At 33.3% G+C, this 72,089-nt stretch overlaps 1 protein-coding gene across 1 annotated transcript; it reads left to right on the top strand.

Annotated features, from left to right (window-relative positions):
- The first annotated feature begins 12,659 nt into the window (after positions 1 to 12,659).
- Positions 12,660 to 71,310, top strand: LOC143233138 (thyrotropin-releasing hormone receptor-like). Its single transcript, XM_076469076.1, has 2 exons — positions 12,660 to 14,083; positions 70,674 to 71,310. The coding sequence occupies exons 1-2, from the start codon at positions 13,226 to 13,228 to the stop codon at positions 71,034 to 71,036; spliced, it is 1,221 nt and encodes a 406-aa protein (XP_076325191.1). The 5' UTR covers positions 12,660 to 13,225; the 3' UTR covers positions 71,037 to 71,310.
- The last annotated feature ends 779 nt before the right edge of the window (positions 71,311 to 72,089 follow it).

Genomic DNA, 72,089 nt, shown 5'->3' with positions numbered 1-72,089 from the left:
AATACAGAATCTTGAAAATAATTTTATACGTATGTGTATATATATACATAACATATTTACGTCGTATACGTCTACAGAAATACGTCTATGTTATAGTTACATTTAATTTTTTTTTGTTTTAAATTCAAATTACTTTAATACAATGCTTCATCAAATTAGCTGTATATTGTCTTGAAATAATTTCAAACTCGTTAAATATAAGTTTATTACAACACTAATAAGTTATTGAATAGTAGTTTAGTAACAATAAATTAAACACCAATAGTGAATATTTACTCTCAACATTATTTAATAATATCTTTCATCTCTCTATTTTCTGTTATTTAATGCTGGAGCCCTGAACAATGCATAATGTAAGATAAATGTACCACTGGTAAAACTACGGTGTAGTATTTTATCACCACAGTACGACGTTGAACAAACTTGATTTCAACAAAAGAGAGGAATTTTTATTATAGATGTTAATCATTACCTCTGTAAGTTTAGAAGTAAAAATGAAATGAACTTGTTCTGTTTGATGGTTTGAGCTCCTGACGGCGGATGTTACTTTAGTGACATATATGGCTGATTGTAATCCATTCTCTGTCCTTCATCTTGCTACTATGTTATATTGTTATCTATAATGTTTGGCGAATGTTACTTTAGTAGCAAATGTGGCTGATTGTAGTTCATTTTCTATCCTTCGTCTTACTACTGTATCATATTGTTGTCTGAAATGGAGTACCACAACTTTTGTTGAAAGCCCATGTCAACATGTGACAATCGCTTCCTATTAGCAGGTATTCTATACCACATTTTCAGGACAATAACCAGATATGGAACATGCTAAATCATAGGATTCACATTAGGTCGTCCTGATGTCGAACTACATCAACATTGATTTTATTTGATAAAGTTCATCATAATATTTACTAAATTATTCTGTTGCTGTCAACATCACATTTATATGAAAAGACTTATCATTATATTACTATTTTCAGCTAATGTATTTTCACATAACACTGAATACAAAATTATACTTATTAGAGATATCAATGTACATTTTTGAAACAAACGTATATATGGGTGATTTCATAATTAATATTTAAACCATGATGTCTTTAAGATGGTTATTAGATTTTGAATTCATTGTTTGACTTTAACTTTTTTTTTTACCACAGACAATAATCAGTTGTTGTTTGTTATTGTTTTGTGCAATTTTGTGAAAGGTATTCAAGGGATATGTGTGACAGTCATCCCTATTTAAAGTGACAAACGAGCAGCTAATCAACACTACTCACCGTCAACTGTTAGGCTATTTTTCGTCAGTCCGAACAGTGTGACTGGGTTGCCACTATTAGAACGCACTCACAGTCTAAATTTGCTGGGCGTGATTTTATTTTTAAAACAGTAACATATGACAAACAACAAGTTTGAATTTCGTGCAAAGCTACACGAGGGCTGTCTGCGCTAGCCTTCACTAATTTAGCTCGAAAAGACTGTATGGAAGACAGCTAGTCATCACTACCACCAACCAATTCTTGGGATACTCTTTTACCACCGAACAGTGGTATTGGCCGTCACATCATAACGTCCCCACGACTGAAAGAATGAGAATGTTTGGTGTGCGGGAGGTTCGAACCCGCATGTTCAGATTGCAAGTCAAGCGCCCTAACTTCCTGACCATGCCAGTAACAAACTTTCAGCTCTACTATCCAGAATGCTAACTACCGGGTTATTGATGCATTTCAGATTTAGCTTTCTCACTTTTATCACTAAACTACTATTAACCATTATTGTACTATTTATTGTATAAGAATATTAACACCAACAAAAAGTAATTTTGAAGTTCAAAACTTGTAGCAGTTAAACTTTAAAATTTATCCTTATAATAAGATATTAAATACACGAATGATCAAATTACAAATACTTAAATGTATGTGTCGTTTTCTCATAGCAAAGCCACATCGAGTTATCTGGTGAGTCAATCGAGGGGAATCGAACTCCTGATTATGGAGTTGTAAATCCATAAGCTTACCGCTGTGCCAACAGAGGACATGCGAGTTATAATTATTTTATTTTATAATATTTATTGTGGACGTATGTGTATTTTAGAATCAGTTTTTGATAACAAATATTATTTCAAAGCTCAAACAAAGCGTATATAGCACGAATACAAGTTGCATTAATGCTCTATACTAACTATTATTTACTGTATAGTTTACTAACAATAAGAATATCGTTCTGTAATAAATTTAGCGACATCTCAGGAGCTTCGTAAAAATTCTGTAGTTGTTAACACATCACTTTTTTTTTTCCCAGCGGTAATTCTGGTTGATAAATTTTCATTTTGTAGTTCGCTTGAAAACAAATTAGATGAAAAAAAAAAGAACAATAAGAAAGTGACTTACTAAAGGTAATGACGCCTCTTTCATTATTAAAAACTATAATGAATTTAACGAATCCTGATTTTCTCTCGTGCAGTTAAGTGCTGTATGAACTGTGTTGTGAATAAGCTCGTGACGTTGAAACGGAAGTCATAATAACCTAACGTGTTGACAGCATGAAATATGTTTACCAGACGAGGTTATCAATGATCTTCAGAAAGTCTTCGGTGTATTTAATGAAACTGACTGTTTTTCTACAATTTATTTTTCGATTCCATATTCGGAAAGTACTTGCTGATCTTGAAAATGAGCGGTTGTTGAAGGAATTATTGTGCAATTTTGGATTACAAAATTAATCTTTTTATAAATTGGGAAATTAGTGATATGTGCAGAACAGTTTCCGAAAATCGACAATATCTAAGTGAATTGTATACTATAAATGTAATTGGTTTCTATTTTCGTGTAAGGTGAATTGAACATGAAAGTCTTAAGCTCTATCTTGTACAAATTTTATACGATAAACAATGAAAACTTCATTAACAATGCTACGCAGAGACCAAAAATATTAGACCCCATTTTGTCTAGAGGGTATCATGAAAAACAGTCACTTCAGTTACTTTTCCTCGTGGCTCAACACTCCGGTTGAGAGCTTATAACATGAAAATAGAATGAGAGTCAGAAATAGAAATTAATAATTAATAAAATCAGCTTTGAAGTAATTAAAATAAATACACGATTTTAATTTCTAATATTTTGTTATTATTATAATATATAGCTTCTGTAGCATTTAACAGATACGCCATTTAACTGAAAAAATGTAAATAAATGAACAAAAACCAATAAAATTTTGTTTGCTTATTTGTTTTAGGGCAAAAGCACACAATGAGCTTTTTGTACTCCGTATACCGTAGGAAACTGAACCCTAAACTTTAGCATCGTGAGTCAGCAATTTTACCGCTAATCCAGCCAAGGTTCTTATTATTATTATATATCTTGACACTATCGCGTTATTATTTCTACAATGTAATTCTTTTTTTATTGTCAAATATACCAATGATTTTCGAAGATTAAAGTTTGTTTTTAAATAAGTCCTAGTGACAGTTGCTCAGACTCGGCATGGTCAGAGAGGTAAAGGCGTTCGAGTCGTAATCCGAAGGTCGCGAGTTCGAACCCCTATCACACCAAATATGCTCGCCCTTTTAGCCGTGGGAGCGCTATAATGTGACGATCAATCCCATTATTTGTCGGTAAAAGAGTAGCCCAAGAGTTGGCAGTGGGTGGTGATGACTAGCTGCTTTCCCTATAGTCTTACACTGCTAAATTAGGAACGGCTAGCGCAGATAGCCCCCGTATAGCTTTGCGCGAAATTCAAAAAATTCAAATTCAATACACTCGCTCTAGTGGATTGTTTTTCTCAAGGCTGTATTAACTAAACATTATTTAGCTCTGAAAAATAATATGGTACTAAACAGATAAATATTTGCGTTTTTGTTTTGGATCAATAAATTTACGATAAAGGAGAAATGTAAGTGTTTTTCATGATTTTGTTAGCTTAAAGATATAAAGTACAAAAATTGGCAGTGGTTGGTGATGACTAGATGCCTTCCCACTAGTCTTACACTGCTAAATTAGGGACGGCTAGCGCAGATAGCCCTCGTGTAGCTTTGCGCGAAATTAAAAAAAAACACACAAACAAACACAGAATAAAGATGGATTTATTGTTGCTGTAACTATTTTTAATATATCGCTACTATTTAAATCAACGTGACGGTGTTATTATGATTTATTTTTGATCTTTCAGTGCACTGAACTCGATATGATATTATTTCGAAGTATTTCGAAACTCTGTATACTGTAAAAATTATCTTTAGAAAAAGTTATAACAAATATAAAAATGTGTTAATTGGTTTCTCCTTTACTTTAACTGTATTTGCCACTCTTTGGATTTGGAGACACTATAATTAATAATAATCTGAAATGATATCCAATATAATTTTAGCGATATACTTACTATACTTAGCAGCAATGATAGGTTGAACTATTGATTGGTTTCGTGTGTAGTATTATCGTTGTTCAAGACATGAATTATTAATTTACCAATATGATTAACAAGCACAATGTAAAATAAATTGTGGGCCTAAAATACGTGAGAAGTTAGACTTGAGTATGTAGTTCTTAAAAGATACCACGAAGTGTGATAAACAGTCAACAAATCAAACAGTATTAATTTACTTAGAATAATACATGTCACTCCATAAGAAATTGTCATGTTTCTTTTTAATGCTGCCTTATTTGAGACTCGAGAACATCAAAATTGAATGCCAAATCTTATTATTCATTGGCATTTCTAAAACGTTATACAGACATCCGTCTTTATAAATATGCCCCTCTTTAGTGGAACAGCGATATGTCTGCGGATTCACACCGTTGGGATCCTAGTTTCGACACCCGTGGTGAGCAGAGCACAAAGAGCCCATTGTGTGACTTTGTGATTAATAAGAAATTTTATGAATTCATTGCGATAAAATATGTAAGAAATTTGCTTCTCCTTACTGCCGAGAAACTCCAAAGAACATTCCAAGTTCAATGCAAAAGTTTATCTGGTTGTCACTGTACTGTCAGGTCCTGAAGTCATGTTTCAGGAGTGATAGGTCTTCCATTAAATCGTTCAGAAAGTACAATATTGGCTTTCAGGAATACCTGGCGCATTAAAATTAAATCAAACAAACGTTAGTTTTGTATGAGTTGACACTTCACACTGAAGAAAAGTGTGTGATTTGAATTTCGTGACAAGCTACATGAGGACTATCTGCGCTAGCCATCCCTAATTTAGCAGTGAAAAACTACAGGAAAGGTAGCTAGTCATCATAAATCGCTGCTAACCTTTGAGCTACTCTTTTATTAACGAACAGAGGGATTGACAGTCACATTATAACGGCTAAAAGGGCTAGCAGGTTTAGTGGGACAGGGATTCGAACCCGCCACCCTCATGTTGCGCCCTAACCTCCTGGATAACATATTTAAAAAACGATATGTATGATAAAGTTTCCTACTAAAATACAGGAGTTGGTAGAGTTCAAATGATGGTGAGTTATGATTATAAGATAATATGATTTACCAGGTAAGTAAAGGAATACTTTATCACTGGTTTAACGTAAGTAATGAACATTAATACGATGGATCATATTTATAAAGCACACAAGAAACACACGCATTTTTTGTTTCTTTGTTTTTGAATTTCGCGCAAAGCTACACGAGGGTTAGCCGTCCTAATTTAGCAATGTAAGACTAGAGGGAAGGCAGCTAGTCATCACCACCCATCGCCAACTTTTGAGTTTTTCTTTTACCAACGATTGAGCGTCACATTATAATGCCTCCACAGCTGAAATGGCGAGCATGTTAGGTATAACTGGGATTCGAACTCGCGACCCTCGGATTACGAGTCGAGCGCCTTAACCACCTGGCCATGCCGAGCCTCATACGCATTTGTATCACTTATAATGTGCCCAACTGTAAACCCGAGAGTTTGTGGCTTGAGTTCTTTCTCCGCAATAATGTACTTGGCATTTAAAATCATAGTTGCTGTGTATGACTGATGGTAAAAATTCTATTATTTCATAAGATTAGCCCGAGAGTTGGAGGCGGGTGTTATTGGCTATTTGCCTTCTTTCTAAATTTAGAGATTACTATCGAAGGTAGCTATTGTATGAATATTCTAAAACGCCACCAACATTGAAATGTTTCTCTATGTTACGATTAACTAATGAGGAGTAAGTAATTAGCTATTGAGGAAGATTTGGAGTGAGTCTTACCTACTACACTCATTAAAAGGAAGAATATACTTTATTACTTTATTTATGGACATTTGGATTGAGTACTTTCTTGATACATAATTTGAAATTATCTAACTTTTACGTTTCTAAAGTAGTTTCATCCATGGTTTGCTTCAGTTGTTAAGTACGATCTATCAGTCCTATACCCACCACAGGTGTCGATCCGGCACTCAACGTTATAAGCTTCATTATTCAACTTATTCCCATGTGTTTTAATTCTTTATATAAATTGTAACGTTAGAATTTCTTGAAATAAGAAATTGAACCATACTTTATAATTCTTTTTAAGTGCAGTTAATGTCCATATCTTTAGCTAATAGTACTGGGTTAAAATATTAGGACTTCTTAAAAATAAGTATTTATGAGCAAGCTCTTACACTTTTTATTTTCAAAAATATTCTGAAAAATGGATTATTAAAAGTTCGTGTATATTAACTATGAGGCACGAAAAATTGTGAAAATGGAAATTTTATTGTGAACCACATCCTATGTCTTGGTTAAAAAAACCTTTAGGGTTCACATGTAGCCGATTATAAATTTTAACTGCTAAATGGCGAACTTCTATGAATTTATGAGAGAAAGCAAAGATAAATTTGTTCTAATATGTCAGGGCATACTACATCTGCAATATCCAGTACCGAAAGGCCTTTCGATTAATACCAGTACTCATCAGGATGGCTGGGATACGATAACTATAGTAATAGTTGTGTAAAGGCTATTTATACCATCAGTTGCTCGAACAAAAACTGTTCTGAAAATAGCAGAGAACGCTGTTTTACGTATTTCGTACAAGAACTAACAAACGATCTTTGGAATTTTATTTCTGTAATTAGCTGGTATGCTATTGCACTTTAATCTCAGCACAGTTTAAGTAATTCTTTTATGTGATTCATAAGATAGTTTGCGTGTCATTTTTCCATGTTATTTTTATTTCGATTCTAAACGATATGACATATGTAGGTGGATTTCGCACTGATTGAGAAAAAAATGTTTTTTTTTTCAAACACTGTACGTATATATCGCGTAATACTCGTGTTTCTGACCTCTAACGACCATAACTGGGAGTACTGAGTGAATAATCGATCAATTTCATTTAAATAGTGTATTTAGTGATGAAAAAGGCAAACGCTTCAAATTGTTGACGGGTGTTTTTCTGGATGTGGAGTTGGATTTTAGAATCTTACAATAACTGAGTCAGAACCTTAGTCGGCAAGTAAGGTTTTGTTTGTTTGGAATTAAGCACAAAGATACACAATGGGTTATCCGTGCTTTGCTCACCACGGGTATCGAAACCCGGTTTTTAGCGTTCTAACTCTGCAGAGATATCGCTGTGCTACTGATGGGGAGCTTAAGGAGTCCGTCCATCACTTGTTTGTTTAAATAACTGTAAACAGGATTAGAATGTCCGGTAATTAGAAAACGTCTGGTTATTATTATTTACCTTTATGGGCATAAGCTATGTATGGTCCGTAATTATTCATATATTTCTTGGCGAAAACAGAACAGAAAGTGGATGAGTCTTTGTAACTATGCACGCATTAGTTGTACTTTCTAGTACTGCTGTAAGATTATACTACAAAGTTTAACAGTGGATATGAAACACCCAGAAACAGAACTATTATGCCTTAATCTCAAAATTTTAGCTTATGTTTCTAATATACACGTAATAAAACATTTCAAGTGAATTATACAATGTAACAGTATCAAATAGTCTAGATGGGTAAGATCCTTGTTGTAAATCTGCATTATTATTTAACAAAAATATTTGTATGTCTACGTATTACAGGTCAATCGCTTGAACAATTTTCATTAAACCCGGCAAGTACCTTTAGGACTTCTTACCCTCTGGGATTAACATAGGCGATCAGTGCTCTGATCCGAACTTCTCTGTTCTCTAGTGCTGTTATAACGAACCCAACCAAACTTAACATACACCCTTACAGTATAGAGGTTTGTGGTTTGACTCTGTAATTCTCCTTCCATTTCTATCTTGTGCGTTTAACTAGCTGGCATAGTCGTTATATTCTTTCAATATATGTATATTTAGCACAATAAAATGTATTCGATTCATTTTCAATATACTCCTTTCCAAACAAAATTACTTTATTCAATAATATCGTTAAGCAGATCGACACTGTTTTAGGTACTTAAATATAAGTAATAGGACCAAACTTTACATTTATTAACCATTATTGCCATCAATACTGTCACCTGGTTTCTCGTATGTATTACATAATATATACTTCAAACAGCCTTCAGCTTCTTCTCTTATACAAATTATTGTCATTTACTCATCAGTATTCTACTTGTTAGTGTCGAAGTTGACAAAGAAATGCTTGTGGTGGCGCTTCAAACTTATAACCAATAGTACAGATGCGACATCAATGTGTCTTTATCGTTGAGTGGTTACAGAAATATTTGCCACATACTGAGTAATCAAGTGATGGTTTGTCATATGAGATCTATTTGGAGCAAACCTTTGGTCCCATACGCCTTGATAGGAGCTTTCACAAACGGCAGTGTACAGGAAAGATAATATTTCACAAGCGCCGTTATATCTGGCGCTTTTTATCATTGCTATAAAAGAAAAGTGAAACCTTTGCAACGGACACTTATTAAAATATGCACTATCTATATAGCGCTGCATTTTAAATAAACTCTATAGCATATTTTGAAATTATTTGCAAGACTTTAACCATTAACAATAAACCATCTAAAAATGACTGTCCGTTTAATCTGTGCACTTCCTATTGCTAGTATTTTACGAAAATTTTACAATAACTTATAAATAAGAGAAAAGGATATTGAAAAGTCCAAAAATATCAGTAAGATATTTGCTTTATGAGACGTTTGGAACCTTGAATTTTAAACATATTTATTACTCTATTTCGTAGTTTTAGGATATTTGTGTGAACTGTTGATGAGAACTTATCATTAGGATCTTTCGGTACCCTTCAATGTACATAATGAACATATGTATGTTTGTTTTTTTTTAATTTCGCGCAAAGCTACTCGAGGGCTATCTGCGCTAGCCGTCCATAATTTAGCAGTGTAAGACTAGAGGAAATGCAGCTAGTCATCATCACCCACCGCCAACTCTTGGGCTACTCTTTTACCAAAAATAGTGGGATTTACCCTCACATTATAATGCCACCACGGCTGAAAGGGCGAGCATGTCTGGTGCGACCGGGATTCGAAAAAAAGTAGCCCAAGGGTTGGCGATTAATGGCAATGACAAGCTATCTTACCTCTAGTCTTACCATGCTAAATTAGAGCGGCTAGCGCAGATAGCCTTCGTATAGCTTCGCGCAAAATTTAAAACAAACCAAACGTTTTCCTTTCAAGGCACTTAAGGTTTTTTTAGGGTAATGTCAGTTTTGTTTTGTCTTCCTTTTTTGTAAGACAAAAATTGTAGATGCCTTGCCAGTGGTCTTAGGCATTCTAGAAATAATTTTTGTAGGTGTGCATTTGCGAGTTGGTTGGTTTTTTGTTGTTTAAGTGCAAAGCAATACATTGGGGTATCAGTAGTCTGTGTATCTCGGACAATCGAACACCAGATTTTGGCATCGTACCCAGGGAGAAACTCGAAAATAAAATATGAAAAAATTGCTAAGGAATATAAATATAACATTCCTTCAATAAAGCATTTCTGTTTCATAACCTCCCATATTTTTGCAAATTATTTAACAATGTATGATATATTTTTGCAGTTTATGTTTCATGAACTTGTTTAAACAAAAAGGCGAACTCTGATAAATAGGTGATAACAAACGTACATATAAATTAAAAGTAAATTTTTATATATAACGATAATATACCATAATGTGACTTTTTGTAGTTAGGTATCAAAAATCTAGGTATGCTTCTTATTCACTTTGAAAATATCAACATACTCGAATCCGGATTGAGAACATGTACGGAAGACAATTTCAGTAATTATATATAAAAAAATGAAGTTCGAACCTAAACCGTAAGGTGCAAACTTTATGAAAAACGTATTAAATGGTTTCAGTAAACAGCAACATGTAAAAACTCGATAATTACCGAGACATTTGTTTTTAATGCTTGATCTGAATTTCAGATTCACATTTATATTTGAAAAAAAAATATAGCATTAGGAAAACTATAGGTTCAAAAAGTTAATTTAAGACAAAAGTACAAAACTTAATAATCATAGTACTCTCGAACACTGGGTGGATCTTTATTCATAGGTCCGGCATGGCCAGGTGGTTAACGCGCTCGACTCGTAACCTGAGGGTCGAAGGTTCGAATCCCCGTCGCACCAAACATGCTCGCCCTTACAGCCGTGGAGGTGTTATAAAGTTACGACCAATCCCACTATTCGTTGGTAATATAGTAGCCCAAGAGTTGGCGATAGATGATGAAGACCAGCTGCCTTCCCTCTAGTCTTATACTGCTAAATTAGAGACGACTAGCGCAAATAGCCCTCGTGTAACTTTGCGAGAAATTAAAACACAAACAAGCAAACAAACTTTTTTCTATAAGGGGCAAACTGTTAAAGAAAATTTCACCTTTCGAAAGCGTTCAGGTCAAAAGGTCTTGTATTGTTGTCTATTTAAAAATTGAAACAATTCCCACTTGGATCATAAATCTAAGATATTTTTACAAGTACGAGAACAAACATAACACAGAATCGGTCATAGAACATGTCAACAATTTTTATTAAATGTGTCTGAGAATTCGATATTATGCGTTTCGACACATCTTTATATATATGCGCTTATTCAACTGTATCGTGAAGATTGTACAACGAACACGTGAGATCTGATATGGCAAGACATATAATTGAAATTTAATTCTGCGGCCTGTTATCGCACTCTCTATATACATCTAGGCTAAGCACTACAAGTATAGAATACGACATACACTCACGACTCCAACTTTTGATATTATTGACATTTATAGTATTAGAGAGCAAAAGGATTGTCTCATTCCTTCCCTGTGTATGTTTCCTAGAACGTCTCTCGTGAACGCTAACGGATTGTCAGAGAGATTACTAAAGCCAGGTCTTTTGACATAGCATGTTATTCATTCAGTTTAGCTGGTAACTGAAGCCGTTGTTTTGAAGCGAGATGGGAATAGAACATCTTATAATCCCTTTGAAATTGTCATCAGCATACACATATCCACATTGAAAACAATGACACTTCTGCAAACTTATAGTCTAATATAATAATTCAATTAGAATTATGTACGTTTAAGTGAGGTTTATTTATGTATATTAGCAATCACTTGTTCTGGAAATTCAGATGCTTGAGTTTAATATAGTCTTTCATACGTCGTTTGTTTGATGTCTCAGATTGTCCAGACAAATTTTTTTAAAGTTTCATTAATTACAAAAAAATAATATTACTTTCTCTACCTGAAGATATAAAGAATTTGCCACAGAATGAAAGGTTTTAAAAAAATACATCATATTTTTTGTTATAAAAATGTCACGCGCTAAAGTTTCCTGGTCAGTATGTGACGTATTAATTCAATTGCTCTATAAAAAATATTTCAAATGCGAATCAATACCATTTTTTTTGCTCACATTTCCTGCAGTAATATTTGTTTAGTAATTGCATTCCATAAAAAAAAAAAGTTAAGTGTATTATAGTACACATACTATGAGGCAGTTTTTCTTGCAGGCTGATCCTAACAAGGTCTTATGATGTAATAATGTACTAACTTTTATTCAAATTTATCTACCATATCAAACATTTCATAAGTTAATTCGTGTTCCGGTCTCAAGAGTAATTATCTTTAAAATATAAAATACAGATATCTCTTAGTATAGTGGAAACATATTATGACATATATATATGTATGTATTACTCACTAATGTCTTATAACTTAAATTTTCTCAAATAGGCTAAACTATCTAAGTGTGTTATTTAGTTTCTTTCCAACAACACGTGCTTGAATATTTCAAATATGAAGTTTCATATGCCGGTTGCATTTTAAAGAAGAAATTCTCTATTTACAACAAAGTAGCATTTTTACAACCTTTTATCTGTCTGTTATATAAGTTAAACTTTCATAAAGTACAATATTGTTCAGAAGAATAAACAACAATAAACAACAGACTGTCTTCTTAGAAAAAAAATCACATTATCATCGCGTCCTATGAACAGCTACAAATAATTTGAAAGTACATTATCTTGGGTTTCAAGAAAAGTATGTGATACCATATTAGTACCATCCCCAAGGTAGAAAACATGTATGAAATTTAAAACTGCAGACATGAGCTAAAATGATTCAAGTGAAACTTTTCTTTTTAGAAACGACAAGAAGCAACGAAAACACATTAATATATAATTCAAAAAATAAAAATAAAACGAGAACTAATGATTTCAGAGGGCCTAGCTGAACAGACAGGTGCAAGACGTAAAATGAATTATATTGGGAGTTGACCCACGAAGAAATTAAAAACTAGGCTACCTTTTAGGTGAAAATGAAATGCTGAAAGGCAACTTATGTTCATCAAACTATTTCATAGTCATAGGAGAGTCGAACCCTTTGGCGAAAGTGTGGACTCTTTTCTCCGTTTCCATGGAAACTTCATTGTGCGCAGTAGCTCGTTCGTAGTATGTTAGGCTCCGAACAGGAAGCGACGCAAATGTGGTGACCAGCCAACAGCCTGCTAGTCTAATGTTTCATCTCGTGCGAGAAGTCACAAGTGTTTTCTCGAGTCGTTTGCTGTGTTCAGGTCAAATAGAGTACACGTTATTCTAGGGCGTAACTTTGAAAAAGTTTCATACATCTTATGTGCTGTTATTTTTGTCTAACTACATTGTTACACTGTATTTATTATATCATTTCACTACTTAATTTCTTGATTTGTAGTTTGTACTTAAAGAGGTATAATAGTAATCAGGTCTAACATATTTTTTAAAAAAATCATTTCGAAATAATAATAAATTAGTAAAAACATTTTTCAACTTCTCTCTGTCCGGGTTTAAACGGTTCCAGAATTAAGCGAGTAAAAAATAAACAAGCCAGCTAATCACATACGAAAACAAAATGTCTATGGTCACACCCCCTTCGCTCTTATTAGATAGTAGTGAGGGTTCATGGAATACAGTTCACTACGACTTGGTAAATACCACCAATTCCAGTGTCTCGTCAGATTCTTATAACCAAGACTTCTTGGCTCCCACACTATATCGGGATCCTTCTTACTATTCCAGGAACTACAGGATAATTGGTACGTTTTTTCAAGGCATTATATTTTCAGTGGGCGTTTTAGGAAACATCATGGTTGTTATTGTGGTGAGAAAGACACGCAGCATGCGAACTCCAACCAATTGTTATCTGGTTAGTTTGTCGATTGCCGATCTGATGGTTCTGACAGCATCAGTCCCAAATGAGATCCTATCATATTTTTTACTCGGTGACGAATGGATCTGGGGAAGAGTGGGATGTGCCCTCTTCATATTTCTCCAGTATTTAGGAATCAACGCCTCATCCTTGTCTATCACAGCCTTTACAGTTGAACGATATATCGCTATTTGTCACCCGATGCGAGCCCAGATGGTTTGTACTGTCAGCAGAGCTAAGAAGATCATTGTTGGAGTCTGGGTGTTTGCTTGTCTTTACTGCTCACCTTGGCTGTTTCTCACCAAGATAAAACCCATCTTCTACATGGGTCATACTAAGAAAGACTCTTGTACGTTTGCCTTGTCAAGAGAGCAGTATTTAGGCTACTTCTTTGCTGATCTCGTGTTGTTTTACATCTTTCCACTTGTTCTATCTTGTGTATTATATGGTTTGATAGCCCAAATATTGTACTCAAACGAAATTCCCAAAAACCCAGGAAGAGGTAACGGCTCATCCGAAGAGTCCAAAAAGTCAAATAAGAATATAAATGCTAGAGTTCAGGTGAGTAAGATTAAACGTTACGCATCATATTTTATATTATTTCTTCTCACCTTAGTTATAATTTCTAAAGCTCTAAAATATAAAAAAGTGACATTAAATCAAGACTGGAGTTAAAAATCTCTGACTGTTAGGAAAGAGTACTGTGTGTTAAAAGTTGTTTTGTTTTTTTAGAAAATGACAAATAGATGATATTACTATATCTTCGTACCCACGTGTGTCAATTTATGTTCATATTACGTCTTTACACAGAATATATTAACAGTGTTTGTAAACAGTTATTAAGACAATTGCATTGTTAAGTGTAAATACTAATACGATAAAAATCTTTAGATGTCAATATTTATAATGCTTTTGATATAAAAATATTAAACGTTTTAGAAGCTTTTAAAGGTCTTATTTTTGACGGGCCTGGCATGGCCTAGCGAGTTAAGGCGTGAGCTTCGTAATCTGAGGGTCGCGGGTTCGCGCCCGAGTCGAGCCAAACATGCTCGCTCTCCCAGCCGTGGGGGCGTTATAATGTTACGGTCAATCCCACTTTTCGTTGGTAAAAGAGTAGCCCAAGAGTTGGCGGTGGGTGGTGATGACTAGCTGCCTTATCTCTAGTCTTACACTGCTAAATTAGGGATGGATGGCGCAGATATCCCTCGTGTAGCTTTGCGTGAAATTCAAAACAAACCAAACGTTCCAGCAGGTTCAGAGTTAAACTTATAACGTAAACAAATATTTTTATATCACTCCAACAGAGTGTTTTGAGTACCTTTGTGTTAGCGTGTTAATAATTTGTTAAATTTTTCATTGTGAATATTGTCGAGATTTGTAGTGATGTTTCGTCTATATGATATTAACAGGTGTGTTGACTTTAGAGTTTCAGATATTATGCAACGAACTGCCTTTGTCAGAGGATAGTACCACGAAATATGACTATTACACATGCACAAATTGTTCTTCAGTTGTTCCTTGCCTGATTGGTTTAAGATTGATATTGCGTGATGACGTTTATATTGTTTTCGACTCTAGATTAAATTTTTTCCGGCAAATACATTTCGGATGACTGTCCTATTACTAAATTAATTGAATTTGGATGTGAAGTAATGGGTTTTATGGTCGGGAAACAGAACTAGTGTAGGTACGGCTTGTCTTTCTCTATTTGTGCTTATGTTTAGAGCACTTGACTCGAAAGATGGAGATCGTATTATCGAAACCAGTGCCAAAAATTCTTGCTCTTTCAACCGTGTGGGCGTTATAATATGATGGCAAATTCTACAGTTCATTAGTAAATGAGTAGTTCAAGAGTTGAGGGTGTGTATTACCGGAAGGTTGCTTTCCCTCTGGTCACCATGTAAAAATTAAGGACGGCGATAGGTAGCCTTAGTGGCTTTGCCAGACATAAAACAAATTGTTCGAATAGGTCTTTGTGCCACATTCTGTTAAAGTAGTGAAACCTAATTCAATAAAACTCAAAAGACATTATGCACGATTTTTATCACTTATGACTCACTGTGTCTCATCTATCATCGCGATTATCCTCAAATGATGAAAACAAAATGCTGGGGTTGTTACTTATAATCGTTCAGAAATATTGTTTCTGTTGGACATTCACCTGTTTCTGTAGATATTGTTTTGAAATATTTACTAGAACCAAGCAGTGATCCAAGTTTTATTCACTTTTATAAATATATACATAATGATTGTTCACCTTTAAAGTAGTGACGTCAACGATTTTGGAAACATAGTTTTGTGTTATGTAAAACTGTTCCAGATTTTGATATAAAATTCTTAGATTTTGAGATATGATTATGCAAATATGAAACTGGGTATTTTGACATGTAATAAGAAGGTATTCTCGAAAACTTCTACACATCGCATGAGCAAAACTTGTATGTCTATTGTTGTAACAGCCCTATTATCAAAATAATAATTATTTTTTACGTTACTTGGTTTTAGGTTTGGGCTCGTTAATTAAAATCAGGGTTCTTAACTGTAGCAATTTGCAGGATTTGAGAAAACGGGGGACACCGTATTATTTTGGTAGGGAACATTATCTGCTATACACAGAAATGGACTTCCCGTATGGACCCTATATTGTCTATTTGCAAGGTTTGGTCTGGAGCAATTTGTTTGACAAATTCCGAGGGACCTAAACATGAGGGGCTATATTTTGCAAGTCCTCTTTGAACACAGTATGTAAAATTACACCATTATTGCAATGTTTTGCGTGTTGTTTCCATAACATATACTTGTAGTGATAAATATATAGTGTTTTTTTATGAAGTACACGTCTTGTCTGACCTTGTTAATGTTTTAGTTAACTTGCGTCAGTTACAGTTTTTTTGTTTCTAATGAAGCTACTGTTTCTGACGTCGCATTGCATAAATGTCTCGTGAAATACTATTGTAATACTACTCTGTTTGTTTGTTTTTTTAATTTTACGCAAAGCTACACGAGGGCTATCTGCGTTAGCCGTCCCTAATTTAGAGGAAAGACAACAACTCATCACCACCAACTCTTGGACATCTCTTTTTACCAATGAATAGTGGGAATTCACTGTGAAATTATAACGCCCCCATAGCTAAAAGAGCGAGTATGTTTGGTGCAACAGGAATTCGAACTCCCAACTGTCACATTACAAGTCGAAAATGCCTTAACCACCTGGCGATGCCGAGCCGTGATACGAGTCGAGAAAGTTTTATGTTTAGAGCAGATAAGTTTTCTTCGTCGGGCTTTTTAATTTTTAAACACCAAGAACCAAATGGTTAGCGTCCCGGACAATGGAGTTGAAATTTTGTAGTTCGCGTTCCGTTAGTGCCCAAAAAATCCGCACTCCACACTTTTTGTCTGTAAGTCCGTTACACTGATGATCATTATTAATTGTTTTGTATGAAACAAATACTGAAATAGTTGGTAATAGATGATGACTGGTTATCTTCTTTCTGAATAACCACACTTCAAAATTAGCTAGTGCAGGTTATCTTTGAGTAGATTTTTTGCGAAATCCAACAAAACGAACAGAGCAAGAGCTTATGTTCATTTGGCAAAATATTATTATTAATTATATTGTATGGTCTAGGTTCTGATTATTAATACATTTCAGACTTTTTATTGTGATTTTTAAAGTGTAGTGGTTTACCCAAATCGATCATGTGTTATTAACGGTTGATTTTCATTCAATTTTTTCCATGTAGTTATGGATTTTAGTACTTTAACAACCAAGTATTCTAACACTTTGATTCTGTTGACACTATTGTTTATTTATTTAGAAGCAACAGAGTTTTATTTGAGAAATTACAGCCTATTTATATATGTTTTTGATATACTCTATTCAAGGATACTATCCAATGAGACAGCGATAAGTCTACAAATGTACAACGCTAAAATCCGAGGTTCGATTTCTCACGTTGAACATAGCCGCTAGCCCAATGTGGCTATTCTCTAAAACAAACAATGTTACGGATTACTCTTTTTTCATGGTTTTTATTCGGCAAGATGTTACGGTTCACTTTTGTTTGTTTGCTTAATTTCAAGCAAAGCTATTTAATAGCACCAACCATCAACTCTTAACTACTCTTTATCAGGAACAGTGCGCCTTATCGTCACATTACAACGTTCGCACGGCTGAGAGGACAAGCATTTCAGACGATTTCAGATTTCGTTACGAGCACCCAACTCTTAGGACATACGAAATATACAATTTTAGGTATTGTCGTAGGTATTAACTGGAAGTGACTGCCGACAAATGTCGTTTGTTTTCATCCTGTTCTTCCGAATGTAAGTAAAAATTAAATGGCATGGAGTCTAAATTATGACTTTTATATTCACATAAGATAAAGGTATTATTTTACGGTATAAATTAGAGATAGTGGGACAAGCATTCTAGGTCTTACTTTTTAAAAGGCTTAAAATGTTTTGTTTACTCTATTGTTTAGTTCAGGAATTGTGGATTATATTGCCTTCAGCAACATTTTGTCTTTTGTAATACGACGTTAAAAGCGATAAAAAGAGTATTACTGTGTGATGCTACTATTTGTGCTGATGAAACTCTATCATTGTTGTTAGAACTACGTTAGAATAAATACGAAAGATGGTGAATTTACTATGACTTTTTCTTATTACCATTTAACGTAACTCTATAAACGTTAAAAAAGTGTTGAAGATAGTTTACTTTTAAATATGAAGAGATGTGTTCTATACTTTCACCATAGGGTGTTTTCTTATCTGGTAAATCTCCCCAGTGGTACGTCTTCGAACTCGCACCTCTAAAAACCGGGTTTCGATACCCGTGGAGGGCAGAGCACAGACAGCTCATCGTGTAGCTTTGTGCTTAAATTCAAACAAACAAACAAAAATAATGGCAACCGCCCTTTACTTTTATTAGATTGTGATTAAAATATGTTGAATAAGACATTGTTGATCAAGACATTGTTGAAATACTTGTATTTTTTGTAGTTATTCGTCGATTACTTTAATCGTTCTCAACATGGGTGGATTTTGCTTGAATTAGATCAAAGGAAATTTGTTTGTTTGTTTTGAATTTCGTGTAAAGCTACTCGAGGGCTATCTGCGCTAGCCGTCCCTAATTTAGCAGTGTAAGACTAGAGGGAAGACAGCTAGTCATCACCATCCACCGCCAACTGGGATTGACCGTAACTTATAACGCTCCCACGGCTGAAAGGGCGAGCATGTTTGGTACGACGGGGAAGTCGAACCCGCGACCTCAGATTACGAGTCGAACGCCTTAACACGCTTGGCCATGGCGGGCCCCTCAAAGGAAGTATTTTGATAGCATTTAACGAGCCAGTGTATTTAGTTTATCGTAACGGATTGAGTTTCCAGTTTGAACCTGTATTTAAGTAAGAGACTACTGTCAGCCAACAATTTAAGTGCGAATTAAATGGCCCGGCATGGCCGGATGGTTAAAACCTTCGACTCGCAATCTGAGGGTCGCGGGTCCGACTTCCCCGTCGTACCAAACATGCTCGCCCTTTCAGCCGTGGGAGCGTTATAATGTGACGGTCAATGTAACTATTCGTTGGTAAAAGAGTAGCCCCAGAGTTGGCGATGGGTGGTGATGACTAGCTGCCTTCCCTCCAGTCTTACACTGCTAAGTTAGAGAAGGCTAGCGCAGATAGCCCTCGAGTAGCTTTGCGCGAAAATTTAAAACAAACCAAACAGAATTAAATGAACCATCGCACGATTTTTCAACATCATGAGGGAAAGTCTTTAAAAAAAAGTTTCGCCGCAATTGGGTTTCTTATAAAACTGTTTATTTAGTGCACGTGTCTTTCAAGAAATAAGTTAATAACAGCTTTATATCACTTGAAAATATAAAACGTCATAAAATAAACCTTCGATAAAATTTTAAAAATAATAGCACTTTATTTTATAACTTTTTTCTCCTAAATAGCTTCCTTAATGGAGAAATTGTACTCCTTTTCTTTTTGATAATGTACATTAATTTTGTGCATTTATTGTCATCAAAGAAATTAATTTGTTTTAATAAAATATCTAAATTTGTGGTAAAGTGAATTTAGTCAGTCCTCCTAGTGGAGAATTATTGTAATATTTCAGAAGAAAAGTGACTTTTCCTGCTAAAGAATCCAAGCGTATTTTATGAATTGAACTATCCTTGTACAGAGTTGATTGCATACAAATGTGTATTCAGTCATTCTTCGTAAGTTACACGAGTATTTTGATTTTACTTCAGTATGAGTATGAATTGAACAAAAAACATCGAAAATTACGATGCCAGAAATTGTCAAATGGAAAGTGGCTGATCACTGAGGAAGTCTGAAACTTTGAGATATAAAATGAAATGTTAGGGTGCATGTTACAGCCAAGTGAAAAGAGATACATATATGCATCAGATTGCTCGCAAAGATGCAATTAGAAGAAGTTGGAGCCATTTCCGTGACAGAGAAGCATTTCGTTCAGTTCGTCAAGATCGTAACCCAATAGCTACCCGTAATTTTTTAAACTGAGGCAGTGATAAAAGTAAATCGGTATGTTACAGTTCCCAATAAGAATTATAGCACCGCACTGACAAATAATTTTGTTTAGTCCATTTCAACATTCTACTTACCATAACGGCGTTTACAGTTGGATATAAAGTTGCATTGTTATACAAAAATACAGCTCTTCAGGTCCCACACCCAATCAGATAGGACGCATTTAGGCGATTTAGACACTATTTTTATATCATTGCAGCTTTAAAGAAAATGTTTTCAAATCGAACTGGAATGACGTATTTGGTTAATAAGTATAGTACCCGTTTATTCATGTGTATATTCTGACTATTGAAGCTTCAGTTCGCACAACTTACCATTGTTGATTTGTATACACTCTGGAAGAAGGAAGTGTAAAAGCTGCTACCGTATTGGTAGAAGATTTAATGTTACTTTCACCAAATCACTGATGCTTCTGGTACTATTGTGTTTGGTGTTTAAATCAGCCATTTGTTTACTGAAAAAGGTTTTAGATGCGGGTGTGTTTTATCGACACACACATATATATATATATATAATCTATGTTGAACAGTTTGGTGATGCGTTATATTTCTGATTGTCAACTCCTTTCTACTGCTAGCGTTATTTATAAACATGGGGATTACACTATGCTAATCTTGACTACAGTTTTGTCGATTGGTTTGCTGAAGAAAGTCTACTACGTTTATAGCCGAGCATTTGGAAATGATTCAGGGAGAGTGGTTTATGAAGTAGGTAACTCGTAAGGTAGAAATGTATGCTCATATTTTCATATATAATAACCCAATAAAGGTTCTAGGTTCTTATTTATGTCCCGATCAAGCTGAAACGTATAGATTGAATTAGCTAAACATCACTAGTCAGGTTATTCAAATTTTGACATTATCACTATTTATCACTGAATGTTAGCATTTTAATAATTAATGCATTGATATGTTATGTTATTTGGTTCCCACTTTAACTTTAACATACGGATGGTCTCTTACTGTAGGAAGATACAAGAAGTGATACATGAGGTTTGGAAGAAACAGGTTCAGGACTGTTCTTTTAACAATGTATCTCAGAAGGGCTGGAACGGGTACTAACACTTTTATTGATAACGATTTGGACGAGAGTATAAAAGGGTTTGGGATTGTAGGGGGTGTTGCAGGTGGATGTCAGGTTGTTAATTAGATAGTTGTAAAGGTGTTCCTTTGTTTTAGCATATTTCTTCTTTATCTTCGCAAGTATGCTTTTAGATTGAAGTTATTACAGAGCATTATCGTTTTATTTGGACTGAGGTTATTTATTGTGATTTTGTTCAGCATTTTCTACGTTTTTCCGGGGTTTATTCATTTAACGATACGAAATATTTTGATAGCCCTTGCTTTTTATCCTGCTTTGCTTGATAATCGTGGGAGAGCTTTTCCCTTTTATCCAGATTTTGTTAATGCTGGTATTACTAGATTTTGACATCTTTCTTATGAGGTTATTTCTAAGTTGATTTGAAGTACAGTTATTGTTGAGATGAGTTTGGTATCTGATCATGAGCATTGTTCTTAAACATTTTAATACCCTTAATTAATTCAACGCTACATCTGAGATGGAAGACTATTATTCCCTCTCTGTTTAATGTCCATAGAGATTTGTACATTTTCCGATTTGTATTTTTTGTTCGTTGATAATGGTTTTTGATCTATTTCGAGATTATTGGTGTTTTGCTTTGAGTGTTGCAGTTTTTGTTGGATCGAAGCATCAGAAAAGGCATGAGACTTCATGAGTTTTTGCTTGGTTTTGATAAACTTAAGACCAATATTTTTGTTTATTCACTTGATTTTCTAAGTGTGTGATAATTCAGTTACGATAATTATGTCATTTAGTGATCTTTTTTGTTGTTCGTATTTTAATTGTTTATAAGAAAATTTAAAGATCAACATTTAATTTGAATTTTCTTGGTATCGCATGAATGAAAGTTTGGAAGTTGTTTTTTTTTCTTTTGGGTTTTTAAATCATTTACCCTGAACATAGGAAACTGAAAACGTATTGCACTCAGGGATATATTATATATTGCTAGTTACAATAAAGGTTTTGCAAAATATTTTTCGACACTTCCATGTATGTACATATATAGAGTTTTAGTGATAATTTTTAAGTCGTATATTGTTTACTTTGTATGTTGCTGGTATGTTTTTTATTATAATATTTTACAATGATATGCATATCTCACTAATTGGAAAGGAAATATCGCAATAATTATGGGTCGTCAACACTAAAAATCATAGTTCGATATCCACGATTGGCACAGCGTTTAAAGCTCATTGTAGAGCTTATGTTTAAGCGAAAGCAAATTATTTTCATAATTCAGCTAGCACTCTAACGTTTCCACATTATTGTTATTACACTCGATTCGCGGATACGAATCCTTGTCACATCAAACATGCTCGCCCTTTTAGCCTTGGGGGAGTTATAAAGTGACGGTCAATCCCACTATTCGTTGGTAAAAGTAGCCCAAGTGTCGGCGGTGGGTGGTGATGACTAGCTATCTTCCCTCTAATCTTACACTAAATTAGGGATGGCTAGTGCAGATAGCCCTCATGTAGCTATGTACAAAATTAAAAAAATATATATTAATTTTTGTAATATCCAAGTACTTTATCTTTTGAATAAAGAATGTAACCATTAATATTATTATATTTTAACGTTTCTGTGTGCGTATGTATGTGTGAGTCTAAAAACATATATAACATGCGATACATTTATTCAATCTATGTTTGTTATATAATTGCAAAGGCTCTTCTGAAATCGTAAAATAGTACTAAGCTATACTTGAGGATAATAACATTTAGCACTGTAATTATTTGACATATATTTCATAATTTAGCAAATCAACTCCGGAAGTACAACACTTACAACATGTTATTTTGTCTTCTACCTTTTTCTCCTTTGAATATATCATTAACGTTATTTAAATATACGTATGTCAAGTCCATAAATACGATTCAGAATGATTAGGAGCACTCGACTCGTAATGTCAGGGTCGAGGATTAGAATCCACGCCACACTAAAAATACTCGCTCTTTCAGCCATGGAGGCGTTAAAAGTTACGATCAATCTCACTGTTCATCGGTAAAAATGTAGCCCAGGAGTTGCTAGTTAGTGATGAGGACTAGTTGCATTTACTCTACTCTTACACTGCTAAATTAGGGACAGCTAGAGCAGATAACTCTCGTGTAGCTTTGCGCAAAATTCAAAACAAATAAACAATAACTTGCAATATAAAATACACTGAGTGATACTTTATTAGGACATAATCTAATATCAGCTTGAAACACTTTCGTTCGATTGGACTCAGCGTGTAAACCAATACAAGATACTTAAACAAGTCTTATTTAATATTTCACGAGCATGCGCAGAAACTGGTTCACAGAAAGCAAGAGAACAAAATTGTGGCAAATATGATTTTTGGTTTCATCCAGAAATGGGATTGAAATCCAGTGATTCCACTGGTTAAAAAATATGGCTTAAGGTAATGTCATGTTGGACACATTATCGTGCAACATATCGTCTTGATCAATTATGTGTCTTTTAGTTACCACTTATTTTTATAAATCAATCAAAGAACTTCTACCTTGTGATAAGAATAATTCACATATATTGTTAGATCCACAAGCACTGCTGGTAAAGTATAAATAGGAATTAAAGTATCATGTATTGTTTCATAACTTTACTTCACCATCAGTATATTAGAAGATATGAAATGATCTGTTAGACCAAATTAAACATTTCTAGTCATGCCAAACGTTCGTGCTTTAAAAGACAAATAACCGTCTTCTCTCATTTTCATTTAAAACGTGAAGAGTATGGGCTAATTTTCTGTTTCAGTACAAGATTTGTTATAATGTCCTTTACATTGGAAATAGTGCACTTCCAATTACTTATAATTAGATCAGTAATCCTGACTGTGATGCATTGTCTGTTGGACTTAACTAGTCTGACAAACCAACTTTATCTAGAAGTTACCAGTAGCTGGTAATTACAATTTTTCTAAGTAGAAGATATGTTACATATCGATAATCATCGGTGGTACGTTCTGACGACTTTGAAAACCGTTCATAGAACACCCAATACCAAACTTCTTTTTATCACGTGTTCATGTTTTTGTTCTTATTTTGACAGACTCATTGTTATGTAGCTCTGTTTCAGCATCTAAACGACCCAAGTATCGCCTTACGTGTAACATGATTTGTCTGTTTTGTAAGTACAATAATTTAGCGTGTTTATTACAAGGAAAGTGCTTATAAGTTAATCAACTGGTGTTCATGTATTGTATTAAAGACCTGATTTTAAAGTATGAGTTCTTGAGTTTCTCTGTTAACTTTTAATGTAAATTATTAAAGTTTCAGTGTTGTGTCGTAAAGTAAAAGCTAAGGTATATAAACGATAGTAAATTTTACATGTTTATTGTAAGTAAAACTTATGAATACTGCAGGATATTTAAAAAGCGAATTACGCATATATGTAAATGTACATATGATACATCCATTTTTATGCATATACAACACAAGTAAGCTTTAAAAAGAAATAAAGTTGTGGTTACCTCAATTTTTCAGTTAATACGTAAACATGTATTAAGTTTAAAATTTCTATCAATTTGTATGTTTCTTAACTGAAAATCTTACAATAATAATTTTCTAGCACAATAAAATCTGAAACATTTAGAATTTGCATTTTGAACATTTTTCTAAGTTTACATCAAAGTAGCTTAGGTTTTGCGTCAAAATAACATTTATTACTTTTTCTTACACCCCGAGAACTTTTCAGTGATTTACTCTATATATAATTACTTATGTGTTTTAATATATAACATTCTTAATTTAAGTTTCCAACTTCAGCAAAATGTCTAAACAGAGCAACAAATGTGATACACGTAATCCTACTTCTTGATATTATATCTCTAATCATGAGGCATTTAAAATACTTATTCCTTTATTCAGGCCTTGCTGTCCTCAGTAAAACTTTATAATCTAAACATTAAAGCGGAGTCACTCCGTGAATAGAATTTTCTGTCTTTTCGGACTTTGACCTCCATCTAACTATCAGGGGATTTTCAGTATGTTCAAAAGAGATTACAAAACCCTTTACTTTAGCCAACTTCCTATTTTTGCGGGTTTTAAATTTCACAATCATTTTAATTTTCCTTGTTTTTTCTATCTTGACTTACCTTCCGAACTCTGACCGTTATAGGACTTTGCTAGGTTTTCCTGGATCTCCAGAATACCTAGAAGTATAATCAGATAATACATTAAAAACAGTTATACTAATTTGAAGTTGACCAGTACAGATTAATTTAAGTAGTTAATTTTATGTTAGTATTCAGTAGACCTGTATACATGATACAGAATGGTGTAGAAGCTAATGAAATGAGAAAATATTTGCTAGTTATGTAATCTGATATTAGAAACTTAGTGAATAAATGTTTTGTACTTGCATGGATACAGAATCTTTGACTGTGATTAAAATACAAGGTTTAATGTTAGGTTGAATATAAAAAGCACATTGAAGACAAAAATATATGTACACCAGGAGTAGTGACTAGAGGCGAAGTGTATAATCGAATATTCTGTTTTTCTAATTCGTCATAAAATAAACATTATAATAAAGATTATTCAAACATCGGTTCTACGTTTGCAAAGAATCTAATCATTCGTGCAACATATCTAAAACTCGGTATTTTTTACAAGAGTCTTAACTGATGAATTTTAAAACTTAAGTTTTTAAAATAATCTAAACTCATGCTCTTGTAGACGTCTGGAGAGCGAAGAGCATGTTGTCTCGATCAGGGTATGTCGGAGGTTTATAACAAACTATGGAAAACAGCGCAGCTCTTTCCAAGAACTTTTGAATATTTTGAAAACGTGAAAACCAATCTTTAGTAGTTTTGGATAAGGTGTAATTAACATTATTATAGTAAATAAGATACATTGAATAGTTTACTTCGAAATCTGTTTGTCAAGGCAGTGACCATGTTTAGTTGTAACAACTCGCAACGTTTGAGAATGAATATTAACCATATTTAAAACTTATTTGTTTAAACATTCATGTTCTATTGTCAAATTATTGAACGTTTAACCAAAGTATTTCAGTCGTAAAATGTTTATCAAAATAAGTAAAGAGAAAACACAAACGTTTAATTTTCCATGTTTTTCATCAGAAACAGACCCGATAAGTTTTGCTTACAAGATTTGCAATTTATTACGGTCATAAAAACATCACTGTTTCTATTAAAAATAATTATTTGGCCCATGTAAATATTTTTGCATGGTTTTTATGTTGACCACTTAAGTATTTTATAGCAAATACATGAATAACACATTATTTTTAATGGATTTCTCTTTTGCAACATTAAAGGTAGAAAGACGGTTACAAATAGTATTTACAATGTCTTAAACTTGGCAAACAACATGCAAGAAATGTGTACTGAAGCTAGTTGATTCGAAACATTTGCAGAAACAATCAAAGGTGGGCCATACAGGCTCAACAGAGCTTGGGATTGCCTTGGACACGTTAGAGTGCCATTGCGTGTGTGTGTTACTCTTATAGCAAAGCCACATTGGGCTATCTGCTGTGTCCACCGAGGGGAATCGAACCCCTGATTTTAGCGTTGTAAAACCCAACGGGAACTAGAGTGCCAATGTAGTTACATTTGAGTTATCGTTTCATGATTTTGCTCTGAACAAGAACGAATCCAGTATTTCCACTCCTTTGCTTATTGAACTGGTCACTAGAGTAGACTTAGAAAAGACCGTGGACAGAACAGTGGTATACTTTGCCTTTCACTTCACGCTACGCCACGTCTATCTCACCCACCTTCACGCTACGCCACGTCTATCTCACCCACCTTTCACTTTCACATATCCTACTTATGACGTCTAAAATTTCCACTCTACCATAAATAATGGATTTAGCCTCTAGACAAACATAGGCGAAGAAAGATAAATCTATCTTCGAGAACCCCAGATAGTTACTTCTCAGCGACTGACATATGTAATAGACATATTTAACTATTTTAACTCACCTAAATTTCATTCACGTTATTTAGATTTGGATTGTGGCGTAACGAGCAGTAGTGATCATACTTTTGCATATCACCAACTACGATAGCCCATCCGCCAAAATTGCACTTAGACCATTATTGATACATCACTATACTTCATGATGGCTTACAGATGGTTGAACGACCTTTCCATGGAGAAAAACTCAAGAACGTCCACTTTCCACAATTATGGAAATTTGGATGCTTCTTAAAAATATATCGTAGCATGATGTGAAATCATTTATGTTGTTCACTCCTGTTAACATATAACATTGACTACAGAAGAGAGAGGATTCTGTCTAGCTACTCTGCCATTATATTCCATGTTACGAAGGTAGCTTTCGAAGGTATTGATGCAGACTTGTAATTGGTTCGCTACAGTAGTGTCCATCTTATGCACGCCATTCTCGAGTTCACTTGATTGGGGCATCTCTGTCTTGCAGAAACTATTGTCTTTAAGCATGACTGAAAACACACTGTCATCTGTAACGGATCTGCTGTTGTACATTTGTTCTAATACCTACGTTTGTTTCAGATTGATGTATGTGACGTATAGTGTTGGATGCGCATTGTGCAAGTCCCTCCTGTTCTCTAACTTTGTAGCAAGAGAATCTCAAGAGCAAGAATCAATAATATGTGGTTAAGGAAAACACTGGCTTCAACTTGCACCTAATGAGTATATAAACGCAAGCCATCACAAGATGCCAAGATACAGTTTTATATTGTTAGTTAGCTACAGTCAGTATGCTATAAAACTCGGAAGGTATAACTGTGATAAACGCTTATTAATCGGAAAACTACAGAATTTACTAGGTACCTTTATAGATTTCAAACGTTACGAACCGTTTAACTTCAGAAAATTAACTCCTGACGCTATCATTTCTACGAGAACATTCGATATCTATCTTCTTTTTTGAAAAGTAAGCTTGTAAACCGCTCTAGACCGAACAAGAATAGAGCTAGCTGGAATTTCCCTCAATTGAATTATATCTGTGTATCAAAGTAAAAGTAAGTTACGCCTTGTGGTCTTGGACCGTCGATAAAATATTAAGTTCTGGACCAGACTGAAGACCGAATTTCCTTTTGATACATTAAACATATTTGTGTTAAGAAAAAATTGTGTGTATTTGTTTGTTTTGAATTTCTTGCAAAGTTACATGAGGGCTATCTGCGCTAGCTATCTCTAACATAGCAGTGTAAGATTAGAGGGAAAGCAGATAGTCATCATCACCCACCGCCAACACTTGGGTTACTTTTTTTATCAACGAATAGAAGGATTAAGCGTTACCTTATAATATCCCATGGTTGAAAAAACGAGCATGTTTGTTGTAGGGGGACTTTGAACCCGCGACCCTCAGATTACGAGTCGAGCGTACTAACCACCTAGCTGTGGCGGGCTCATAAAACGGTCTTTGTCCGTCTTCATGGGAAATATCATAAATTTAATATACATTAACATTTAATTAACTTCTAAATAAAAATAAAAATTTCCGGCTATAAATCGAAAACTCGTTTGAGATAAATTATAATACGTAACACACCCTATTCATTGTAGACGGCAGATGTAAGTAACCTCCTGACAAGATATAGCTGAATTGTATTGTTCTCTCAATATAAAACTGTAAGATACCTTCAAAATAATATTAATTCCAAGTTCAATTTGTTCGTATCATAAATGTTGCTTTCCTGCGCGCTTTACTGAGTCATATACTTGTTTTCTGCGCGCTTTACTGAGTCATATACTTGTTTTCTGCGCGCTTTACTGAGTCATATACTTGTTTATACAACCTTTATTTGTACATGACTTTCTGGAAGTGATATATATACTCTTTGTTGTGTCTTTTTGCTTATTTGTAAGCTGTGTATAAATACGTGACAAAAAGTAATGACTCTATGGTAGCCACTTTGAGGTTAATGATAGTGGAATTAATTATTTTTACACACAGATAAGCATATCTAATATACGTTTTAAAAATCGTCTTTGTTTTATTTTACTCTATATTCTACTTAATGCAGGTATGAGAGAAGAAAAGACTTTTCATATCCTATAAAGGTTGCTTTTACACATTTTATACGAACAAGCAACTCTAATCACGTTTTAAATTTGAAAACTTTGATCCAAGTTTTCAAACATTCCATGGATAACCTTACAACTCAGGGCCTTACTTACTGTATTTGTCGCATAATAACACACGTTATTAGCGAGAAAACGTAGTAAACTAATCACTAAAAGTAAATATTCCTAAATAAATAAATCAATCTCAAATTAAACATGAAATAAAACTTGATTTGTCTATTTTCGGTCATTTCTCTTTCCTGCCCCAAAAAAGTTCTGAAACGTTTGACCATTATTAAAATAACCGCAAAGATAGGCATTCATTTTAACTAAATCATAATTATATGTAATTTTTATAATATAAAAGCAGTGTTTAATTTAACTCAAGTTTTTGTAGGTAAATACAAAAAGTATATGTAATGAAGTCAAGTTCAAATGTATCAACTGTTAATTAAATACGTCGTACATTAATATTTATACTGTATAAAAATCGTGGCGTCAAAGAAGTTTGTGAACATTTTTAGTTGTTGGTTGCCAAACCTAACTAAATAATTTTTTTTCTTAATAAACACATATATTTAACTGCAAGAATAATTTATTATCCTGTTATAATTTGCACTGATATTTTCTTTTATGTAATTGGGAACCTAGTTATTTGTGCTATTTCGGATTGAGAAAGATGTTAGAAGTGAAGTGCTTGAAGATGCAGTTACTTCATTACGTGATCGAACAAAAATGCTTTCACTGAATAATCTCAAAAAGAACCTCATTTCTGTGAATGCAATTAGAACATGGAGAAGAAAGTGTTGTATACAACACAAGACACTGGCCAGTTAATCAAAGTGCAATGTCTTAAATTGTTATTGTTATCTACAAAAGAGAAGGACCTGGTAAGGTTCAAATCTATGGGATTACATTTGGTTGCCACTGAGGAATTTTACTTATCTTGGGGATTACATTTCGTTTCCTTTGTCGAATTTTACTCATCTATAAAAGGGAAATCAGTTAGTGTTTTATCTTTTAATAAACATAGCTAGTTTTTATGTATTTAGTTTCAGGAAATGTTTTGCCAAACCTATTTTTTTCCTTAATAAACACATATATTTAACTGAAAGAATAATTTATTATCCTATTATAGTTTGCACTGATATTATCTCTTATAATTTCTCAGTAGTAGTACATACGTAGAATCTAGGACTGTTTGACTTTGAAGTAACTCAAAGTTGATGAATTCCAACTTAATGGACGTTTTAATACCATTATTATTACTCCTGTAACAGGAAACGATGTTTTTGTAGATACATTTAAAAGCAGCGACAATCATGTGAAAGTAAAGATTTAAATACAACACTTTTTGCCCCCAATATCTGTTAGTGACTGACTTTTCTCTCACTAGAGTATGTTTATTGGTAAGACATGAATCAATCATGGAGCCCGGCATGGTCAGGTAGGTTAAGGCGTTTGACTCGTAACCTGAGGGTCACGGGTTCGAATCCCTGTCGCACCAAACATGCTCGCCCTTTCAGCCGTAGGGTGTTTAAATGTGTCGGTCAATTCCACTATTCGTTAGCGAAAGTGTAGCCCAAGAGTTGGCGGTGGGTGGTGATAACTAGCTGCCTTCCCTCTAGTCTTACACTGCTAAATTATAGACGGCTAGCACAGAACAGATAGCCTTTGAGTAGCTTCGTGCGAAATTAAAAAAAAAAAAACAATCAATCATGGATTATAATTAACAAGGTTGTCAATTTACGCAGCTGATAATAACACTATCTTGACATGCGGTTGCTTAAATGTTATTGTTTGATTGAACAGATTAAATTGTTTTCGTCTAGAGCTGTCCTTAGTTTATTAAAACTTAAATCTGAACTTTGTCACTGTTAGGTAAATTTTGCATATAATGATTGCTAACTGTGATTGCCTGTTATCGTACAAAGAAAATATAATTAGGTTGATTACAGTTATTAGGTTTCACGCGTTTTATTAATTTGTAAAGAAACATAAAAGTAGCTTGTTAGTTTAATTAATTGGGTTTCTAATTCACAACAATGTTATAATATAATGAAATTATTAGTGTTTTTATTCCACACCATTAAATCTATGCTGACGTTTTGATTTTTATTAACTTGAATATTTCAACTTCAGTCTTTTTTTATAGCTGAAAACGTACTGAAACAAACATGTAACGGATAGTATTTAATATAGTACGTGACTGAACAATTGGTTCATCTAACCGTCACGTATAATAACATCATTATTAGTAGAATAAGACAGATTCACTTAACTTCGTTCTGGGTATCATTTCATAAATATTTAATTTAGTAAACTCTGCTATTATAAAAGTTTTAGTAATATCTCGTCAGAGAATATGCGAATATCTCTTAATAAAAAAATGGCTACATAGATATATCTCAGATACGTAAAAAAATTAATATCTCAAATTAAAACTCTATTACCTCAACTTATCTCAATTAAAGGAGTTCATAAATTGAAAGATTTTAGTTAATATTGTAGATCATTAAAATTTTCTTTTCTGTCATAACTGGTAAAATAGGAACAGACACAAAGACTCACCGAGGAAATTTTATTAGAATGAAACAAGACAAAGACAAATCAGACAAAATATGGTGGTCGTTGACTTTTAACGTGTATTGTTAATGTGCATTTCGCATATACTGTTAGAAATGAATATAATCTGATGTGCAAGGAGATTCAATATACACTGGTTTACTCTAATTTTACAGTTATAGCATTTTTGTGATAATTTAAGTATTATTCTTGTATAACATTTTTAAATGTTACGTCCAATTGTATAAAATGAATCAACAAGAATAAATCAAATTCATAGTGCCAATATTACATACATTGTATACTTTATCTGTCTGAAAAGTAATGGTTAATATGATTAAAGTAGTAACCAAAATGTCCCTGCTGATACAGCAGTAAGCCTACGGATTTACAACGCTAACGCTAAAGTCAGGAGTTTGATTCCCCTGGGAGGACTCAACAGGTAGCCCGATGTGGCTTTGCTATAAGAAAACACTAACACTCAGTAACCGCAAAATACGTATTTTTCTTTATCGCAAAATGTTTTTTGAAACGAAATAAATTCTCAAACATAAAAAATAGTTAAATTGTTGAAATATATTAATTATTGTATTTATTTATTTAGTATAATTTTTCTTTTCAATACAACACAACGTTACACCAAGTACTGTGATATACAGCTATAGGTATGTATAGAATAATAACAGGTGCTAATATTTTAAGTGGCCCGGCATGGCCAAGCGTGTTAAGGCGTGCGACTCGTAATTTGAGGGTCCGGGTTCGCATCCCGGTCGCGCCAAACATGCTCGCCCTTTCAGCTGTGGGGGCTTTATAATGTGACAGTTAATTGTTCAATTAACGAAAATCGTGCATCTAACGAGATCTGAGTTATTGATTATTCAGTAAATGACCGAATTCAGGGTCCTCCAACTCGTTTAGGAATCTTGGCTAAACCTCAAAGAAAATGAACGTTTTGCTCGTGTGGAGAATTATAGGAGAAATAGAAGCCAACAAATCGCTATTCTCAAACTTTTATAGTCAGTCGTTAGTGTGGGAAGTGATCAAAAACTTCATCTAATTATAAAACTTTAAAAACAATTCTAGGAAACCTTGAGTGAAATTACAAGTGAAAACCTTGGAACATATCAAGAAAACTACATCTGTCATATCTAGTGGCGACAAGGCATTTCACCCAGTGCCATGGTTCATCAGACTGGCAGATTAAATTATGAGTTGAAATTGTTTCTTTCATTTAAATCGCTTGAAAATCAGGTTATTAGATAAACATTAATAATACACATTAAATATTTTATTTCAATGCTGTTTTTTTAATTGAGTAATTCATTCATTCATTATTGTTATTTGAATTTTAAGTTTATAATATCATTCAAGAGATCAGGTGAACTAATAAAGTAGTTTTCTGTTTCTTGGGACGAATTATAAAACCACATTAGTAATAATGATAACTCATGACTTCATGTTGCTATTATTTGTGTGTAATCTTTATAATGGAAACTATTCCATTGAACTATTTAATTATTTCAAATTTGATTAGAAATATCACAAAGTATCATTAGCAAAATGTGAAACCGCATCTAAACCAACAGTAAAGCTATTCAGATATAATTGTCCATAATATTGAAATAACAGATTAGAGAAAATGCGGTGAGTTAATAGTAACCACTGGTAAGCCATATCTGACTAAATTGTAAGGTTTCACTGTATTTTTTTGACATGCCTAATGCCTCAAAGTATGTTCTTTTATCAACACAAATCATCTATATTACACAAGAAATGATCGCTATACATCGACTCTGGTTCGCTACAACTGTAAAGTACAAGCTGCGAGATTGATCCGGAATCTCTAAATCATAAATTCACGCTGTGTTAGTGTACTAAAAATAGAACATTTCAGTTTCAATGGTGTTGAGAGCACATTCAGTGATCAAACAACATGTAGGATGATACTGTTCTTTATCAGTGAGTTGAGTTTTAACCCTGAAGTTAGTAAACAGGCTAATACTCTCTTTGAGAAAATATGGAACTCGATCCAGCTAATTTTTATACCGGAACTTGGTTTATTGCAGCTGCAAATGTGTAGTAAGAGCGGAAATGAGCAGTGATAAATGTACGTACCTCAACATTCTGCAGAATGGTATCATTAATTCTACGCTCTTTGTGCCACTCAGTACTGATGCAACGGACCCTGACTTCAACTTAACGAATGATAACCCTAATCCCATCAGGCTAAGATGATCGAAACACTCCTTTAAGAATACGTTAATGAATGAATGAAGTCGTCTTCGCGCCTTAAGTGTAATGAATATGTATGGGATGATTTTTGGAAACGCACCACGTCTCATCAAGCTACTCCAGACAGTAAAGAATCCCGAAAACAGTTCTTTGAGATAAGTAGCCGAGAAAACCTTAAAAATCTTTTCAAGTATTCAACATTGGCGCAAGACCTCTCTTGCTTTTCATGATGGCCATACATTATAGTGAATCGAAATATCAGAAGAATTAAAGTTTGAAAACCACATTTAACTAATGCTCATTTATGACCACAGACTGCATAACCAATAATTTGCATTTGATTTCATGAACGATGATCAGATGGCTGATTTGCATAAAACTTAACTTAAAATTCTTATAACAGTAGTTTTTTATCCTTGCTATAGCTATAATATTACAAAATACGATCCCCCTTTATTTGCTTTACGTAAGGCACTATAAAAAAAAAACACTCGAGATGTATTGTGTTACTGGGATTGGATTTAAAATAGTGGCATCAAAGCATTGCAATAAAGAAACCTCTTTTTTCAATGGTATTTTCAATTCAATTCTGCTAATATTAAAATACGAATTATATTTTACTTACGTTGGAAAGGGATTTGCTGCAAAGTTTGCTTAGATAGTTCTATTATTTATTTTCTTTCGACTTTCATACTATTGATTTTCACATGGTTATCTCTTGGCTTTTATGTTTCGTTTGCTGTTTTGTCTTTTTTTCTTTGTGCTATTTAATTTATTTTCATTGAACTACTCGTTTTATTTCTTCTTAGAATACTGTGATGTTTAATTTATGTGTTTTTGTTAGGGTATTTAGATTATTTCTTTTTGTTAGGGGAACATGCGTCACGTTTGGATTGGAAGTTTCTTGTGGCCAGATGGTGAATCCAAAAATTAATGGTATGCTTTCTGTTTCAGAAAAAAAAAAAACGCACAGAGGTATAACTCTTTGAATTAGATTCTTCCAGATGATTCCAGAGATGTCTTATGGGGTTGAGTTTGTCTAGTTTTACGACTAGACAATCCAGTCCTGTATATAAAATGTGCTAGAATACATTCAGAAATGGATCAAATACGTTTTATGGAAGTAAACATTGACCCATATTTACCAATGGGCTAAATCAGCTTTTCAACACTTTTATAAATTATTTATGCACAAAAATTAGTTTATCAGTTTTTGAATTTGTTAGTCAGAGAAACCTCCATAACATATAAACCACCTAAAAGTATAAATAAAAACACTACTAGTATATGATATACGTAACTAATTTCATTGATTAGTGTTGATGGTTTTCTTTGGATTGTACACAGAAAATGAGCGATTTCACTCGATTATTTTTTTTTTTTCTAAATTACGTACAATGAGCATTGTAACAAGCAAAATCATAAAATGCAAGGAATAAAAATCAGTAAATAATTTAAGGGTTAATCTGCTGGCAATCATTATATTTATCATGGTTTTGTTAATGATACATTCATATGTTATTTGTATCCACTGGAATTCAGATGTAAGCCACGTCGAAAGGACGGTCGAATTTTCGCCTGTATTTCTTTAAATCCATATTAATTTACAGCTTTGAAACAGTAAGAAGTGTTTCATTTTTTCAAAAGTTTCGCAATCAATCAGCATAGTTTTATTCGCTAATCAAAGAAGCTGACACCCAAAACATGGGTAGCCAGCCTGTAGTTTTAAGAGAATGATCGAAGACCCTCAAAGGTAGAGTTTTAAGTTAAACTCAAGTCCCTTATTACATATAAATAACGCTTCTTAATTAGTTAAAATGTGGAAAAAGTGCGAATTACTAGGAAAGGTAGAAAAATAGAATGAAACTTGGAAAAATAAAATAAATTGTTTTTTGAATTTTACGCAAAACTACGCCAGAGCTATCTGCGCTTATCGTCCCTAATTTAACAGTATAAGAATAAGGGAAGTCACATAGATAGTCATCACATCCCACCGATAGCACTTGGAAAACTTTTGCCAATTAATAGTGGGATTAACCAACACTTTATAACACCCCCACTGCTGAAATGGACGAGCATGTTTGATGCGACAGGGATTCGAACCTACGACCGTCAGATTACGAGTCGAGCGCCTTAACTATCTGACCCCGTCAGGCCTGAAATTAAATCAAAACGTTTACCACGTAAAATGAAATGTCATTAAAGATAAGAACTATAGCAGTAATAATAATAATGACGACATTAACCCAAGTCTCTGTGTGTTATAATGTGTTGGGTAATTTTCCATACTCTTAAACTAAAAATGTCCTAAATGACATTGTGCTTTAAAGATAAGAATAACAATAAATATCACAGCTGGCCACTTGTAGGTTAAAATATATCTTTACGTAATTCAAAATACAATAAAAGCAACTTTTGCAGAAGGCAGTTACCAGTTTTGATAATCAGAACGTTTCGATCTACTGTATCAAGACAAAAATTATTTTTAAAATATGTAACTTTTAACCCGTGATCGATTTTTTAGGTTCTGATAACATCATTAACTGTACTATATCATAAAGTTATCGACAACGTTGAATGCTATTGTACACAAAATACCGAAAATGAAAAAGCGTTGCAAATAGCTCACCTATTGAATTTCTTTTGTAATTCGAACATATTATAACATCTACCTTTATGGAATTATTTTAATTCACAGGATTTGACAATTCTAACACACGTAGGTACTACTAATGTTCATATCTGATATATCTTTGTATTTATTTTTATTTTTTATTCAAATCGTATTAATTCATTAAGTATTCTTAAACCAGTTTAGTCTTTAACAGCGCTACGTGTTTTTTGCTAATTCTGACAAACAAAATAACTGAAAGGCATGAGAGGTATTCATTCCTTATAGATTTTTGGCTGCTGATGACATCCAAATTTGCCCATCACGTACCGTTTTATCGAAATCTTCAGTTTCACCAGAACATTGCTACAATGGAAAAACGATATCAGGGCAACTGTAATCCGTCAATGCTTTCCTGACTACTGTTGGACACTGCAACGTGATGCACCGGACATTGAATGCAAACGAAAATCAGGAGCAAAACACTTTTAATTATGCTAAACTTAATAGCGTATTAGAAACATAAACGCAATTAAATACGTTATTGCCGGTAAACAGTTAACTGTCTATTTCTCAGATTTCCTACGTGATGAAGCAAAACCAAAACTATATTTGTGCATACCCACCAGGTACCTGTCACAATCAGCAAACACTTTTCAGGAAGCAAAACTTTTCAGAAAATTGTTGTGCAGTGTTATGCTAATCATTTTTTCAATACTTAGTCGTATTTATCAATAGAAAAGTTCTGAAATGTCACCCTTGTTTCAGAAACGTTGATGGAAAATTTGTAAACGGGGTACTACACATAACAACTTTCAAAGTTTTACAAAACAACAGTAAGCGAGAGAGAGTGATTTGATATTTTCAATATGAACAACACTTCATTTTCACAGCCTTGTTTTCGCAGACGATATCGAAAATCTAAAAGTAAAAACGTACCCATTGCTATTGTTTGCTTGTTTTGAAATTTCGCGCAAAGCTACTCGGGGGCTCTCTGCGCTAGCCGTCCCTAATTTAGCAGTGTAAGACTAGAAGGAAGGCAACTAGTCATCACAACATACCGCTAACTCTTGAACTACTCTTTTACCAAAGTATAGTAGGATTGTTCATCACTTTATAACGCCCCCACAGCTGAAAGGGCGAGTATGTTTGGCGCGACGGGGATGCAAACCCGCGACCCTCAGATTATGAATTGAACGCCTTAACCTACCTGGCCATGCCGGGTCTCTATTGCTGTTGTGGAACTGCTTACAAGAAAAAATAAACTTATTAATAAAACTCGCTGCATACACGGCTAATCCTGACCAAATAGCAAGTGTAACTGTCACTTTTATAACACAGATGAAAGTGCAGAGCGACTCAGCAGTATATCATGTCCACGAAGCCTGTATGTTTAGTTACGTTAAACTGAAATTGTTTGATTCGTTTGATAAAAAAAATCACTTTAACGTACTTATTGATAGAACTGATCGGGTTTCAAACAAACTTTGTCGTGCGTTCATCCAATAGAAGAGCCGTTGGCTATCACTAAAAGTTTATGTTAATATCTTGTGTTACAGTCATTTTAAATAAATTTAAGAACATAAACACTTAAGTATAAATGAAGACAAAAAATATGAAGTTTAAACAGCGAAGGAATGATAATTGCGTATTAAATGTTTATATCTGGATATAGCTGAGGCAGGAAGAATATGTCAACATTAAAATAAAACGATTTACATACTCGGTTATGCTAGTTGACATAGAACTACTTTTGACATTATCCCGCTGGTAAAGCGGGAAGTACACAGATTGACAACGCTAAAATTAGGGGCTCGATACCCCTCGGTGGATTCAGCAGATAGCCTGATGTGACTTTGCTATAAAAAACACACATTACAAAACGCACACTTCTGACAGCAAACAGCAACAATCGTTTCTTTTTTTAAATTTCGAATAACTGGAGAAAAAATCCTACAAATTACTTTCTCGTTTCATTCTTTAAATGATTTCTCTATTAATTATTTGACACAAAAGGTAAATGATTAAAGAAAGGAATTAAAACAACCGAAAGATCCAACAGCGAAATTAAAATTGGTTTTTTTTCTATTCACAATCTGAATGTTAACTGATTGCAGCCAAAGATGAAATAGTTTTCCTGCTTTAATTTTGAGAGAGACCTTATTACTCCATTGTTTTACGGTATTCGACAATGTAAATTAATGTATCTAAACAAAATTCGTTGCGAAAGGGACTCTGACTTTGTGAATAAATTACTAATGGTGGTGTAGTAAGTGCTTTATCGTTTTTACTTTTTGCTTGTTTGTTTGTTAAAGCAAATGATATTCAGAATAATTTCTTGATGAAAGACAAACAAGAGTGTAATTAGTGCAAATTTTAGGAGATTAAATCTTCCTTTACACTGGAAGAACTACTTTTACAAGCTTTCCTTTCAATATACGACACAACTTTATACTGTAAACAACAACAACCAAAATATTTTATCTTACGAGATCACCTAACTGATTCACAATTTTGTGTTTTAAATATATTCGTAAATGGACACAAAAAGCATACTTTACAAACAACTTGCAGCATGAAATAAATTAGTCCCTGATCTTGAGAAAATATGTGGCAATTTTTTCACTTATTTAGTGTAAAATTTTAATTAAATGTAGGATTTGTTTAATTTTTTTTAATTTCGCGCAAAGCTGCACGAGGGCTATCTGTGATAGCCGTCCCTAGCTTAGCAGTGTAAGACTAGAATGAAGGGAGCTAGTCATCACCACCAACTCTTGGGCTACTCTTTTACCAACGAATAGTGACCGTCACATTATAACACCAAGAAGGTTGTAACGGAGATTCGAACCCGCGACCCTCAGCTGGCGGTGGGTGATGATGACTAGCTGCCTTCCCTCAAGTCTGACACTGCTAAATTAGGGACGGCAAGCGCAGATAATCCTCGTGCAGCTTTGTGCGAAATTTAAAACAAACCAAACCTAAGCGTTTTGCTTTACAGGGGCTTATGCTGGATAGTTTATAACACTTATATTCAATCTTAAGACTTATACATTTTTCATTTCTAACTATTCGTTCATTGAATTTCACTTGTAGTTATTCTACCATCTTTTGGTTCTTTAGAATACAAAGCGTCTATCATAAAAATTAATAAGTTTAACAACTTTGATGTATTAAAATAGGCTAAATAAGTTTTTTTATCACAATAAACTTCAGTGAATTTTGACACTGAGGGCATAAACATGAATAATCCTCACATCAACAAGGTCGATGTCAAAATGATGTAATGGTAGAACTTTTCATTTTTATACCGTTATTGACGTAACAGACTCAGTTACGTTTAATACGACCAAGGTCAAAAAGTTTATATTAAAATTTATAACAAGTATAACAATAGCAGAGTAGTTAATTCTCATAGTGATTTACAGTGTTTCACTATTGTATGTATGTATAAACCTCTCTGTGATTAATAATAAACTTATAAAGTTGAGAAACACCTTCTTAACGCTTAACGCATATCTCCATAGCACAAATTTGTTCTCCGTCTCACAGGGCCATTTAAGTCGGAAAAAAAGTGATATGTTACTAAACTTTTTGCATTGATTCTCTCATAACATAACGGAGCTAAAGCCGGGGTATTTCCTGAACTTACTGAAATTACACATTATTCTTACAATATTCTATAAAAAAGATAGGAAATGGTAAAGGAGGTAATCCCCATCGAAGAGTTCCCTAATGAGGAGCAGATAAAAATCTATATTAATCTAACGAAACAGAAAAAGAAAGAAAGACAAATAGCTAAATGACGTGTCAAAGCAGGTGTTTTCTTATGAATTCTGTAGTTGTTGGAAGGTCAACGTAAGTTTTCTTCCTGAAAAAAAAACTATTAAATTGTAAAATAATTGCACTTATTTTCGTAAAGGAAAGAAGGAGAAATAAAAGAACAAGAAAATAAAGGGTGTTAATGGCCTGGAAAAGGGTGCAATTTTCTGGAAAATGTAGTCAAAAACGTATAAAACACCTTTGGAAATATTTTTTCGTTTTTCTGTTTTAAATGTCCTATTTCAGTGTTCAAGTTCCGCTATTAACGCTTCGTAGAAATCTGCAATAAATGAAGAAATTTTGCCACCTCGTGGTATGTATTACTTATTAACATGGTACATCGCCTAATTCACTATTATTTATTTACTCTGATTTGATTCCATTAGTGAGATCTTAGTTGCTTAAATTTCTAGTTCAATTTACGATCCAAGCTAATTAGCATTTACTTTTGTGTGAATTAGTTAATTTAATATAACATTATTTTATTTAGAGCTATGCTTACCTTATTATTCTATGCATTCAGGTTATTCGTATTTCTTAAATAAAGTTTATTACTTCCAGCGTTATATAAGGAAAATATACTGATCTGTTATCAACGATAATGGTTGGAATTTGTGTGTAAACATGAATACATTCAAGCAAGCAACTAAGTGTAAATACATGTGCACTCAGCTGCTGAACAGCTCTTAAGCTACTCTATCGTAGATTATAGTAAAACAGATCTAGTAAGAATAACTAACTAAGCTTAACATTCTTTATTAGACAAACAACTGTCAATGCGGTTGGCTTCATCCAGAAATCGGTTTATTATTGACATTACTTTGAAAATATTTGATTTATATAACGAGAAAGAAACATAAATGTATCACTGGCCAGAGAAACAAAATCAAACAGAACATTCTCGTCTTTACGTTTAGCTTAATGTGGCTTTGTTGTTATTTTGAATTAAGCACAAAGCTACACAATAGGCTAATTTGTGCTCTGCCCACCACGGATATCGAAACCAGATTTTTAGCGTTCTAAGTCCACAGACATACAGCTGAGCCACTGGGGAGCCAATGTGGCTTTGATATGATAAAAACACACACACTTTATGTATAATTTAATATTTTTAACTGCATTTTTTTCGTTTTTATTTTCACTGTTATAAACTTTTAATATGTTTATATGATACTAGCAACAATTGTTTGCTTTGTTTTTGTTAAGCACAAAGATACACAATGGACTGTCCAAAACTTGCCCAACACAGGTATCAAAATTTAATTCTTATCGTCATAACTCAAAGAAACTTGCCGCTGAGCCATGGTGGGATTTAATACATATTTGAATTAAATCAATAAAGTCAAAATGTATTAGAAAACGTTTGATACTTTACATAAACAACCACTCAATCAATACTGCTTTAAAATTAAGATAGTTAAAAATTATATGTCACGTTAGTGAAATACCCACTGGAACACATAACTTATATTTTATTAATATTCACTAGCAACATACAAGTAAGATGAGCCTCGTGGCTTGAAACTTCAAAAATTAAGATTGGTTTCAAATAACTGATTAGATCTGCCAACAATATTAAAATTTATAGTCAATCTGAATGTTAAGTTTCGTAATTAGAATGAGTGAAGAAAATTTAATATAAGCATTGTACTCTCTTTTTAGAACCATCATATACAGACTTGCTGATTCATTTATTAAAATCATTTTGGCCTTATGCTCTCGATTAATGTGTATGAATTTCTTCACTTTCGAGAGAAATTTACATACGATGTAGTCATTGTAATTTTACGACAATAATAATAGGCAGGTGTAATTCAACGTACAAATAATTACTGTTCAGTCTTTCAAGTGTGTTGTTCATTAGCAGTTTATAATCAGTTTACATGGCTAATATATACGAGATATGCTCTCAGAGTAGTTGGTTGTGGAAGTAATAAAACAATAACTTTGAAACATAAAAGACATAATAGACAGATTCTACTTTTGTTTAGTTAACATGTGGATATGAAATGTAAACTAACTCCTATATGTTTCATAAAATAACCGAACATCATTGTCATCCAGATACGTTTCGAAAGGATAAACGATGTAATAAGTGTTCAAATATTTCATAGTATGTTTCTGTTTTGTTACTTCATTTACGCATCACTGTTAAGAGGGTCGCGGGTTCGAATCCCCGTCGCACCAAAGATGCTCGTCCTTTCAGCCGTGGGGGCGATATAATGTTACTGTCAATTCTACTATTCGTTGGTAAAAGAGTAGTTCAAGAGTTGGCGGTGGGTGGTGATGACTAGCTGCCTTCCATCTAGTCTTGCACTGCTAAATTAGGGACGGCTAGCGCAGATAGCCCTCGTGTAGTTTTGCGCGAAATTAAAAAAAAACAAACAAACAATCGCTGTTGAAGTCCTGAATATATAACTAGGCTATACGAACGTAATTAATAATACTTTTTTAAAAAAACTAATATGTATACTTTAATTACAATATTTTGATTAGTGTACGTAAGCCTCTTAACATCTATACGCAATACATATTGAGAGATGGATTCACCAGTATTTGTAATAATTGCGCTAATTAACATGGTCGACCATTTGTACTTTCCTAATATCCTTGTCTGGTGGTCACCATATTATTGTTTAGTTTTTATATGTGTTTGTGTCTACTTAACTCTCTTGCAAATCACATTTATTCAGTAATATGTATACATTATAATTATAGTTATTGAATTTCAAAATATGGAGCGTAATGCGAGTCACATTTGTAGTCAGAACCGACTTACTTGCTGACTGGTTATTGGAGTTATGAGACCTGTGACTGATAAAGACTGTTTTTCACAAATATGGGAAAGAATAGTTAAACATTGTATTGTTAAAAACACGTATAAAACTGTTCATAAAAGTTCATATTTATAAGATGTTTTAATTTCGTGCTACTAACATCACTGAGTCTAATAAAAGTGCTAACAGTAATTTATTTTGATAACAAAATTCTTATGTACGTGACCATAAGCATGGGATATGTGTTTTTCTCATAGTAAGGACATATTGAGCTATCTGTTGAGTCCACCGAGAGGAATCGAACGCCTGATTTTAGAGTTGTAAATCCATAAAATTACCGCTGTACCAGCGGGAGACCATTACTATGGTACATTAAGTTAGAATTATTAAATGAATTTAAAATATCTGACGTTATGGTAAACTGGTTTGTCGTAGTCTGGTAGTGAGTGTGCCCAGATTGTAAGTCTGAGTGTTCATGTTTCGATTACTTGCTACAAAAATTGCGCTTTGTACTTTATAACAGTGAAACTGCGTTGTAAGACTTGAATGAAATCTCCCTATTTAAACCATATAAAAGTCTCACAATGATTAGTAGTGGTAATGCAGTTGGTTGACTGCGTTACTCCTAAACATTAAGCTCAAAACTCGTGATTACTTAATGTAGCTTTACACGCAAATTCAAACAAACACGAACTAAAAACTATATGGCTATAAAAATATTAATTAACTCCTAAACTAAAACATACAAATCCAATATATCTATTTCACTGTTTTACCTATCTTTTAAATTTAAAATCATATACCATAACAGTGTGCATAAAACGCATGTTATTATATTGTAATTTAATATGTTATTATGGAAAATATAATAAAAGTTATCAACATTTCCTTAGATTTGTTCGTTTGTTTTTGAATTTCACGCAAAACTACACAAGGGCTATCTGCGCTAGCCGTCTCTAATTTAGCAGTGTAAGACTAGAAGGAAGGAGGCTAGTCATCACTACCCACCGCCAACTCTTGGGCTACTCTTTTACCAACGAATAGTGGGATCGACTGTCACATTATAACGCCCCTCACGGCTCAAAGTGCGAACATGTTTGGTGTGACAGGGATTAAAAGCCTCGAATTACGAGTTGAGTGCCTTAATCACCTGGCCATGCCGGGCCGATATCCTTTGGTGTTCTTATATTTACCTAATGGTGTGTACATAAATGTGGTATATTTTCATTTCAAACGAAAATTGGCCGCTAGCTAGATTCATTATTTAAGGCTGTGTGTACGTCACTCACTATATAAAATTAAATGGTTTCCATGTTCATGTGATCGGCTTACTTAACTGAAAGGAAAGTAATTTTTTCTAAACATCTGTTTTGTTTGAGTATAGGCAAATATGTAATAGGAGATGAACAAATTATCTTAATTGAAGGTATAATATGACTTCTATGCAAAATGTGAAATTGGATACGTTTTACCTAAACAATATTGGAGCATCAGGACTTATGTTGATACTCTATTTGAGGATCGCGCATTTTAACACTAAAAAAAGCCTACGCAGTAAGGGTGGCAGGTACAAAACACATCACTCCTCCTAGCATGCTTTCAATATTTTATGTATTGCACGAAGAAAACGGTTATTTCAGCATCAGTTTCATTAGTCTTATCGCACAGAAGTCCATCAGTGTGTTGGCTGGTATGTCTTCCTGTCTAAAATCATTGCCATCTGTTTTATTATACAGATGCTTGAGTAATGCGGAAACTAGTACAGGAAGCCTTATCTTAGTGAATCCACCACTATCAGTTTCGTTTCCAAACAGAAATCCTACTTAAATAACTTGCGTAATCTTTTTTTTTTTTTTTTGAGTTCATGAACGGCTCTTACCACTGACCTATGTACACTGACGCATTTGTTACATCATGGCTTGTGTACAATTTAATTCAGATCTCTTTCTAGATGGTACTGTTGCTCTAAGTTTTGCAACCTTTCCTTTTTTTCCAATGCCATTAAGAATAAGGAATACTAAGGAATATATTTATTGCATTAATCATCGAGTTTCAATTCGTTAAAGAAAGGAAAATGTAACTTTACGTTTAACAAATAAACGAATGAAAATATATAACATTTAGATAAAATTGAATTAAGGTCGATTAACTAGTCAACCTCATCTTCATAGAATTAATAACGTGCAATTGTACGATAAACGTTATGACTCCTGATCATCAAATGAAGCATTTATTATATTTGACTAGATATGTAACAATCACTACATAACGTAAATCTGGAAACATTAATTAGCTTATTTCGGAAATTTATACGGTTCGTTTCAGAAATATTATCTATTTAATTAATATGAGCTGTGTTTTTACAGTGATGATTGGAATTATCATAAGTTAATGTGTTTTTTGTTCTCCAAGAAATTAAAACACTCTATGTCCGCATGGTGATTTTCAGTATCACTAATTTATAGCATAATAGATGTATTCTATTTTCTGGCACATTGTATTGCACAATATAACATGTAACAAATGTAAGCTAAGGCAACTTAGAAAGTATAAGGTATTGTGAGGATATTCTAAATTTTGTATTGGATATCTCTTTTTCTTTATAGTACTTTTTTGTATAAGGTTACCGATAAAACGTGTTTTTATATAGGAATTTAATTGAATCAACGTGTAAGTATATATATTTTTGTATTATATGTTACCACAATGAGTGAAGGAGATATTTTTTTACCAATACAATAATAGCATAGCTGAATCAGTATTTCCAAGAATTATCAAATATATCCAAACACAGGACCATAATAAGAGTAATAAGTAATATAAGATTTTATACAGCAAAAAAAAAAAATAATAATAATAGTGTCTGAAATTTTAGTGGATTAATTTTTCTCTTGTAGTTCAATAATGAACTACAGAATACGAATGAAGATCTAGCTAAGAGAACCACTTGATGAAGCAATAAAAAACGTAATGTTTTACGTTTGAAATAGTTTACTTTAATCACAATCAGAATGAATAGCAAACAGTAAATGGTACAGACAGTTCTTGTCATACATTCAACAAAACATTTCTCGTATGCACTTATTCCATTAAAGATATCAAAAAGTGTCATAAAAAGATTTAGTACCTTTTAGTAAATACAAGATAAATATCCTGTTGTATTAAAGGTGTGTTTTTACAAATAACTGCGCCCCTCAGTGGCACAGCGATATACCTGTAGACTCACACCACAATATACCGGGTTTTGATACCCGTGGTGGGCAGAGCACAGACAGCCCATTATATAGCTTTGTGCTTAATTCCAAACAAACAAAATGCAAGTGACTGATTCATGAGAACGTTATAATATATATATAATATGATGCAATATCATGATAATGTTGCTAATAATTTTATAATGTTTATTTTCTTAAATGTTCAACCTGGTGTTTCTACTAAAGCAGATGGAATAATTGCTTTTTTTTTAACTAACCAGATAAAACCCTTTGTTCAATATTGTAAGGCGTCATGCAGGTATGAGTAAGGTTGGCGTTTTATCATAATATTTTAACAAATGTGCTACTTTAGATATGATCACGATTTCTATGTAACATATAGAGCCCCAAATCTACAAATAACATGAAAAAGAGTGTGCATTAAGCGGAAGAAAAGTGTGTTATTTTTGTCAAACAGATCTAAGTGTGGGTACAGCGATAATTTAATCTTATAAGCTCTTAAACTTACTGCTGAGTCATCTGGACGTGGCTAACTTAATTTAACTAGTGCGACTAATGTACACATTAGGAGCTTTGTTCTCTACGTGTCCTTTGATACAAAATATATCTATTGTTACTTTAAGGATAGAAAATTCAAAACCTTAAGAAAGTTTTGAATAATAATTAATAGAAATCATAGAATGAAGTAATTAATATCCACACTATGCTGTATAAGGATTAACATAAAGAGTTGATACATTTATATTTAGTGAACATTACGGAAAATCTGTAGTGCTTAAATTTGCTAGTTAGTGTCTTAAATGGGAAAATTTTCCTAGTATCTTTCAGAAATGCGATGCATAAATTAAGTTAATTTAAAAAATAACACTGCTATTCACTTCAAATAGATACATATTAGTTTCTGTACACAAGAAAAATCAAAAGTATGCACATTTTCTTTTTCATTATTTGTTGGTTTATTGAATTTTGCGCTAAGCTACATGAGAGCGATCTGTATTAATTTTCCCTAATTTAACAGTCTTTCATTGTTAAAGACTGTTAGTCGTCATTACCCACAGCTAACTCCTAGACTACTCTTTTACCAACAAATAGTGGTATTGACGGTCACTTTATTACACCCCACGGTTGAAAGGGCGAACATGTAGGGTTTGACGAATTTTCTTCTTTGACCAGGATAAGAAGTTAACTAAAAATGAAACACTATCTTAGTTCTAGCACATCGAAAACTAGTTTAATTACCCCAATGTTAAATATTATTTTTGTAATACATAAAAAATGCATCATAGAGTGATACATGAAGTGCTTTCATTTCATCTTTTCTAAAATTATACTTATTTAAATGTTGATATAGAGGTATTGTAATCCATGTTCTAGGGTGTTAATGGTTTCAAAACACGATTTGTTTTGACAATGTTGCATCACACTTGTATCACGTACCACAAAACAGCTGTCATTTATCACTAATTCGAGGTTTTTAGTCATTTATAGAACGGTGATTATTCATTTTTACGAACATAACAGATGACGTAGACAAGTTAATGAAAATGTCCCACTTTTAGTGTCTTTAAACAATGATCTCTTATACGTAGCTGAGTGAACAAAATATTTGTGTAACTTCCAAATTATACTTTCTCACAGTCAACTATTCAAAAGAAATTGCTCTCCTAAAGGGAAAGCTGTAGTATAACATTAATTAATTTTTGGGTTTGTTTGTTTTAACTACAAAGCTACACAATGTACTATTTCTGTAATACCCACCGCGTGAATCGACACTCATTTTAGCTTTATAAGTTCTAAAACTTGTTGGTGAGAAACGAAGCGGAACGGCGATACATTAAGCATGCATTAAAACTCTCGCTCATTAACAGTTGAAGTTTCACTTAGATACTACTTTTACGTTGAAGAAAATGCTAGAATGAAAAATTTGTAGCTTAGATAACAAATGAAATTTAATTATAGAAATCCTAAACTGTAGGTTGACTAATATTATAAATAAACGTTTTTGTTTCAATAAAAAAAAAATTGTACACTATTTCGAAAAACAATTATCGGTATATGTTTGAATCATTCATTAAATAATTGGTTGAAATATATATTCATGCCAAGCCAAAAAAAATTCACACGGTAACACAATTAATCTGAGTATTAGTGATTACAGATGAAAAGAATTATAGAAAGTATTTTGCGTATAACAAAGGTATGTGAATGTCCTCGCATTGAACTTAAGTGCTTTTGATAATAATTTATTTCATGAAAACAAAATTATATTAACTCAAAAATATATATATTCCTAAAGATTATTAAAGCTTTAAATCCTACTGAAAGATTCAGTTTAGTTTTATATGTTGTTATATATATTATAGATATAGTTTCTGCAGTCAGTAAAACACAACGCATTTCAATGTTTTTCAAAACATTTTAAGCAGTCATTTTAAAAACATTATTAATTTCAGAGTATCTAATTGCCTTGCACATCGATTAGGGTGTTGTGTATTTCTTATAGCAAAGCCAATTCGTGCTATCTGCTGAGTCCGATTAGGGTTCAAAGTCTCAAACATTTATAAGATTCAATTCTATCATGTTTCGAGTGTCACCTTTAAAACATAGCTTGCGATATTTACCTAACCGAAGCATTTGTTAACAAAAATAACTGTTTCAGATGTACACGTAAACCTATAGAAATCCTAGCCATCAATAATTTTGAACTGACCAACTCGAGGAAAAATAGATAGCCTACAACACAAAACGTCAGGTAACCCTAATCAAATAGTGGGATTTTGGTATCCCTTTTTATAACGTACTTAAGGATCCAAATAGCGGAACTCGATTTTTTTTTGGGTAACAGAACACGTACCGAGGACCTTTGCATCCATGCTAAGCTCCAGACCACGACCGGCCAAGCAGGCATCAAAGCCCAATTTACATTAATCTCATGAGAATGTTACAGGTAGTTAGATACTTGTTTTAAGAAGTGACAGCGATTTTACAAAAAAGAATTATTACGTTTCAGCTTTTAAAATGAGTTTTTCTAAATTATTTTGAAGTTATTAAATGAGATATCAAACAGTACAAGAACGAATTTCCCTTTTTCATCTTCTGAGCATTAAACCTTGTTTTATAAACATACTGAAATGTTTTATTTTATCTGGTTTTGTTCTCTATCTGTCCAATAGTACGATAACTTTCATAAACTGCAAAATCTTAATTTTTCTCACCTTCAGTCATGAACAATAGTTTATTTTGTTTTTGTGTTTTAGATAGGCTTTACAAGGCCCGGCATGGCCAGGTGAGTTAAGGCGTGCGACTTTAATCTGAGGGTCGCAGATTCGCATTTCCGTCGCCACAAACATGCTAGCTCTTTCAGCCGTGGGTCAATTGTGACGGTCAATCCCACTATTCTTTGGTAAAAGTGTATTGGCGGTGGGTGATGATGACTAGTGTCTTCCCTTTAGTCTTACACTGCTAAATTGAGGACGGCTGGCGCAGATAGCCCTCTTGCATCTTTGTGCGAAATTCAAACAAACAGTTATCTGTGCTTTGCCTACCACAGGTATCAAAACCAGATTTATGGAGTTATAAGTTCGCGGACATACTTTGCCACTTGGAGAAGGTAAATGAAGAAAGTAGTGGTATGTCATTTAGCAGGCAGTTTGGATCGTGAATTATGAAATGTATCAAATTCGAGGTGTATTGGAAGTCCGTATCAATTAAAAACACCATCTTTAACACAGAAGTAGTTGTTTAATATGTTATATGTCCTAAGAGATATAGAATATAAGCTATTTGGCGAAAGTAGTGCAATAAAAAAGTTCCAAAGGTGTATTGTTTAATGAAGTCATGCAATTGAAGGTTATCTTAGAATGAATCTCTAATATGTAGACTGTTTTAGTTAAATGGTTGTTACTTTCTTTCGTGACTACTTCCATTTTAATTATATTTTTGTCACTTTAGAAGGCAAGATAATCTATGTAATATGTTCTTCACGCAAAGGATCGAACATTGAGAAGTTTGAATAGTTGAAAACATCTTCGATTTCATTTATTTTTCAATAATGTACTTTAATTGTGTTTTGATTTGAATTTATCCTTGATATTCTAATTTAAATAAACACTATTTTGTAGGCATAAGTAAGCGCATGCGAGAGATGTTTTTTTTCATTCACACGAACTTCACTTCGAGATTATTAATTTTTTTAATATCAGATGAATCAAATGATTGGAAACCATGCTGTCAGAAGTTCTGATTTATATAGGCGAAAAAATGTTTATTGGGTTTAGACTTCTTTTAGTTAATTATATTGTTAAAAAATACTTTAAAATATCCCTTTATTTTATAAAGTTTGCCAGTTATACGTTCTTAGACTTTCAACGGTAAAATTCAGAGTTCGATTATATACAATAGAAAGTAGCTACCTCATCGTTGAGCTTTGCAATAAATTGGCAACAACTTTTAAACTGTTATATAACATTTTCAATTCACTTATTCAATTTGTATAGTATTAAATACGATTTGCGAATATGTATTATCTTGCCAATCCCTATTTTAATATTTTGTAGATGGTCCATGCAGCTAAAATTTACTGCACACTATATTCTACTTTGAATTATCTGAAACTCGAAATTAGTTAGAGTCGTTGTAGGCATGATGTAATTCAGTTTGCTTATTGTACAGCGTCTTAAAAGCACAATAATAACTAGAAACTATCTTATATATTTAGAAAATGCAAATAAAATTGTCTTCGAAGATAGCAGTTCAAAATACTAAGCTATTGATTGATACTCGCTTTCATTAGGCTTACAGTTATGTACACAAGTAGCGAGTAAACCTTCTTATCATTAAACATAAAATAGTAGTGTGTTACCTGAAGATAAGGTCTTAAAGCATAAAAAGTCTTGATAAGGAATTTATAATTTCTTCATGTCTTTAATCTTTTTATAGTAATTAATGTCTTTCTTTGGGATTGTTATGGTCAATAACAAAATTAAAGTATAGATTACAACCTTTGATAAGTAACTAGGTTCCACAGTTCTTAAACAAAAATTAACCCTAAATTTACGTTTCTTCCAATTGTTATACATTGAACGTTTTACATATATATTCTTCAAAAAAAGAAACGCAAAAGGCAAAATATGAGACAAATTGTAAACAAGGATATTCCGCGTAGTTCTGTATGACATGTGTGAAACTTTGCACATTCACTGCTAAACATCCAAAATCTGCAAAAACGAAGTTTACGCTCACTAGGTGAAGTTTAACGTCACTCAACGTCAATAACGAGTATGCCCCCCGTGAGCATCAATAATTGCTTGGCATCTCCTGCCCATGGAAGCGATGAGATGACGAATCACATCCTTTGAAATGGCTGTCCACTCAGCCTGCAAAGCTGCTGCAAGCTAAGGTAGAGTCTGCGGTTGAGGATGTCGCCGTCGTAGACGTCGGTCTAACTCGTCCCAAAGATGTTCGATGGGGTTTTAATCTGGTGATCTGGAGAGCCATGGAAGAACGTTGATGTTGTGGTGTCTCAAGAAGACAGTGGTGAGTCGGGCTGTGTGAGGACGGTCGTTGTCATGTTGAAAAACGTCGTTGACGTTCACCATAATGGGTTGCACATGGGGCCTAAGAATCTCGTCGACTTATCGTTGAGCCGTAAGATTCCCTCGAATGTGCAAAAGGTCTGTTATGGCATTTTAGGCGATGGCAGCCCACATCATGACGCTGCCACCACCATATCTGTCAACATCCTGCACACATTTTGCTGCAAAACGTTCACCTCGGCGACAGTAAACACGGGTCCTTCCATCCTGCCTACGAAGCATAAAACGTGATTCATCGTTGAACCAAACATGCCTCCATCGTCGATGAGGCCATACCCGACGTGCCCGAGTCCACTGCAGCCGTGCTTGATGATGTTGCTGGGTGAGGATGACGCCTCTGACTGGACGTCGAGGTCGGATTCCTGCATCTCGTAGACGGTTGCGTACGGTCTGATCGGAAATCCTACGCAGCCCTGGTATGGTTGAGGCAGTAGACGTCGCAGTGGTGGTCCTATCCAGAAGGTGACGTAACCGGATGTTGCGATCTTGTGCGGGCGTGGTCACACGAGGTCTGCCAGATCGTGGACGGTCACGAGTTGATCCATGTTGTTGGTGACGATTCCATAGCATTGTGATGGTGCTTGGGTGGACATTCACAGCTCTGGCAACATCTGATCGAGATTCGCCTGCTTCCAAGCGACCAATGGCATTGTTGCGTTGTGCTTCAGTCAGTCTTGGCGTAACTGTATTGCGTGTCGGAGGCTTAACACTGAGCTATGGAAATCGAGAACCCGTCACTTTTATAGGGATTTTGCACATGTTGCACTTGCAGAACATGCAGGTCTCTCAAACAAATTTATTGGACAAGAATGCGTTTTGACGAGAAATCCGATGTTTTCCTCCGTTTTCAAAGTGCACAACTTTTATTGTCATTTTGGTCTGACAATCAATTCCTTAACACGTGTAACATCACATACTCTGAGCTTGTAACGTTATTACATATATTTCTCTTTAAAATAACAAAAATATCCCTTTTGCGTTTCTTGTTTTGAAGAGTGTATATATATATATATATATATATCTTATGTATATCAACTTTGTACAATTTTTAAAGCAGAAAAAATAGCACCAGCTTACTTGATTACTTTTTCGTATTTCTTAAGGAATATTAATTTATCAGTCTTCTGCTTGGCTATAAGAATAACTTGCTATCTTAAAACTGTATGGAGTATTTAACATTGCCAGAGTTCATTTTAAAATCAACCTCCATTTCATACAATTTCAAAAAATTCTTTTCCTAGTTTAAGCAGTGATATAAATTGAGGTTTGAGTTGTATAATGCGTACTTTTTGTTTTCATTTTTTTTCCATATTTATTTGACATCTATTTTTGTTTAGCTCAGTCAGTTATTAACGTGCTTCCTTATTATTATATTTTAATACAAGTTTTTGTGTATTCTTATAAAATTATAGAAATAACGAATTGGGAATCTGAAACTCTGCAAATAGAGATCGTAAAAATAAGTAAAGAAACAAGGTTGAGGATACCGTACATTTTATTTACTCTAACTACAAATCCCTATTTTAATTCCACCAGATGTAATTTTAAGTAATATCATGGAGCCAAAATAGAAGTTTTTACTTTGAGTAAATAATGCCTACAGTATTTCCAACCTTATTTCTTTACTTTTTACGATCTCTATTTGCAGATGTTGAAATTACTATTTTTTATTTATCTTGTTTGATAGCTATTTTATGATCAGTTATGGATTATTCTATACGGTAGCAAACTTTATATATGGTAAAAATAATAAACACAGTGTAACGGATTTACCATTATACACTTAATTTGATACATACATTTGTTTCAGTTTATTGCGGGTGACATGTATTGTTGGATGTCTATTGCTCAAGTCCCGTCTGTTCTCTAAATTTGATCGCATTAGTTTGAGGTGTAAAATTTTAAGATGCAACAAAAGATTGTCATGAAAATTGGTTTATAATAGAGTGAGAAGTTATAATTTCTTTGTAACAAAATACGCTATATGTATAATACATAGCAACGGGAAAATACATCCATAGAATAAGATGCAACCCATAGCAATCGCGAAACAGTAGGAATGCAGCCTTTACGAATAAAACATATTCGTCTAAAACATCGTTTTAAAAAATCATTCTTTCTTTTAAATAAATTATTCTACTAATGTGTGTAATAATATTTAATATTATGTGTATTGATTTTATTTACTCCTTTATTTCTTGCATAATACAGGGTTGGCTCTTTAAAGATACCTGTGATGTAATATAGTGTACAAAGCATTGAGTATCCACAGCTTACGATAATCCAATGTGCGTGTATTATTAGCTGGTAGTTTCTCTTTTACTCTGTATATAAGTTTTTTAAAGGGTCCCCAAATACATTTAAAAAAGCTAATTTAAAGAGGTAATGATCGCATCGTTTACACTAGAATTATGATGTTTTTAACCTGTATAAAATATAAAATTGACAAATCGACACTCAATACCCCGAACAAACTTAGCAGTACCTTATTTAGTATTGTAAAAAAGGTTTGAGTGCAATATACCAAGCCAGTTTTGTTGCAGTACGGCAATATAATAATAATAATAAAAACAATATTTTGAGCGGATTTTCTTTTCCTTATAATTCTAACATGTCTGCTTTTTGTGCATTTTTATGTTTTGTGTAGCTTTAGCAGTCAATAGTAAAATATTTTGAAATGTTGTTTGAACTGAATCTTTACTGTTTAAGATACTTTTTGTCTGGAAGCTTTATTAGAGTTTTGTGCAATGCCTTGCGATCCTAATTACGTATCACTGTCGTGGTTAACCACACAAGTCCAATAAAGACATATGTGGGTTGTATAATGTATATTTGAATATCTACGTGTATAACAATAGTTCTATATACTTTGAAATCCTAGTTAATAGTAATAATGGAATCACAAGTGTAAATTGAAGAGCCATCGTACTTATTTCACTTTAATGATGTTACTCATTAAGCGATACGCGCATTTCTGGACGCGAACGATGTTACCGTCGTCGTTGATTGTCGATTCAAACCAAACGCGAATTGGAAATGTTCCAAAATACAGGGAATCAATAAACAACTCCGCTCATGTATTCCTATTGGACAACCTAGAGATGAGCTGTCCCATTAGGAAACGTCGTGTCTTGATAACAAGTACCCTGATCTCCGCAACAGTAGTAGCCTACAGTTGAGCTATGTTTTCAGCAAACTAAAATAATTTCATTATTATTATTCTGTAATATAATTTATCTTGGACGGATTTCTAATTTATTATTTTGCTATGTTATGTATTACGATATCAAATAGTCGGAAATTTTAATCTTAATTTGGAAGTTAATTGAATGTCGATATGAGTCTAATTTATGTTATTTGCCAACAAAATGGATACATATAATTTTCTTTCTTAACACAAATATATTTTAACATACAAATGACAAGCAATTTATGACAATAGTTATTACAAATAATGATCTGTATGAGCATGTTTAACAAAGTTACATACAGTATTAAGTTTCCTATCTAGTCTGGAACTGAATATTTTATCGACGGTTCACGGTGAGCGAATTAATTCTGAGTTGATAATCTAGCAGCATCTCTATTGTTGGTTGGTATCACGCCATTCACAAGCTGACTTTTCTCTGACGAAGATATCTAATATCCTTGTAGAAACGCTAACGTCCAATTGAACAGTTTTTAATGTTCAAAATTTATAAAATTCTTGGTCAAGAATCTATAGTTTCTTGACTAATAGGCATTTATCACAGTTATATTTTCCGAAATTTATGTCTGTGTGTGTTTTTCTTATAGCAAAGCCACATTGGGCTATCTGCTGAGCCCACCGAGGGGAATCGAACTCCTGATTTTAGCGTTGTAAATCCGTAGACTTACCACTGTACTAGCGGGAGGCCTGAAATTTATAGTATATTCACTGTAGCAAACCAAAAATATTATACTATCTCTTGGCGCGTTAATTTATAAACTTTAAGCAATGTTCTAGAAAGTTCAGTTGGTAACAATATAAAATATATATTTTTGATTTTTAAACTAGAGAATTTTCTGTAAATTTAGTGAACAGGTGGAATTGTATTCTGAGTGTGTACATAAAGTAATGTTATCTCAAAGCCACATAATGAGCTAATTGTTCTATCGCCAATCTTGGAATTGAATCCATAATTTGAGCATCAAAATTTCGTAAATTCACTATTGACCCGATGGAAGATAATTTTGTAATGAAGTACTTGAAACGAGTAACAGAATGATTACTATATATTCTATAAGTTACTCCCCAGTGACAAAGCAGTGTGTCTATAGACTCCCACAGCCAGAAACCAGATTTCGACACCCTTGGTGGGCAGAACACAGATAGCCCATTACATAGCTTCGGGCTTAATTTAAACAACAAGCAAACAATTACTGTAATTTGCACCTTAGTCCACAGTAAATAACTCTTAGAAAGAACTGCGGGGTTTTAAGAACTAGTTCGTGTTTTTACTTTACATTTCTACATGGCCATGTAGAAGTAATGAAAAGAGCGATCATGTTTGGTATGACGGGAATTCGAACTCGCTAGTAAAAAAGTAGCCTAAGAGTTGGCGGTGGGTGGTGATGACTAGCTGCCTTCTCTCTAGTCTTACACTGCTAAATTACGGACGGCTAGCGCAGACAGCCCTCGTATAGCGTTTTGCGAAATTCAAACCAAACTAAACATTTCAGTTATTTCTTAAAAAATGAGGGTTATCGCCTGGATTCCTGTGTGAAGGTATATTTAGATATTTTAACCTATATCTCGCAGTATAAAACTTCCAATATAAATGTAGACGATGCAGTAGTATTAAAAAATTTTGTTTCTTTGATTATCCATCAGAACAAATCGAACCTCAACATTTGATGTTCTAATTTCGTAACCTTGCAGACAACACATGAAAAATTATCCCAGTTTATAAGTGATATTACTCAGTATGCAAAAATGATAGAACTTTCACGTTTCAGATTAAAGATATAATTGTAACTCTTTGAGGTACATTGGAGTAGCTTTGAATAGGAACTGAAATACCAAGAACACTTAACGTTTATAATCGTTTAAAACTGGATATTTTCGAACAGCATAACATGTGTTTTAGGGATGGACAGCACAGATAGTTCCCGAGCAGCTTTGTGCAAACTTGAACTTGAACAAACAAATAAAGTAAAGACAAGACCTTAACTCAAATACGTAAATTTTACTGGAACACAATGCCTTCAAACTAGCATTATGTTTGAAAACTTTAAACTTACAATTAACGTTGAAAAGCTAATTCATCTAACATATTTGAACATAGGTTACTTTACTCTTTTCCTTTACTTAAGGGTTAGTATCAAACCTCAATTCCAATTTAATTAAGCGAAACTTTCCTGGAATTAAATTTCTGTTTTCCACAAACAACGCTGAAACTTAAACACCTTTTGGAGAATTTAGAAACAAAAAAAATGCAGATAAATATTCTTATAATTAAATTCATTGTTTTCCAATTACTTTAATAGTCATGAATTTCACAACTAGTATAGAATATATCTCTTTCAATATTTTAGTGAAATTAAATAATTTATATCTAAACAAAATTAAATAAATAAACAAAATTATGAAGAAGGAGTTAGTGTAAAGCAGCAAATTCTGATTAACTATATTATGACCATAAAATATTCAATACATAATTCCAAAACACATTAACAGAAAATGAAACTCCTCAGTTTGTGGTAACAGAACATTGTGTCTGTGTAAATAAATACATTTTGATTTCAATCTACATTTGTGTTTGATTTCCTTTACGATGTTCAATTTATTATCCACTTAACAATCCTGAATCTGTACTTTGCGAGAACTTTGCCTTTAAGTGACAAAGTGGTATGTCTGTTAGCTTCCAAAACTAGAAATCGAGTTTCGATAACCTTAGTGGACAGAATACAGATAGCCTATTGTGTAGCTTTGTGCCTTTCTTTACACACACAAACAAATAACCGAGAACATATTGGTATTATAATGAACATCAATGTGCAGGAATACCAGGTACACCTTATTCTGAAATGTTTATTTCATTCTCTTTACAATTTGTAAGAGCGGAAGTTAGGCAAATTTTGATCACTTTCTGAATGTGACGTTTTAAAAAAAGAAATAGTTTGTTATTGGATTTTACATGTCCAATAATATAAGTTAGCCTATTCTACTCTTATATCCAACAGATCTCGTTATAAGTGTATTTATCTGAAGTAATGTGTTAGCCTCCAAACATTTGAATGATGGTTTATATATTAACAAAACTTCTTTAAGCAATGTGAAAAGTGCTTTGTATGGAAGTCTAGAATTGTGTGTTTAGAATACAAGTAATAATTTGTATAGTTTTTCAAGCCTTTAAACTAATTACTATCAGTTCTCTAGCAACGGTGAATGTAGTGTATAAAGCTAGAAAAACATTTCTTAAAAATATTTATGTCGTTTACAAGCACTTAATGAATATAAACCAAAGTGGCATAAGGTGTGAAGCTAGTTTGTGTAGCTTTTATGACAACGTCGAGTTTCGATTTTTTTATATGTAGTGATCTTTCCTTATTGTCATGTACTTTTTTTTATCCAACAACCTCAACAAAGAATTGTGGTAATAGCTGTATTACAAATGAGATAACCATTGGAATACCACGTAAGCAGATTCGTAATCAAATCAGACGGAAATACTTTGTATAAATCAATGTGTTTTTCTTTATATAAGAAGTGTTAAGGGAGTCCATAAAAAAGTCTAGATAAATATTTAAAAGAAACAGACCAATGTTTTCGTGAATAATCATTGGGTTTTCATACATATTTTTGCTATGTTGTTATTATTATTTCATGATCTTGAAATGACGTACACTTTACGTAACTCTATCTATCTAAACATAATATATTTCTTCTACATTTTATTAAACTGTGAATTACAATACACGTGAAATGTATCAAACACTAAGATAAACGCGTGCACGGTTCCCACAAACATCAACGCTTCACGTCACGTGCACTTCTGGTTTTAATAGATTTTTTGATTAATATGTGAATAATCTCGAACCACATTACTATTTATTTTGTCTCATACACACCTTTGCTAATACACTACACAGTGAATATACTCTTAATCACTTTATATATTGGTTTGAGATTTCGTAGGAAACATTTCAACTAATTAGTTAAACTGTTTCTTGTTGAATCTGATAACACTTTAATAAATGTTTCAAATTGTGAAGTTTGTGCATCACACAGAAAGATGTTGCTATGGGATATATAAAGGAGATAGTAAGAAAAATTAACGTATAGTAACGACTAGATTTTTCCCGATGCAACAAAAATATATCCTTGACAAAACGAGAAAAGATATTTAATTCATTAAAAATTTTAAGGACGAAGTTTTAAAATGTACTGAATGATACCACTATAAAAAAAAAAAAACACATACCAGAAGGGAGATATTTCAGTTATTTCTTTGTGTGGGAATAATAAATACTGAAGAAATGTGCCAGTTTTTTTAGGAGTATATTTAAAACATTTTCCAGTCTTGTCAATAATCTTTGAAGCTCGCTCACCTAAATCTGTCATAAAATATAAATGACATTTTCAATTTTGTCTCCAAAGGATGCTAATACCAAATCAGAGCAAAATATAGGTTTATTGGAATTCTTTGCTTTATTTGATATGGAAATAACACCATAAAAGTCCTGTTAGATACAGTTCTTATTTCGTTTGTTTGAAAACAAAAACGATGGAGATATAAACAATATTGTAGAGTAAGCTATAGGTTACTGATTTATCAAGGCCCTTCATTGCTATTTCCAAAGAAATATCAAATATTCTTAAATTTGTTCTATTTACTTAGATAAAAGAGACGAAAAGAGATTCTGGAGTAATTACAGTTTATAATAATAAAATAATGTGTTTTTGGCTCTGTATGTCTGTGAATGTGTACTTGAGACCGCCATAACTCCCAGAAAAGAGAATCTAAAAACCTGAAAGTTTGCACACTTACTACGTGGGCCATGAGAATGTGCACCTGTATTTTATTATTTATCCAAGTGCGTGCGCAAGGGCGTTTTTTTTTTTTTTTGTGAGGTAAGCAAAGAAAAATATACAGAAAAATTGTTCCTTGTATTACAAATTGAAATTATAAACAGACAGGCATGTATACATGTGCGTGCGCGAATGCGCATGTACGCATGGTCAGTCCCACTATTCGTTGGTAAAAGAGTAGCCCAAGAGTTGGCGGTGGGTGGTGATGACTAGCTGCCTTCCCTCCAGTCTTACACGGCTAGCGCAGACAGCCCTTGCATAGCTTTGCGCGAAATTAAAAAAAACAAACATTAAAACTTTAATTACAATAGAGTACAGAACAGCGTTTCGACCTTCTTAGGTCATCTTAGGTTAACAAAGAGAGTTTTCAACTGGTCAAGATTTTTATTTAAACATTTTCTTTAAGAATTGATAATTCTTCTTGAAATTTTATATATTTTATAATATGAATATATATAATAATTGTATATATAATAATATAAAATAATGCAGATAATATATAAATTTGACAACATTAGTTAAAATGTCATTTGTCTGGTGTTTCTAAACTTTTACACTATAAAGAAAAATATTACAATAAAAAGAAACCACCCGTATCTGAAACAAACTTAAATAGTTTCAGAAATACTTAACAAACCTTGATCAACTGTCAACAACATGAAAAACTTCCCTATTCTCTAACATTTCAACTAGCTTGACCATTTTATCCATAGCATGTCTTGTTTTAAAACCAAAGCAAGCAAAGAAGTGAAAGAAGCCTGCTTCATCCATATGAGATTAACCTTCAACTGTGAATCGGTGACTCTGCGCAAAACTATGCACACATTAGCTGCGTATAACTGTATCATCTCTAATTCTTAACTGATATATTAAATCCAACTTCTAGTTCTTGGAATATTTTAAAGGTATCAAGTAGTAGAGTTGAACGTAATTAAGTTAGTGGTTCAACAACACAAAGGGAGCCGGTCCCCCGCTAGAACAGCGTTAAATCTACAGATTTACAATGCTAAAATCAGGGATTCGATTTCCCTTGGCGAACACAGCAGATGTCCCGATGTGGGTTTGCTATAGGAAAAAAAAATACTCCAACAAGAAAACGAAAATCATGAATGTTCGAGTTCAGAGACTAAAACCGGAAAATAATTATTTATTCTGTTGTTGTTATTATTTCAGTAACGTATTTATTCCAATAGAATAGATATCTATGTTTTATACCCTGAGTCTATTTCAATAATCAATATCTTTTATTGTCACCATAATTTCCCTTTTGATTTTTCACACTTACTATTATTATTATTATTACATTTATTTATGGTTTATTATCGTGTTTATTCTATAAAAACTATAAGTATAAACCATATTACTTTTCTATAATATTCTAATTCTTTTTCTCAACTCTTTCTTTCACCCTTCGTCATTCTAGTCACTCTTATCCAACACAGGAATTTACTTGCATACTTCAAGTTGTCACTCTGAGTTACCATTCAACCAGAAAAAAAAGACTGTTTGTTTTTTGAATTTCGTGCAAAGCTACTCGAGGGCTATCTGCGCTAGCTGTCCCTAAGTGAGCAGTGCAAGATTAGAGGGAAGGCAGCTAATCATCACCACCCACCACCAACTCTTGGGCTACTCTTTTACAAATGAGTATTAGGATTGACCGTCACGTTATAACGACCCCACGGTTAAAATGGCGAGCATGATTTGTGTGACGGGGATTCAAACCCGCGACCCTCGGATTACGAGTGGAGTGCCTTAACCACCTGGCAATGCCGGACCCCAAAATAAATAGTAGTGTGATCATAGTGAATGCAACTAACAATTATGAATATTTTATAACAAAAGAAAATATGTAGCATAACTCTCATTTTACTTTTTGATGATAATCTTAAATATATAAAAAAACAATAGTCAGAGTTACAGTGTGGAATTAAAAATAACAATAATCAGAGTTATAGTGTGGAGTTAAAAAACAACAATTTACAAGGTTATAGTGTGGAATTAAAAAAAGCAACAATAGTCAGAGTTACAGTTTAGAATATTTCTAAAAAAACAATAGTCAGAGTTATATAAACAATTAAAAATAATAGTCAGAGTTATAGGATCGAAAAAGGCATTGAAACTGTAATACATGTTGAGACTTCTGTGAATATACTTGTCAGTTTGTACTGAAGGCCGAGAGGGTTTGGCGCAATATGTTTGTTTTAGAAACAGTTCCACCGTGTTGTCACGCCCAATATATCTCTGCTAAAGCATCTGTGAAAACACGTTCTGCTTTTAAAACGGAATTTTCCAATACACAAAAATATTACGTTTCTTCAAATACGCCTTTTCATTTTCTACTTACTGAACGGTTCTGGGTATTGCGAGCCGCCAAAGTCTCAGTTATTGCGATTGTTATTGAAGAGCATTAACCTGTATGTCTGTAAAAAAGCGTTCAGAAAACATAATATCTGAATTTCAGAATGAAACCCCTTTATAAATGGTCCAACACATATACTGAAAATACGCAGCTGGTAATAATAAATAAATTAAGCCGTCAGTTTATTAGCTCTTGTTGTTTTTGTTGTTTATATTAAATGAGCATATTCATAAATCGAAAATTACATAAAATATTAGTAATTGTAAATTTCCTTCTTTTCTATACTACATTCTTAAAAAAAATAATTTAGAACATACAATTCAAATAAAAGAAAATTCTAACCAACAAAGAAAGAAAACAGAGGTAAACAAACGGTCATTTATGTTTAAGTACACATTCATTTTACATAAATAAAGAATAAAATATAATTTTAAAAGAAAATAGAGATCGTTGGTACTTGGTAGAATTGTTAATAGGAGATGTCCAAAAAATAAATACATGCTGCAATACAAAGTACACAAACAAGTAAAGCAATGTTAGTTGGATAGATTTTTAAACGATTTTGTGATCCGTAAAGCTATATGAAGTAATGTATTTATTCAGTTTTTATGTATCCATAGAATGGACACAACGTCCTTTCAATATAGCCATATTCCTGATAGTTATAATTTTTGCAATTACAAACTTTTAAAAGTTAACGCTTACTTTGACCAACAGATAAGTGTATAAAGCTGACAAAATAGGTATTAAATTTTATAAATTTGCGATTATGGTTTTAACTGTAGTTTCATTACTTTCTGTAGCAGGATCCCTACTTCATTTTAAAAAGGGTCCAGCATGGCCAAGTGTGTTAAGGCGTTAGACTCGTAATCCGAGGGTCGCGGGTTCGAATCCCGGTCGCACCAAACATGCTCGCCCTTTCAGCCGTGGGGGCGTTATAATGTTACGGTCAATCCCACTATTCGTTGAGAAAAGAGTAGCCCAAGAGTTGGCGGTGGGTGGTGATTACTAGCTGCCTTCCCTCTAGTCTTCTAGTCTTAAACTGCTAAATTAGGGACGGTTGGCGCAGATAGCACTCGAGTAGCTTTGCGCGAAATTCAAAACAAAGACACAAATCATTTTAAAATTCATATGCTTATATGCTTATTTTTCACTGTATAAAGTATATATTTTACTTTTAAAAACTGTCCTCCCCAGTAGCACAGTGGTATGTCTGGGGATTTACAATTTTAGAAAACGGGCTACCAACAAACAAACAGAAACTGCCGCGTATCTATTCATAGATATTTGGTGCCATCAGTTCGGCTGAATTGGGTTTACAGTACTACTGTATAAAAAAATCTATATATTTAATTGGAATATCAAAAACATGCATCCACAAACTAGTAAAGTAGGCTGGAGAAATCTTATAGCGATGACTAGAGCCGTCTAGAGGCTATTTCCGCTGACGTGATCGGGTAGGTAGGTAAGTGGAAGATAAAAAAGTTATTGTTTTAAAAATATTTTAATTGTATAACAGAAATGTTAGCGGTCTTCATGAGCTTATTATTGTGATATATGCACATAATAACTTTTACCAATACTTTAAATGGATGGTTTTCAGTTTAGGAATTATTTGCAAACCTTGGCGATCCTTATTATTACGTACTACCATATTTAATAGTTAATAACTTGACCTCAGTTTATTTTGCTAGTTATTAATATAGTTTCATAAATATAGCAGCAGTGCCAAACTGTGAGAGCAAAAATCTGTTAAATAACAAAAAACACAGTTTTAGCATAATCTTAGTTACTTGTTGTTGTTGTTTTTTCACTTTCAGTGAGTAATTGTAACTCAGTATCACTTGAATACGAACACACTATTTTGACAACAAAACAAATATGCTCTTTGCTTAGTTTTAAGCTTGAAACTTTGCTGTGCCCATTACATTTACCAAAGTATTTTCATCAACTCTACAGTAGGGTAAGATATTATCTAGCGGTTAGCGTACTATAGTTTGAATCAAAAGGTTCGTGTTTCGCAGTCCGTTGTTGCAAACGCTTGCTGTACAACTTGGAAAAGCTGATGCGTTATAAGAGTGACCGTCAAACTACAGTAATATTTTATACAGCAAGAGTTGGTGCTTGGTAGTGTTAACAAGCTGTCACTTTGTATATTCTACCATTTCTGCAGAAACGGGACACAAACCACGAACCTTCTAATTCACAGTCCAGGCACAGAAGCTCTCAGCCACTCCTGGTCCTTGCAACAACAACCTATGTTTCTTGTTTATCATATACTTTGATGTGTGGTAGGCATATTACGTAGCTTTTGTTTCGTTCTTTAAAACTTACACCATTCCTTTCTGTTTATTTATGTGTAATAGATTAACTTAAGACTATACTTCATGTTATTAAAGAGTGATTCCCGCCAAACAAGGTCCTAACAAATGTATCAGACTGCGGTAATTAAGAAAAGTTTTGTTAATGAATATTTTCATGAATAATTAGAATAAGCGCATTCCCAGTACTGGAAAATAAAACTTGAAATGGTGTCATATAACGTAATTCCCAGTTCTAGTTTTGATTACGCAGCGATAAACGGTCTATTTGAAAATATACCTAAAAATAGTCCATTAATTAGACTTGTGCTTTTAAATAAATAAATAACACCTAGTGTGACAAAAGGGCAGTGCTTAATGTAAATGAACTGATATATTTAGTTAGTTATTTAAAGAGAGTCACCAGAATTACGAACTAGTACTGACTCTGCTTGTTTATAATAACATAACAAATGATAAAATTGTACTTCATACACAACTCAGTAAAACTCCAAATCTCTTCAAAACTTTGTTTAGCACGGGTAATGAGGCGTGAATTATCTTATGTAAAATATCTCGCGTTCCTCGTGGCTGATATTGTCATAATAACGTTCTCACTGCTGGTAAAGCATCGTGCTGTTTTTGTTCATTGTGTTGTTCGTAAACACGAACAAAGAAGAATCATCCATAATAGCTGGTTGAAGGTTTCACAAACATAACTCTGTCATTGAAAAATGTTCAGTGTCTTTTTATTGCGATTTAAATGTCTAAAAAAAAGAAGAAAGGTTTAATTTTGTTCATCTTATTTCATTCCATATATTCCTTTGAAGAAGTTTCATAGTTGTATAAAACTAGTTTGGTGAAAGTGACATACAACTCATCAGACTCAGGTTATATTTATTTACCACCTGCTATTCACTTCAAACATGTAACAATAGCAACTGTAATAGAAAGACATTTCTATTATTTTTCGGAATATCTAAGCATGGAATAGTTTTGTTTGTTCTCGTCGCTAAAGCTACACTATAAGCTATCTGTATTGTGTCCACTACGGATCTTGGCATTTTAAGTCCGTAAACTTACAGCTGACCTACCAGGAAGACTTTAATCTTGGATAAATTATTTTAAGAATGAGTGTCCCGGCATAGTCAGGTGGTTAGGACGTTCTACTCTTAATCTGAGGATTGCGGTTTCGTAACACCGAACATGCTCACCCTTTCAGCCGTGGGGACGACATAGAGTGATGGTCAATTCTATTACTTTTTGGTAAAAGAGTAACCCAAGAGTTGGCGGCGGGTGGTAGTGACGTGTCTACCCTCTAGTCTTACACTGCTAAATTAAGAACGGCCAGCGCAGATAGCCCTCGTGTAGCTGTGCACGAAATTCAAAATCAAATAAAACAAAACTTTAAGGATAAGTGGTAAAATTTGTTCCTCACACATAACAGTTACAACAAATTTGTTTTATTTTGAGATTTAAAAAATACACTACGCATAATTACAATGTAAAAATAGATAAAAATATATTGTCTTCTATTTCTGTATTATGCACGAAATTTCATGTGTATATGCGCATGACCATATAAATTTTACCATGACTGAACAGCCATAACAGTTAATTAGCCTAAAACTTTGAAAATATTTTCATGAAAAAATAGTTTATTAGTTACATATGAAATATTAGCAATGGTACTTCCGCTATACAAGGTATTATTTTTTAACTTTTAAAGTTTTATTTTTGAATAAATAGGATTTTCCTTAAATAAATATAAGTTTTTGTATTTTGTAATATTTACTTTCTTATGGTTTTTTTAAGTTCACGAAAAAATGACTAACGGTTTTTTCAAAGACGCACATGAAAGAAGTTGGTAAGTTACTTTTTGGCATGTCTTTGAAAAGGCACATAGGACCAGTACTTTCTAGTTTCAAGTGGCACAATCAAATGAAAATGATGACACACTCCTCTTGACGAGACGCCAGTCCATTACATATTTTAAACAAGTAGCAAGAGAGAAACTGCAATGGTCATGAAGTCATAAACGTGAACTCATTTTTTTATGAACAGGACACGAATTTTTGGACAGTCAGACAGACGAGCTATTGGGCCAAGTCTACCTTTTATGACGATCAGATTTCAGAAGTAGGTTGTGACATAAGCAGTAAGTTGCAAGAAGGCAAAGTTGATATTTCTGTCAAGCTGGTAAAAATAAAATAAATAAAAGTAAGGATTATAAAATCCATCTTGGTTGCGTAAAAGAACCTCAGAAAGTTTCGTAGCGAACAGAGTTCGTAACACTTACCAAGCGAAACGGCTATAAAACTTGTAAAAATTAAGAAAAAACAAAATAATACTTTAAATTGACATGGTGATCACAGATCTGAAAGTAGATACTAGTGGTAAGGGGGAATATAAATACTGTCTTAACTGTAAAAAAGTAGAAAATTAAGGAAGTGAAAGGTATCAAATTACTATGATATGTCCAACGAATCCTGAGTTGAATAATTTTCGTCGTGGCCAATCAAACAGATATTTAGGCACAAGCCGCATTACTTAAAGATTATAAATATAAATAAAAATTTAAAAAATACAGTATTTATTCTTTAGATAACAATTGGAAATGTTTTATTTCAGTCAACATTTCACTATTGCGGCTTTATCTAGGTTAGTAGTATATGAACTGTTCAATGTGTAATATCTTTAAGAAGTGGATTAGTCTTTTTTTTTTTTTTGCAAAGTCCTGTCTCATAATGTACGCTGTTATAAGCTTTTATCTTGTTTTTTATATTACTATACATACATACATGTGCTGTTGAGATGTTCAAGTGAAACATGAAGGATTACTTAACTTCCAAGGGCGAAAACGACGTTAACAGAGAACCTTACATTTTGTTTTTCATGAAAGATAGAACTGCAGTACTTTCAGTATTTATGTGCTTAAAATAGCATTTAATTGAAATAACAAATTGGATTTAAAGATCATTAAGTTTTATTTATTTCTCATTAAAAGATGGTACGTGGAAAGCTTCCTGTGTTTTGGTGAGCCATTAGAATTTACCTAATTACTGAAAAGAAAAAAAAACAATTATGTTTATATGATAAAAGAAACTATAATTACAAAACTACAAAGTTAATGAACACAAGTTAAGTATTTTGAAACAGTAAAAATAAACAAATCCGGATGTGTTAAATAATAATAAAGCAATATTAATTAATCTCTTTTATAAGGATTAATTTAAGATTATTTGGCTTTTGATATATGGTTTATTTGTATTATTTACAATGGCGCTTTTAATTAAAACTTACAAGGGCTTTGCTTGACTAATAAAAACTTGATTTTGGATTTGTTGTTGCTGAGCGCAAGGGTACACAATAAGCTATCTATGCTCTTCTCATTATGAGTATGAAACGCAATTTTTAGCGTCGTGAACCTGCAGACTTACCTCTGTGTCTCAAGAGAGGCCAAAGGTAGAACAATCGGCAAACACAAAACAAGAAATAATAACAGACTTAAAGCCCTTCAGTGAATCGTTAATAGAATTAAGTTAAAAGATAGGAACAATATATGAAATACATTATTTCGTATATTTTACTTATTACTTTCATTATCCGTCTATTCTGATTTCTTTAGTTTTGTCTTAAAAACAAGTAAATCTAATTATCAAAAGTACTAACTTACCATATTACGTAAAACACAAGTTATCTGAATTATCAACCCTTTGAAATGATATGAAACAAAATGTGAAAACGCCTGAGTATTTGAGAATTGTAGTTTTATCTAAGGTTGAAATATTTGATATAGTATGAAATGGTAGTTTCTTCTTCGTGTAATAAGCCCGGCACGGCCAGGTGGCGTGCGACTCGTAATCTGAGGGTCGCGCTTCGCATCCCCGTCGCGCTAAACATGCTCGCCCTTTCAACTGTGGGGGCGTTATAAAGTTACGTTCAATCCCACTATTCGTTGGTAAAAGAGTAGCCCAAGAGTTGGCGGTGAGTGGTGATGACTAGCTGCCTTCCCTCCAGTCTTACACTGCTAAATTAGGGACGGATAGCGCAGAAAGCCCTCGAGTAGCTTTGCGCGAAATTCAAAAACAAAAACAATTCTTTGTGTAATCAAATAATAGACAGCTATCGTTAGCACGAAACTAAGATTATATTTATAATGTCAGTAAACATGTTTTTATGTATAGCCTAAATTCTAGATATCAAACTTTACTGGAGTAGACAATTGGTTATCTGATGAAGAAGAGTAGTAAACTAAAAGTAGCAAACACAGAATAAACAACATTGAAGAGTGCTTGTTTTTTTGTGGTTAAATCATGTTTATATTGTCAGAGGTCAATGGTTAACTTAGTTAATGGTAGCTATTTAATAACCAACCTCTTTACGTTGTTCACAAATATAGATCTGTCATGGCCCGGCATGGCCAAGCGCGTTAAGGCGTGCGACTCGTAATCTGAAGGTCGCGGGTTCGCATCCGCGTCGCGCCAAACATGCTCGCCCTCCCAGCCGTGGGGGCGTTATAATGTGACGGTCAATCGAATTATTCGTTGGTAAAAAAGTAGCCCAAGAGTTGGCGGTGGGTGGTGATGACTAGCTGCCTTCCCTCTAGTCTTACACTACTATATTAGGGACGGTTAGCACAGACAGCCCTCGAGTAGCTTTGTGCGAAATTCCAAAACAAAAAACAGATCTGTCACATCGTTGTTCTAACGAATGTAAAATTAAAATCATTTCAAGTTAGAGTCTCGTGTTTATTTTTAAACTTACCAACAAACACACAGTTTTCTAAAATAAAATATATGGTAATGTATAACCACAATATCAGCTTTATAAAATACGTATAAGGAAAACAAAACCGTACGAAAATTGCTATGTTTTGTTTATATCATTAAAAATATAAAAATGATTGATTTCTTTTCGTTTACTATAATTTTTAAATATCGAAAGAAATATGAGTAAATTGAACGCATAAACTCCTACGTCTTACTAGTATATATAATAATCAAGCTTTAGTTGTAACAAGGTATTGTTTTAAGTATTGTAAAGAAATTTTAAGTCTCACTGTTCGTAATGACAATGTGGCTAGTGCGTTTAACTTGTAATCTGAGGGTTGCGGGATCATATCCCGATTTCAGCAAATGTGTTTTCTTTTCAGGCATGAGTTGTTATAATGTGACATTCAGTTAGACTATGCAGGTAAAAGACGTGTGTGGTTGTGACAACCTCCATTTCCTCTGGTCTATATCTATTAAGTTAGGGACGGCTAGCGCAAATAGGCCTCGTATAACTTTGCGCAAAATTGAAACAGAATTCGTACTTATTAGAGATCTATATTCGCCCGGCATGGCCACATGGGTTAAGGCGTTCGACTCGCAATCTGAGGGTTGCGGGCTCGAATCACGGTCGCACCAAACATGCGTGCCATTTCAGTCGTAAGGGTGATATAATGTGGCGGTCAATCTCACTATTCGTTGGTAAAAGAGTAGTCCAAGAGTTGGCGGTGGGTGGTGATGACTAGCTGCCTTCCCTCTAGTCTTACACTACTATATTAGGGACGGCTAGCACAGATAGTCTTCGAGTAGCTTTGTACGAAATTCCAAAGCAAACAAACAAAGAAGAGATGTATTTTATTAATGCTTTGGCTTATACGTTTCAAAAATTAAGCAACCTTTACGTTGAATAAATGTAACTAAATTTACACGCCATTTTTGAGCAATTATTGATGATTAATCCTTAATTAACTATTATATAAACTGCTTAAGCTAAACAATCGGTTACAATTTTCGAAAAAAATTATGTATTACAATTCTTGATGTTTGATTAGACTAACTGAAAGTGTTTTGTAATCTCGATATTACCTTTGTTGTGATTTTGATCATAGTTTTATTCTTTAATATTTTCCCAAGCTATAGAGATGTTCATTAGGACCTTGTATCTCTATCTTCTTTTACACTTGCAGGTTATTAAGATGTTGGTTGTAGTTGTGGCCGTGTTTGCCACACTTTGGATGCCATACCGAGTTCTTCTTGTTTACAATTCTTTCGCCAAACGACGTTACATGGAATTGTGGTTCCTAATGTTCTGTAAAACGATGATCTATATCAATAGCGCCATCAATCCTATCCTCTACAATGCCATGTCTATTAAGTTTCGATGTGCCTTCAAGAGGATGTTATCTTGTCCCAAGCTGGATCTACGCGTCCCTTATCCTTATCGTGGTGTAGCTGGTTCAAGTCGCCCCAATGTTTCACATAGAACCCCTACGACAACCAGAAGTCCCACGACTAAAGGCGAAACATTTCAGCTCCATCAATTCGAATAAAACAATCATTTCCTATCATCGTGATGTGTTCTGTACTAATAAAATATATTCTTTGTTTCTTTTTTAATTTGACTTATTACTGTTACATTGTTGTATCATATCTTATTATATCCGATTTTCATGTTTTAAGTATCTTTCAATCCTCAAAAAAACACGCATATCTGATATATATTAGATGTGGTTTTAACATGTAAGAAAACTATAAAAGTAAGTATTGACCTCAAGAATAAAAGCATTAGAGTTTTGAAAATTGTATTTCATTGTTGGAAGATGTATGTCGTTATTGTAATGTTGTAATGAATAAATTGTTGTATTAAAATAATGACGCAGAATCGAATGGTTATTTTCTATTTTTTCTTGAGCGCGGACATCTTATAACATGTTTGATTTTTTAAAATCTTGTATTAAGACCTAAAATCCTATAAATTGACAAATGTTGTAAATTACGAACCCTTGTGTAGCATTATTTAAGTATTGACTTCACTTCTAACTATAATAACAAAAAATAACGATGTAAGCTGCAGAGACGTTGGTGTCATGGAGTACTTATAAACCAAGTATATCGTTCACCCACCACGTAGTGAAGGTCGTTCTAGCGTTCCGTATTCCTGTCGTAATGAAACCTACGTAAGTATAATATCTTACTCATTTTAGTACGTGATACTATACTTTGAGTGTTTCTAATGAAGCTGTTTACATTGTAAATATTTAATTTTACACTTGTGTAAATATTAATAATTCAATTTTTCTGCAAACCTTCTCTGACATAAATACTAAAACATTATCTGACAGAAGCTGTACGTGTTAATTAATACGAGTGTAATGCGTATTTTAATCATTCTAAACAAATATATACACTACCTGATCTAAGAACTTACAAACGTGCTGCGACAGACTTCTATCAATGGAAAGAAGCGAGCCTATACTTTGGATAATGCCAGAAACCCCTCGACCGTATGATTATAAATATAAAAACATATCTAAAAAGGGTTGCACATCAATTATATAAACGTTGATTAGAGCTTAGATTAAAACTTAGCACATAACATTAAT

Source organism: Tachypleus tridentatus, chromosome 12 (genome assembly GCF_004210375.1).
Source record: "Tachypleus tridentatus isolate NWPU-2018 chromosome 12, ASM421037v1, whole genome shotgun sequence".
NCBI lineage: Eukaryota > Metazoa > Arthropoda > Merostomata > Xiphosura > Limulidae > Tachypleus > Tachypleus tridentatus.
Note: the sequence above shows the minus strand (reverse complement) of the source record. Positions and strands in the feature narration are given on the sequence as shown.

Excerpts from the sequence above, each read along its gene's own strand:
- LOC143233138 (XM_076469076.1), top strand. The coding sequence starts at position 13,226 with ATGTCTATGGTCACACCCCCTTCGCTCTTATTAGATAGTAGTGAGGGT. Across the intron at positions 14,084-70,673 it reads ATATAAATGCTAGAGTTCAG|GTTATTAAGATGTTGGTTGT; the intron begins GTGAGTAAGATT and ends TTACACTTGCAG.